Source organism: Oncorhynchus gorbuscha, linkage group LG13 (genome assembly GCF_021184085.1).
Source record: "Oncorhynchus gorbuscha isolate QuinsamMale2020 ecotype Even-year linkage group LG13, OgorEven_v1.0, whole genome shotgun sequence".
Classification (NCBI taxonomy): Eukaryota; Metazoa; Chordata; class Actinopteri; order Salmoniformes; family Salmonidae; genus Oncorhynchus; species Oncorhynchus gorbuscha.
The window spans coordinates 11991532-12063620 of NC_060185.1; the positions used below are offsets into that span (position 1 = coordinate 11991532).

At 43.6% G+C, this 72089-nt stretch overlaps 2 protein-coding genes across 3 annotated transcripts in view; one reads left to right on the forward strand and one right to left on the reverse strand.

Moving 5' to 3' along the window:
* LOC123992515 (acetyl-coenzyme A transporter 1-like) overlaps positions 1-1030 on the reverse strand; it is a 9046-nt gene extending 8016 nt beyond the window's left edge. Inside the window, exons 1-2 of one of the 2 annotated variants that reach the window (XM_046293712.1) lie at positions 921-1030; positions 729-756 (exon numbers count right to left, since the gene is read on the reverse strand). The gene's annotated coding sequence lies outside the window, so the exon portion shown is untranslated. The remainder of the gene's footprint in view (positions 1-728; positions 757-920) is intronic. The other variant, XM_046293713.1, reaches the window with a different exon arrangement.
* Positions 1031-14867: 13837 nt separating this feature from the next.
* On the forward strand, positions 14868-48401 carry LOC123992516 (GMP synthase [glutamine-hydrolyzing]). The gene is made up of 18 exons (XM_046293714.1): positions 14868-15112; positions 16741-16916; positions 17612-17726; positions 17918-18015; positions 30862-30965; positions 32247-32440; positions 32750-32915; positions 33372-33523; positions 33845-34018; positions 35880-35985; positions 37959-38074; positions 38254-38379; positions 44926-45000; positions 45154-45200; positions 45295-45425; positions 45483-45490; positions 46302-46466; positions 46608-48401. The coding sequence occupies exons 1-18, from the start codon at positions 15086-15088 to the stop codon at positions 46707-46709; spliced, it is 2082 nt and encodes a 693-aa protein (XP_046149670.1). The 5' UTR covers positions 14868-15085; the 3' UTR covers positions 46710-48401.
* Positions 48402-72089: the final 23688 nt, after the last annotated feature.

Here is a 72089-nt window from a genome sequence, read left to right on the forward strand (position 1 = left end):
AACACTTGTCTGAGGTTGGTTTCCTTTGTAAAAGCAATGTACAACTACAAACAAGTGAATTCCTTGTCTGGATGAGACCCTAATTAGCATCTCCAGCTAATACAGCAATGCCCAGCTTCTGCATAAACAAGGTTGCAAGCTAGACGTCTTAATCCAGACCAATTGGAGAGAGAGAAGGTTGCTAGCTAGATTTCTTAATCCAGACCAATTGGAGAGAGAGAAGGTTGCTAGCTAGACGTCTTAATCCAGACCAATTGGAGAGAGAAGGTTGCTAACTAGACATCTTCATCCAGACCAATTGGAGAGAGAGAGAGAAGGTTGCTAGCTAGACGTCTTAATCCAGACCAATTGGAGAGAGAGAGAAGGTTGCTAGTTAGAAGTCTTAATCCAGACCAATTGGAGAGAGAGAAGGTTGCTAGCTAGAAGTCTTAATCCATGGGAGAGAGAAGGCATACATGTTGAATAATCATCGTTCTCCCGCTGACGAAGCCCAAGCAGGTTCATGATGTGGGTGGGAACCAAAACAACGTAGCGCCATGACACATTGAAAATATTTCCTGGAGTTTCTATTATAGCTAATACACACAACAAAAAGGCCATGTGAATTCAATAAATATTGGTTAAAATGGTAATTGAAGATCAAACATTAGACAATGAATGAGAGATAACAAGATAGTTAGCAAGCTAAGCATGTTATCATAACGTTGTAAAAAAATATTTGACGTTACCTTGTGTTGTCATGCGACCTTGTGTTGACTGTTGTCATGCGACACCACATGCCAAACCATACAATGAATGATTAATGAATGAATGTGTCGACTATCGTTCAAAAAATGGATTGTAGTTGATTCGACTGCGAACGTTGCCTTGAACTATGTATGAATTGCATTTAATACGGTCAAAAACACAGACATAGCTACCTATTTGGCCTTCGCCTGGTTACATCGGTAGATCGTTTTTTCAGAGGGTGAGGAAGTGTAGCTACGTGTGTAACGTCGACATGCGTCCGTGTGCTTCAGCTGACGTGTCAAAATGATGTTAATAAAAGTTCCGCTTAGATCTCTGTACACATTCTTATGCCTTTCGTGTGGTTCATTATTCCCTTTTGTCGCTCAGCTCAATAATGAGCCAAACGCTGTTAGGGGAATAACCTATGTGTAAATGTAATAATCTGCTATTGTATATTTTTGTTTTATCTGTGATCGTTTTGTTTTGTATTGTGTAGTCTCTTAATCATTGTACCTAAACTGTATGTGTAAACATGTATATGCAGGGCCCAGCTGTAAAAGAGACATTGGTCCCAGTCTGTTCCTTGTTGAAATAAAGGTAGAATGACGTTTAAAGGCGAATTGACTATGGAAGCCAGAACAGCCAAATACTCCCATCTAAACATGAATAGATTCGCATTTTGTGTTATGGTTCAGGAAACATATATCCCTGTACTTTCATATCACATCAAAATAATTTCACAAATGCAAAATACACACTTACTGTGCACTGTTTTAACCGGTTTTAGTGAAAAGAGTTTGTGGCGTCTGACTTCAATTTACACACAAGTGTTATGAGACGCAGGTATTCCCCAAAAATGCTAAACTCCGTTGTTGTAATGATGAGAGGTTAGCATGTCTTGGTGATATGATATTGGTGCATCTGTAACTTTCTCACTCATCATTATTCACAATTAATTCAGCACTATCCATAATCATGGTAGCTGTGTTTAGAAACATATATTCTTATTTAAAATAAAAGTCACTACAAAATTACACAATACATTATTTACCATTCATTTATTTTGGGCACAAAATCATCTAAAACAAAACCACCCAAAACAACACAGAAAATGTGTCCAAAGAATGTGTAGTCACAAGCTTGATGTAGGCATTGCGCGCTATGAATATGGGACTAAATACCTAGCATTTTAATACTTCAATAAGTTTGTCCCAATACTTTTGCTCCCATAAAATGGTGGGACTACTTACAAAAAGTGCTGTAATTTCTAAATGGTTCACCCGATATGGATGAATAAACCCTCAAATTAAAGCTGACAGTCTGCACTTTAACCTCATATCTTTGTAGAGTAGCGCTAAAAGAAGAAAAAATGCTTCACTGTCCCAATAATTAAGGAGGGCACTTGTATATATTGAATCTAATAGCTAATCTCTTTTAACTTTTGAGTTACATATTATATCTAAGAGTTATAGATTATAGTTGTAGATTGTGACTAATAATTAGAGGGCCATGGATTTAAGTAAAATAACAGAAAAATGTAATAAATAAAAAAGTGATCACACTCTGGATCCTACGTTTATGCCTATTACTTAATGTAATCCAATCAAATGTTATTTGTCACATGCACCGAATACCACAGGTGTAGTAGACCTAACCATGAAATGATGAATACCACAGGTGTAGTAGACCTAACCATGAAATGATGAATACCACAGGTGTAGTAGACCTAACCATGAAATGATGAATACCACAGGTGTAGTAGACCTAACCATGAAATGATGAATACCACAGGTGTAGTAGACCTTACCATGAAATGATGAATAATAAACAGGTGTAGTAGACCTTACCATGAAATGATGAATGTTCACAGGTGTAGTAGACCTAACCATGAAATGATGAATACCACAGGTGTAGTAGAGAACAGTCTAACCATGAAATGATGAATACCACAGGTGTAGTAGACCTAACCATGAAATGATGAATACCACAGGTGTAGTAGACCTAACCATGAAATGATGAATACCACAGGTGTAGTAGACCTTACCATGAAATGATGAATACCACAGGTGTAGTAGACCTTACCATGAAATGCTTACTTACAAGCCCTTAACCAACAATGCAGTTAAAATAACAACAGTGCCGAGTCAATGTGCAGAGGTACAGGTTAGTTGAGGTCATTTGTACATGTAGGTAGTAGGTAAACTGATATTGATCTCACATTATAAGTTACTAGTAGGCACACTGATCATTGATCTCACATTATAAAATCAATCTCACATTATAAGTTACTAGTAGGCACACTGCCATTTGATTAATTGTTCAGCAGTTGCTTGGGGTTAGAAGCTGTTAAGTAGGCCTGATTTGACCTAAATATGGTGATCTAGTAGGCACACTGATCATTGATCTAGCATTAGAGAACAGTCTATGACTTGGGTGACAATGTTTTGGGACTTCCTCTGACACTGCCTATCATATAAGTCCTGGATGGCAGGAAGATCTTGATGTCCCAGTGGCACACTGATCATTGATGTCACATTAACCCTCTGTAGCACACTGATCATTGATCTCAGATTCACTGAACAGTTATCTCCATTATAAGATGTTCTCGATACTAGTGCACACTGATCATTGATCTCATTTTTGAGGATCTGGGGACCCATGTCAAATATTTTCAGTCTCTAATATACCTGCCATTATTTATGAGCCCATGTCCTGTGAGACACATGGTAATATCTCACCAAGGATTTCATCACATCTCCATGTTCCATTGATCTCACATTATAAGTTACTAGTAGGCACACTGATCATTTGAAAGGATAAAAATGATGTACTTCCACACACAATAATGTACAGTAGTAGATTATTATTTAAAAATACATTGGAAAATGTACTTACTTGTTTACTCAGCTGGTTTGCGGTAATAGTTATTGGCCTACTGCTTGACATTTCCACTAAAATTAATCTTGACACTGTTTTCCCCAATTTTCTTAGAAATTGTATATTTAAGGTAAGTCTTGTTTTTCAAAGGGGGAACAGCACTTTTCAAAATTGACTGACGTTCATCCTCTAGTGGTCATTTGGAACAAATACAGTTTCAAGAGAAACCTGACCTCCATAGACACTGGGATCATTTAACCCCCAGATAGGTTTTCTCCCTGTCTCTCTCATACTGTGATAATTAACCAAGTAAAATATTATCCACAGCAGTATTTTTGGCCCGTTTACCATTGTACATTTATGCATCACTTTCTCATAGAGAGGGAAGGATTGGGGGACAGGGCAGTGTCGGTAAAGGAATAGAATGAGAGATTGTATAAGGCTGCTGAAGAGCTTTTCCTTTATCCCGGTGCTGATTTCTCTCACAATATGGAGCCTATGCCCCATGGTAGATTAATAGCAAATTCCTCAGAACAAACCTCTGCCCTCCGCTGATTTTTTGAAAACAGTTTTATTTCATACAGGCTGCAGTTTAATTAATGCAGGACATTTTCTAAATCTGATATAATTTGTCAGTTCGTGAATGGATCTGTCACTTGTATTTTCATGCTAAGAGTGAGTGTCAAGGTAAGGTGTTCAGATGGGAGGCACACTATGTTTTCTTAAACAGACCTTTGAAGGGTAACTGTTAGTCCTGTGGCCCATATCACTCTGCTCCTACCAACAAAACAAGAGCTATGTTGTGAGGGGCCCCTCTTCATAGTAATATAAGTAAATGGCACGTAAAGCATCCATCGTGTCAACCAGGGTGAGTCTCCATTCTGTGTCTAAGATAATGAAGGACCACACGCTCCTATACGCCACAGCTATGAGAACCATGTGAAACTGCTTAATGTCATGTGAACAGACCAGGCAGACAGGCAAACTAGGATAAAGCATGTGACACTGCGTTAGCTAACCCCATACACAAGAAGTCACTGTTTCAGATAGAAAGGGGGATGAGGGTTTGGGGTGGATTGCTAGGCCTCAAACTTGAATTGACAGTCCACTATATCAAATCAAATCAAAGTTTATTTGTCACATGTGCCGAATACAACAGCCGAATAAGTGAAATGCTTACTTACAGGCCCTAACCAACAGTGCAATCTTTAAGTAAAACATAGGTATTAGGTGAACAATAGATAAGTAATGAAATAAAACAACAGTAAAAAGACAGTGAATAATAACAGTAGTGAGGCTATATACAGTAGGGGCTATATACAGTAGATAGGCTATATACAGTAGAGGCTATATACAGTAGAGAGGCTATATACAGTAGAGGCTATATACAGTAGAGAGGCTATATACAGTAGAGAGGCTATATACAGTAGAGGCTATATACAGTAGGAATACTATATACAGTAGAGGCTATATACAGTAGAGGCTATATACAGTAGAGAGGCTATATACAGTAGAGAGGCTATATACAGTAGAGGCTATATACAGTAGAGAGGCTATATACAGTAGAGGCTATATACAGTAGAGAGGCTATATACAGTAGAGGCTATATACAGTAGAGATACTATATACAGTAGAGGCTATATACAGTAGAGAGGCTATATACAGTAGAGGCTATATACAGTAGAGGCTATATACAGTGGGGCTTTATACAGTAGTGAGGCTTTATACAGTAGTGAGGCTTTATACAGTAGTGAGACTATATACAGTAGAGGCTATATACAGTAGAGGCTATATACAGTAGAGAGGCTATATACAGTAGAGGCTATATACAGTAGAGAGGCTATATACAGTAGAGGCTATATACAGTAGAGGCTATATACAGTAGAGGCTATATACAGTAGAGGCTATATACAGTAGTGAGGCTATATACAGTAGTGGGGCTATATACAGTAGAGAAGCTATATACAGTAGTGAGGCTTTATACAGTAGTGAGGCTTTATACAGTAGTGAGGCGTTATACAGTAGAGGCTATATACAGTAGTGAGGTTATATACAGTAGTGAGGCTATATACAGTAGTGAGGCTATATACAGTAATGAGGCTATATACAGTAGTGAGGTTATATACAGTAGTGAGGCTATATACAGTAATGAGGCTATATACAGTAGTGAGGTTATATACAGTAGTGAGGCTATATACAGTAGTGAGGCTATATACAGTAGAGAGGCTATATACAGTAGTGAGGCTATATAGAGTAGAGCGGCTATATACAGTAGTGAGGCTATATACAGTAGTGAGGCTATATACAGTAGTGAGGTTATATACAGTAGAGAGGCGATATACATGAGAGGCTATATACAGTAGTGAGGCTATATACAGTAGTGAGGTTATATACAGTAGAGAGGCTATATACAGTAGAGAGACTATATACAGTAGTGAGGCTTTATACAGTAGTGAGGCTTTATACAGTTGTGAGACTTTATACAGTAGAGAGGCTATATACAGTAGTGAGGCTATATACAGTAGTGGGGCTATATACAGTAGAGAGGCTATATACAGTAGTGAGGCTTTATACAGTAATGAGGCTATATACAGTAGAGATGCTATATACAGTAGAGAGGCTATATACAGTAGAGAGTCTATATACAGTAGTGAGGCTATATACAGTAGAGAGGCTATATACAGTAGTGAGGCTATATACAGTAGAGAGGCTATATACAGTAGTGAGGCTATATACAGTAGAGAGGCTATATACAGTAGTGAGGCTATATACAGTAGTGAGGCTATATACAGTAGTGAGGCTATATACAGTAGAGAGGCTATATACAGTAGAGAGGCTTTATACAGTAGAGAGGCTTTATACAGTAGAGAGGTTGTATACAGTAGTGAGGCTATATACAGTAGAGAGGCTATATACAGTAGAGAGGCTTTATACAGTAGAGAGGTTGTATACAGTAGAGAGGCTATATACAGTAGAGAGGCTTTATACAGTAGAGAGGTTGTATACAGTAGAGGGGCTATATACAGTAGTGAGGTTATATACAGTAGAGAGGCTATATACAGTAAAGAGTCTATATACAGTAGTGAGGCTATATACAGTAGAGAGGATTTATACAGTAGAGAGGTTGTATACAGTAGAGAGGCTTTATACAGTAGAGAGGTTGTATACAGTAGAGGGGCTATATACAGTAGTGAGGTTATATACAGTAGAGAGGCTATATACAGTAGAGTCTATATACAGTAGTGAGGCTATATACAGTAGAGTCTATATACAGTAGTGAGGCTATATATAGTAGAGAGGTTATATACAGTAGTGAGGTTATATACAGTAGAGAGGCTATATACAGTAGAGAGGCTTTATACAGTAGAGAGGCTTTATACAGTAGAGATGTTGTATACAGTAGAGGGGCTATATACAGTAGTGAGGTTATATACAGTAGAGAGGCTATATACAGTAGTGAGGCTTTATACAGTTGCGAGACTTTATACAGTAGAGAGGCTATATACAGTAGAGAGGCTATATTCAGTAGTGAGGCTATATACAGTAGAGAGACTATATACAGTAGTGAGGCTATATACAGTAGTGAGGCTATATACAGTAGTGAGGCTATATACAGTAGAGAGGCTATATACAGTAGTGAGGCTTTATACAGTAATGAGGCTATATACAGTAGAGATGCTATATACAGTAGAGAGGCTTTATACAGTAGAGAGGTTGTATACAGTAGTGAGGCTATATACAGTAGAGAGGCTATATACAGTAGAGAGGCTTTATACAGTAGAGAGGTTGTATACAGTAGAGAGGCTATATACAGTAGAGAGGCTTTATACAGTAGAGAGGTTGTATACAGTAGAGGGGCTATATACAGTAGTGAGGTTATATACAGTAGAGAGGCTATATACAGTAGAGAGTCTATATACAGTAGTGAGGCTATATACAGTAGAGAGGATTTATACAGTAGAGAGGTTGTATACAGTAGAGAGGCTTTATACAGTAGAGAGGTTGTATACAGTAGAGGGGCTATATACAGTAGTGAGGTTATATACAGTAGAGAGGCTATATACAGTAGAGTCTATATACAGTAGTGAGGCTATATATAGTAGAGAGGTTATATACAGTAGTGAGGTTATATACAGTAGAGAGGCTATATACAGTAGAGAGGCTTTATACAGTAGAGAGGTTGTATACAGTAGAGAGGCTATATACAGTAGAGAGGCTTTATACAGTAGAGAGGTTGTATACAGTAGAGGGGCTATATACAGTAGTGAGGTTATATACAGTAGAGAGGCTATATACAGTAGAGAGTCTATATACAGTAGTGAGGCTATATACAGTAGAGAGGATTTATACAGTAGAGAGGTTGTATACAGTAGAGAGGCTTTATACAGTAGAGAGGTTGTATACAGTAGAGGGGCTATTTACAGTAGTGAGGTTATATACAGTAGAGAGGCTATATACAGTAGAGTCTATATACAGTAGTGAGGCTATATACAGTAGAGTCTATATACAGTAGTGAGGCTATATATAGTAGAGAGGTTATATACAGTAGTGAGGTTATATACAGTAGAGAGGCTATATACAGTAGAGAGGCTTTATACAGTAGAGAGGCTTTATACAGTAGAGATGTTGTATACAGTAGAGGGGCTATATACAGTAGTGAGGTTATATACAGTAGAGAGGCTATATACAGTAGTGAGGCTTTATACAGTTGCAAGACTTTATACAGTAGAGAGGCTATATACAGTAGAGAGGCTATATACAGTAGTGAGGCTATATACAGTAGAGAGACTATATACAGTAGTGAGGCTATATACAGTAGTGAGGCTATATACAGTAGTGAGGCTATATACAGTAGAGAGGCTATATACAGTAGTGAGGCTTTATACAGTAATGAGGCTATATACAGTAGAGATGCTATATACAGTAGAGAGGCTTTATACAGTAGAGAGGTTGTATACAGTAGTGAGGCTATATACAGTAGAGAGGCTATATACAGTAGAGAGGCTTTATACAGTAGAGAGGTTGTATACAGTAGAGAGGCTATATACAGTAGAGAGGCTTTATACAGTAGAGAGGTTGTATACAGTAGAGGGGCTATATACAGTAGTGAGGTTATATACAGTAGAGAGGCTATATACAGTAGAGAGTCTATATACAGTAGTGAGGCTATATACAGTAGAGAGGATTTATACAGTAGAGAGGTTGTATACAGTAGAGAGGCTTTATACAGTAGAGAGGTTGTATACAGTAGAGGGGCTATATACAGTAGTGAGGTTATATACAGTAGAGAGCTATATACAGTAGAGTCTATATACAGTAGTGAGGCTATATATAGAGAGAGGTTATATACAGTAGTGAGGTTATATACAGTAGAGAGGCTATATACAGTAGAGAGGCTTTATACAGTAGAGAGGTTGTATACAGTAGAGTAGAGAGGCTTTATACAGTAGAGAGGTTGTATACAGTAGAGGGGCTATATACAGTAGTGAGGTTATATACAGTAGAGAGGCTATATACAGTAGAGAGTCTATATACAGTAGTGAGGCTATATACAGTAGAGAGGATTTATACAGTAGAGAGGTTGTATACAGTAGAGAGGCTTTATACAGTAGAGAGGTTGTATACAGTAGAGGGGCTATATACAGTAGTGAGGTTATATACAGTAGAGAGGCTATATACAGTAGAGTCTATATACAGTAGTGAGGCTATATACAGTAGAGTCTATATACATAGTGAGTAGTAGAGAGGTTATATACAGTAGTGAGGTTATATACAGCTATATACAGTAGAGAGGCTTTATACAGTAGGCTTTATACAGTAGAGATGTTGTATACAGTAGAGGGGCTATATACAGTAGTGAGGTTATATACAGTAGAGAGGCTATATACAGTAGTAGTTGCAAGACTTTATACAGTAGAGAGGCTATATACAGTAGAGAGGCTATATACAGTAGTGAGGCTATATACAGTAGAGAGACTATATACAGTAGTGAGGCTATATACAGTAGTGAGGCTATATACAGTAGTGAGGCTATATACAGTAGAGAGGCTATATACAGTAGTGAGGCTTTATACAGTAATGAGGCTATATACAGTAGAGATGCTATATACAGTAGAGAGGCTTTATACAGTAGAGAGGTTGTATACAGTAGTGAGGCTATATACAGTAGAGAGGCTATATACAGTAGAGAGGCTTTATACAGTAGAGAGGTTGTATACAGTAGAGAGGCTATATACAGTAGAGAGGCTTTATACAGTAGAGAGGTTGTATACAGTAGAGGGGCTATATACAGTAGTGAGGTTATATACAGTAGAGAGGCTATATACAGTAGAGAGTCTATATACAGTAGTGAGGCTATATACAGTAGAGAGGATTTATACAGTAGAGAGGTTGTATACAGTAGAGAGGCTTTATACAGTAGAGAGGTTGTATACAGTAGAGGGGCTATATACAGTAGTGAGGTTATATACAGTAGAGAGGCTATATACAGTAGAGTCTATATACAGTAGTGAGGCTATATATAGTAGAGAGGTTATATACAGTAGTGAGGTTATATACAGTAGAGAGGCTATATACAGTAGAGAGGCTTTATACAGTAGAGAGGCTTTATACAGTAGAGAGGTTGTATACAGTAGATATACAGTAGTGAGGTTATATACTATATACAGTAGAGAGGCTATATACAGTAGTGAGGCTATATACAGTAGAGCGGCTATATACAGTAGAGAGTCTATATACAGTAGTGAGACTATATACAGTAGAGAGGCTATATACAGTAGTGAGGCTATATAGAGTAGTGAGGCATTATACAGTAGTGAGTTTATATACAGTAGAGATACTATATACAGTAGTGAGGCTATATACAGTAGTGAGGCTATATACAGTAGAGATACTATATACAGTAGTGAGGCTATATACAGTAGAGAGGTTATATACAGTGGCGAGGTAATATACAGTAGAGAGGTTATATACAGTAGCGAGGCTATATACAGTAGAGAGGCTATATACAGTAGAGAGGCTTTATACAGTAGAGAGGTTATATACAGTAGAGATACTATATACAGTAGTGAGGCTATATACAGTAGAGATACTATATACAGTAGTGAGGCTATATACAGTAGTGAGGCTATATACAGTAGAGATACTATATACAGTAGTGAGGCTATATACAGTAGAGAGGTTATATACAGTGGCGAGGCTATATACAGTAGAGAGGTTATATACAGTAGCGAGGCTATATACAGTAGAGAGGCTATATACAGTAGAGAGGCTATATACAGTAGTGAGGTTATATACAGTAGAGAGGCTATATATAGTAGAGGTTATATACAGTAGTGAGGTTATATACAGTAGAGAGGCTATATACAGTAGAGAGGCTTTATACAGTAGAGAGGCTTTATACAGTAGAGAGGTTGTATACAGTAGAGGGGCTATATACAGTAGTGAGGTTATATACAGTAGAGAGGCTATATACAGTAGTGAGGCTATATACAGTAGTGAGGCTATATACAGTAGAGCGGCTATATACAGTAGAGAGTCTATATACAGTAGTGAGACTATATACAGTAGAGAGGCTATATACAGTAGTGAGGCTATATAGAGTAGTGAGGCATTATACAGTAGTGAGTTTATATACAGTAGAGATACTATATACAGTAGTGAGGCTATATACAGTAGTGAGGCTATATACAGTAGAGATACTATATACAGTAGTGAGGCTATATACAGTAGAGAGGTTATATACAGTGGCGAGGCTATATACAGTAGAGAGGTTATACACAGTAGCATATATACAGTAGAGAGGCTATATACAGTAGAGAGGCTTTATACAGTAGAGAGGTTATATACAGTAGAGATCTTATACAGTAGTGAGGCTATATACAGTAGAGATACTATATACAGTAGTGAGGCTATATACAGTAGTGAGGCTATATACAGTAGAGATACTATATACAGTAGTGAGGCTATATACAGTAGAGAGGTTATATACAGTGGCGAGGCTATATACAGTAGAGAGGTTATATACAGTAGCGAGGCTATATACAGTAGAGAGGCTATATACAGTAGAGAGGCTATATACAGTAGAGAGGCTTTATACAGTAGAGAGGTTGTATACAGTAGTGAGGCTATATACAGTAGAGATACTATATACAGTAGAGAGGTTATATACAAATTAGATAGAGAGGCTTTATACAGTAGAGAAAGAGGCTATATAAGTAGAGATAATAAGTCCCTATATACAGTGCTTTATACAACAAACAGTAGTGAGGCTTTTACAGTAGAGAACTGAAACAGTAGAGAGGCTATATACAGTAGAGAGGCTATATACAGTAGAGAGGCTTTATACAGTAGAGAGGTTGTATACAGTAGTGAGGCTATATACAGTGCTTTATCAGTAGAGAGGTTGTATACAGTAGTGACTAGTAGAGAGGTTATATACTGCGAGGCTATATACAGTAGAGTCTATATACAGTAGTGAGGTTATATACAGTAGAGGCTTTATACAGTAGAGAGGTTTTGTTCCAGTAGAGAGGCACTAGAGAGGTTGTATACAGTAGTGAGGCTATATATAGTAGAGAGGTTATATACAGTAGCGAGGCTATATATGGTTATTATTTGACATTACATTATAACTACCCAATAATAACCATTTTATTTATCTTATAATTTCCCCCGTCTTGGCCTGATGTAGTGGTACTCATTTCTACAGTATTTTTCTGACAATTTGCCATTTAGAAGGGATCATTTCTCCCCTCATTTCACTATCTCAGCATTTGATACAAGGGAGAGATGCTGTTAGAGAAACCTCCCTGATAACTGCAACCATCCAACCACGAGTCAAATGATATATCCAGCGGCTTTCTTTATTATTTTACAAATTTGATTCATCATTAAAATAATGATAATAATCCCACATGAACAAACCAGCATGTTCCGTACGAAACTGAAAGGTGACCCTGTAGCACAACAGTTGAATCCTTTTGTTCCAGTAGAGGCACTCTGTCTCGTTACTGTGAGATTCCTCTGCCCTCCTCAGGTGTAACTTAACTTTTGTTCCAGTAGAGGCACTCTGTCTCGTTACTGTGAGATTCCTCTGCCCTCCTCAGGTGTAACTTAACTTTTGTTCCAGTAGAGGCACTCTGTCTCGTTACTGTGAGATTCCTCTCCTCTGCCCTCCTCAGGTGTAACTTAACTTTTGTTCCAGTAGAGGCACTCTGTCTCGTTACTGTGAGATTCCTCTGCCCTCCTCAGGTGTAACTTAACTTTTGTTCCAGTAGAGGCACTCTGTCTCGTTACTGTGAGATTCCTCTGCCCTCCTCAGGTGTAACTTAACTTTTGTTCCAGTAGAGGCACTCTGTCTCGTTACTGTGAGATTCCTCTCCTCTGCCCTCCTCAGGTGTAACTTAACTGAGCGTACACAACACAGAGGTTCAGGGTTTTGTCAATGTCAGGGTTTTGTTTGTTGACGTTTTCTTCTGCCTTCAACACACTCCAGCCTTACATTCTGGCACAGAGACTCATTTGGGACTTCTTAGATGGAGGGCTGGTTTTGTGACTGTTGTACTTCCTGAGCCAGCGGTCACAGCTCTCCTCTGGGATGTGTTTTAGTCCCCACTCCTGCACACTAATAGTTGTACTAGTTCCCATCCTGACAAACACCTTAACTTTGCAGAAGACACTGCCCTCATTAGGCTGTTGCATAATGATGAGGAACATCATGGCCCGGTCCTAAATGACTTTGTAGAGTGGTGTGATGAATCACACTCGGTCCTCAATACCAACAAGAACAAAGATATGTGCATAGATTTCAGGAAGTGTACAACACCTACCTCTGCAACATCTATCAGAGGTCAGAATATAGAGATGTGCATAGACTTCAGGAAGTGTACAACACCTACCTCTGCAACATCTATCAGAGGTCAGAATATAGAGATGTGCATAGACTTCAGGAAGTGTACAACACCTACCTCTGCAACATCTATCAGAGGTCAGAATATAGAGATGTGCATAGACTTCAGAAGTGTACAACACCTACCTCTGCAACATCTATCAGAGGTCAGAATAAAGAGATGTACATAGACTTCAGGAAGTGTACAACACCTACCTCTGCAACATCTATCAGAGGTCAGAATATAGAGACTGTAGAGGAATACACATACCTGGGTGTCCTCTTGGACAAGAAGCTTCAGTGGAGTAAATGTACAGATCTGATCTACAAAAAGAGTCAGAGACTGTACTTTCTCAACAAGCTGGGATCTGTTAATGTTGACTGTACTATACTGACTCTGTTGTACAAATCATTCATTGAGAGTATTTTAACTTTTTGTGTTGTTTGTTGGTTTGGCAATGCCACTGTCAGCCAGAGAATCATGCTGAGACGGATTATCACCACAGCAAACAAGAGAGGGATTATCACCACAGCAAACAAGAGAGGGATTATCACCACAGCAAACAAGAGAGGGATTATCACCACAGCAAACAATGTACTTGTAGTCAAACAGACAGGCCTGGATGAGATCTTTAAGGTCACAAGGCTCACAAAATAATTTTAGACCAAGCCCCCCCCCTCCACCCCGGAAAAACACAACTAGACAATAATTTGTGCCAGGCGTGATATCACTCCTAAATAGCTCGGGCTGATGTTCCTATCGACCCAGTAAGGCCAACAGGCTAGTCTCTTTTTATTGGTATGTAACCATTATGAAAGTTGTATTGTCAGGTTTGTATTGTATTTAAACACCACTTTAAACATATACACGACACTGCAACAAAATGTCCCCGTGGCGACAATAAAGTCAGTAAAGTTCACACGTCCATTGTCCATCTACCCCAACAGCAGGGAACTTCACAGTCCCTTTCAGAACGTCAGAAGACTCCTCTTCATATGTGTCTATTACATGCAGTGTACCATGTTACCACACAGTGAATGTACAAACACTCAGTTCCTCTAGTCGAAGCTGAACCCATGATCCAGACATACCGTTGTCTGGATTTCCCCTCATAGCTCCTGTTACACTTCACCCACAGAGGGATCCAAAATGATCCCCAGATACGTCTTTCCCCATGGAACGGTGTTCGCTAGCAATTACATACTATTTACATTATTCACGTGATATAGATCATTAGACATAGGGCGAATTATTCCCCTTGTAAACTGCAGCAGCTTTTCCATAATACAACTTTTCCACTGAATTATCCAGGAGTAACTCCTCCCTAGAAGCCCACGCAGACAGTCACTAGTACTCCCTACTCTTCAAGAGGGGAGGGGACAGTCTTTGAGCGAAGTGGTCGGACAGCGCACGGTCATAGAAAGCCATCCAGCCAGTGAGTATTGTAGCTACGGAAGCGCTTAGTTATAGCACACATTTTCGTCAGCGGTCGGCGCAACAACTCAGCGAGCAACCACTAGTCTCTCTCTCTCTCTGTTGCGTGCTATCTGGAAGACCGAGGAGGACAGTTCATTCTGCTACACTCATCCATGGCTCTGTGCAACGGAGATACCAAGGTCAGTCCAACAACGGCCTATGTGCCGCGAAAGAAGCAACATATCCCGTTTCTCGTTCAATGTGTATCGGCTGTCTGTCGGTGGTTGTCGGCTGCGGGACATGGGCGCTGGGAGTCCCCGGTTAGCTACGGCCTATGTCGTGTTTTCAGCAAACTTGCGGTGTGCGTGGACCCCCCCGTCGGAGATGCATGTCTTCATGCCTGTTGCCTCGTCTTTTAAATGTATGTTTTTGAGGGTTTTTATAAACCTCCGGCAGATAGTGAATTTAACTTATATGCCACTATCGCATCTTTCATGGTGTAGACATTGCTAGCAGAAGCCGCGTGTAAATGTAGCTTAGCTAGCTGCAGCCGCACAGCTGGATATCGACTACTGTAGTTAGCCAACTAACGTTAGCAATAGCCCGATATTGTTAGCTCACTAGCATAATATAGCTAGCAGTGTAGTTACAGATTTATCGTGGACTTTATATATTTCAACTTCGTAGCAACAGTGCGAGATTGTGTTACGAGCATGCGTATTGTTTTTTTTTGGTTATTTAACAGAAACAATCGGGTTGGTGGTTAGCCTAACTATGACTAGCCAGCTAGCGCCCGGTCTCCAGTCTGTCCACCCACCACACAGTTGTGCCAGCTGCAGCATAGGCCAACCATCGTATTGGTTTTTTTTAAATATCCATAAGTACTCTATTTTAATTTTCTCCAGGAAAGCAGGACCAGTATAACAACTCCACATCCAATATCGACGCGGTTTTATATGCAATGTGTGGTTCGCAGTTATAGGGCTTTAATGGTGTCACTTGCAGTACTTGATACACGAGCGAATGCCTGTTGTTTTTCATTGACGGAAGTGCGGAGTGTCAGAAACCACGTGGGGACACGCTACTCAACTTCACAATTTACTACTAGAGCAGTGCATTTGATTTCACCCCCCCATATCTAATGCCCCAATGTATTGAATGAGAAATGTAGTTTTGATATGAATATTAAGCTTGTAACCATAGTGACTGTCTTAAAATCGCTATCTCTCTTGATAACACTTGACTGCCATATCAATGAATCAATGGCTGTCTCCATAAGTCATGCATAAGGGGCGGGCGTATAGATTAAACTGCAAAACAACTGGTTATGATATCTATCCTAGAGTAACGTCCACTGGCCTGTGAATCATGGCTTGAAGCATCTATCTGGTCACTAGAAATCTCAAAAGGCAGGTTAAAGACCCTACTTGACTGAACAGTTTACTAAAGCTGGTCCCTACTGGACCATGCTCAGGCCCCTAGCTTCTGTGTGACTCGTGATTCTGCGTGTCCTCTTCTCAGTACTCAAATTGTGTTCACGTGTCTCAAATTGTGTTCTGGCCTTAATGAATCCCGTTCCTCACAGTGAGGTTAGCGAAGTGGGACCATTCACCATCGCAAATGGGTTTTGTCTGTCTCTGAATTAATTTAATGTTTTGTAATGCTTTTTGAACACCCGTTGGTTCAACCATTGTGTTTGGAATATAGACTATTGTATCTTCATTAAAAACAACATGGTTGAAGGCTATTCCACACGTAGGCCTATGTGGTTATCCTGATTGAGTGTTCGTACGTGGTCAGGACAGTATGTGTGTTCTTTCTCCCCCAGCTGGACATCAGCAGCATTGAGCCTCAGAATGGTTCATGTGAGGGGGCAGTGGTCATCCTGGACGCCGGGGCGCAGTACGGCAAGGTGATTGACAGGCGGGTCAGAGAGCTGTTTGTCCGCTCAGAGATCCTCCCACTAGAGACGCCAGCCTTCGCCATCAGAGAACAAGGCTTCAGGTGAGACTGACTGACATCACACTTGCACCTGGGTGGCATTTACAAGTCATGAACCTGGATCAAACATTTTTAAATAAACAAGAACATGCATATCTACTGTAGGTATGAGACAGAGAACCTGTCAGAACAATGACACTGATAATTCCCAAGATCTCCTCTCTATCTGTCCATCGTCTGTGGAGGAACATAGTTGTCAGGACAGCCTGTGAGCGAGCCTGGAGCCCTATACAAAAGGAACACAAACCAGCGTCTAGACTAAGCAGGTCTTTGTAAATATATGAAATGTTACTGACCTTGGAGAGAGTGTGTTTGTTTAAACTGCATTCTACTGCTTAGGAGAGGTCCCCATCTCTGCAGGGGGGGCCTTTTTAGGGGACACTATTTTTCCATTAGTTTGCGAAATTCTCTCCACCCCTACAGAATAGATACACACACACACACACACACACACCTTTTTGGAATGCTTCAGTATGAACAGACAATAGAGAATGTCTAAACTGTGGGCACACTAGAGAGCGGTGGGGTTTTCAAACAGCTGTATACTCTGTCCATGTCTATGCTATTAGTATGAAATGACTACTCTGTTGTTGTGTATGATGACATTGATTGTTTGTCTTTTGCCTTTGAATATATATCCTCCTTCCTTCTACCTTTTTTAAATTTTTTATTTTCCTCCCCCTTTTCTCTGTCTCCAGGGCGATCATCATTTCTGGTGGGCCTAATTCTGTGTATGCTGAGGATGCCCCTTGGTTTGACCCTGCCATATTCGCCATAGGAAAGCCTGTCCTGGGTATCTGCTATGGAATGCAGGTAGGAGGGCCCTGAGAAATACACACGCAAGAAACCTCCCCCCAGAAAACCTTAGCATAAGACGGATCAATTGGATAAAACCAACTAAGAATCACGTTCTTATGTACACATCACATACAAATGAAAGGAGGTCTTTCAATCAGTACAAAATGCAGATATAAGAGGCTAATGATCAATTGTCCTCTCCACAGATGATGAATAAGGTTTTTGGAGGAACAGTACACAGGAAGAGTGTGAGAGAGGATGGGGTGTTCAACATCGGACTGGACAACACCTGTTCTCTCTTCAGGTGGGTTGGCAGAACTAAAGATTCTTCAGTGTAGGCAGATAGAAAGAGTGGTTTCACCGTAACCACTCTGAGTAAATAGGTTAATGGTTAGAGGAGCAAAAACCACTCTGAGTAAATAGGTTAATGGTTAGAGGAGCAAAAACAGGTGTTTTTGATTGGTTTGTTCCAGAGCCATGTGTTTGATGTGAACTGGATCAAAATTCCAACCGTCACATACTTCAGTTCTCTTTCAAGTATTCGTTTCGGTATTTCACTTACGAGATACGCCCCCAGCGTATTAGTCAAAAACCTTTATTACACTACGCCAGCCGTGATAGGCTGGATGTCGAGACTGGTGCCTCGGGGAGGGGCATCCCTCCTACCCTATAGAAAGGTCTGACGCGGCGTCTCTGAGTCATTAAAAAAATAAGCAACGCCTCTTCGTTGCTCGTGCAAGGTTGGTGGTCTGGTGAAATACCTCACTCATACTATCAGAGAACCGGGGTTACGGTCGTAACCTAAAGTTCTCTTTCGAGTATCAGTTTTGGTATTTCCCTTATGGGATAATCTGACTCCCGTATTGCCAGACAAGCTTATCCTGACGACCGACTGCCCTATGCAATACACCACACAATGAGCTCTGCCCCTGCAGAAGATCCTACACGTTAAACCGTATGCGCCAGGGTCGGTGCAGTGACATCAAGCCTATAAAACTTTGCAAATGTACGCGCCAAAGCCCAACTCGCTGATAAACAAATATCTTGGATAGATATGCCCTTAAATAGAGCCCGGGATGTAGCCATTTCTCTAGTGAAATGAGCCATAGGCCAGCAGGAGACCCTTACTTGTGTAGGTCAAAGCAATGGCCCCCCTCTATCCTGTGCTGTTTTGTGAGCGCTTCACCGTTGTAAGGTTTCATCCAGGAAATGAACATCTAATGACATTTTCTAAACCCCTTAGTCCTGTCCATGTATATATGTAGAGTGCTGGGCACAACATATGCACCCGGAGAGGAAAATGGTGGGGGCTAAAAAAAATAATCTATCAGCTCAAGGGTAAGACGCATCAAAGTTGGGTTAATAATCTTAGGGATAAAGGCAAGGGGTTAGGCCACAATGATACTATCATTACTGGGTGCCAGCTGCACATGACGAATGCACTGAGAGTGCGTGAATGTCACTTACACGCTTGGCAGAGGGACAGTGCTAGTACTAGAGCTGTCTTTAATTAAAAGCATCTCCACATGATCCAGCGGCTCAAAATGCTGTTGTCATAGAGCATCCAAAACAACTGTCCCACGAAGGGGCAAGCTGTTTGGACACTGGACACAAACGACCTGCACCCTTCGTAAAAGTGTCGTGCTCCCAAAACCCACATGACAAGCCAAAATATCTGCCTGATACTTTAATAGTAGAAAAAGCCTTTGTCTATTAATAATTCCTGTAGAAATGACATGATTATAGAGACAAAGCACTGGAATGACACCGTCTGTGACTTGTTGCACCATTCCTCAAACACGTGCCGTTTACAATCATAAAGGGAGCTGGTGGATAAGGCTCCAGCACTCTGAATAGTCTAAATTACATTTTGGGGGAAGCCTGGCGGTGTTCAGGTTGAGCTGTTCACGGGCCAAGCCTAGAAGGCGAACCGTTCTGGGTGAGGATGGAACATCTCCCCTCGTGCCTGGCACAGTAGGTCCCGACACAGAGGGAGGGGTAGCGGTTGACCGCATAGTAGTTGACTGATCTCTGCTAGCCAGTGTTTCTCAGGCCAATGCAGCGCTATTAGTATGAGAGACCTACCGTGGCTAGGGTGAGGGAAATCGGGGCCAGTCGGGGGAATTCATACAGGAGGATGTGTGGCCACTCGTGCGCTAATGCGTCCAATCCTATCGGTGCGTCTCGATCCCTCAGGAACAGTGTTTATTCTCCATCGATGCATAAAGCTCCACTGCTGGGGTGCCGTAGTGCATCCAAACCTGATTGGCTACCTCTGGGTGGAGCTTCCACTCCTCATATGGAGAGTAAATCTGCCCCCAGATTCACTACTCCCGGTACATGAGTAGGTCTCAGTGACTGGAGATGCAAACTACTCCACATATTCAGTCAGTGTATCAGTGTTTGTAAGTGAAGGGATCGCAGTCCCCCTTGTCTGTCTATTTAAGCCACAACGGTGGTATTGTCTGTTATGACTAGGAACATGACGACCCTCCAGAAATGGGAGAGTAGACTTTAATGCTAGGGACACCCCAAGGAGTTCCAGGCTGTTTATGTGTATAAGATTGAGATGGGGTCCCCACTCACTGTTCTGCCCTCGTGGATCGCACCCCAACCTAAGAATGAGATGTATAAGGCTTTACAGCGAAAGCAATCCAAGCGTTTGTAAGTTTATCGATCGCACGACAAAACATTTAAGTACACTTAGAATCAGGAAGCTTGGTCACGAAAATCAGAAAAGCAATCAAATGAATCGTTTACCTTTGATGATCTTCAGATGTTTTCACTCACGAGACTCCCAGTTACACAACAAATGTTCCTTTTCTTAAAGATTATTTTCAAATCCAAAATAACTCAGTTTTTTGTTATGTTCAGAAATCCACAGGAAAGAGCGGTCACGACAACGCAGACAAATTCCAAATAGTTTCCATAATGTCCACATAAACATGTCAAACGTTTTTATAATCAATCCGCAGGTTGTTTTTAAAATATATAATTGATAATATATCAACTGCAAATGTCTTTCACAGTGGGAGAGGGAAAAACAATAGCTGTCCAAATTCTGTTGCGTGAGCAAAACTCATGTGACCACTTGACGCAATGTTATCGTTCTTGCTCATTTTTCAAAATAAAAGCCTGAAACTATGTCTGAAGACTGTTGACACCTTGAGGAAGCGATAGGAAAATGAATCTGGTTCATATCCTTTTAAATCCAGCAAAGGGAGGCTATGGAACATGGAGTTTTCAAAATAGAAGCCACTTCCTGCTTTGATTTTCCTCAGGGTTTCGCCTGCAATATCAGTTCTGTTATACTCACAGACAATATTTTGACAGTTTTGGAAACTTTAGAGTTTTCTATCCAATACTAATAATATTATGCATGTATTAGAAACTGAGGCGGCAGGGTAGCCTAGTGGTTAGATCATTGGACTAGTAATCGGAAGGTTGCAAGTTCAAACCCCCGAGCTGACAAGGTACAAATCTGTCGTTCTGCCCCTGAACAGGCAGTTAACCCACTGTTCCTAGGCCGTCATTGAAAATAAGAATTTGTTCTTAATTAACTGACTTGCTTAGTTAAATAAAGGTAAAATAAAAAAAGAGACTGAGGAGCTGGCTGTTTACAATAGGCACCTTTTCATCCAAGCTACTCAATACTGCCCCTGCAGCCATAAAAAGTTAATGCAGGCAAACTTAAATCAGTTTAACCTGATTTCTACCAGCATGTCACATGTGCATCCAGAGGGAAAAAAAACTCTTGACCACCTTTATTCCACACACAGAGACTCATACAAAGCTCTCCCTCACTCCCTCCATTTGGCAAATCTGACCATAATTCTATACTCCTAATTACAAACAAAAACTAAAGCATGATGTACCAGTGACTCGCTCAATACAGAAGTAGTCAGATGACACTGATGCTACGCTACATACAGGACTGTTTTGCTTGCACAGACTGGAATATGTTCCAGTGCGGATGTTGCATGTAATCCATGGCTTTTGGTTGGGATATGTACGCACAGTCACCGTGGAGATAACTTCATTGATGCATTTGATGAAGCTGGTGACTGAGGTGGTATTGGACGCCATTGGATCACCAGCTTCATCAATAAGTGCATCGAAGAAGTTGTCTCCACAGTGGCTGTGCGTACATATCCCAACCAGAAGCCATGGATTACATGCAACATCCACACTGAGCTAAAGGCTAGAGCTGCCGCTTTCAAGGAGCGGGACACTAATCCAGACGCTTATAAGAAATCCTGCTATGCCCTCAGACCAACCATTAAATAGGCAAAGCGTCAATAAAGGACTAAGATTGAATCCTACTTTTTTTATTTCACCTTTATTTAACCAGATAGGCAAGTTGAGAACAAGTTCTCATTTACAATTGCGACCTGGCCAAGATGAAGCAAAGCAGTTCGACAGGTACAACGACACAAGAGTTACACATGGAGTAAAACAAACATGCAGTCAATAATACAGTATAAACAAGTCTATATACAATGTGAGCAAATGAGGTGAGAAGGGAGGTAAAGGCAAAAAAGGCCATGGTGGCAAAGTAAATACAATATACCAAGTAAAACACTGGAATGGTAGATTTGCAGTGGAAGAATGTGCAAAGTAGAAATAAAAATAATGGGGTGCAAAGGAGCAAAACAAACAAATAAATAAATAAAATACAGTAGGGAAAGAGGTAGTTGTTTGGGCTAAATTATAGGTGGGCTATGTACAGGTGCAGTAATCTGTGAGCTGCTCTGACAGTTGGTGCTTAAAGCTAGTGAGGGAGATAAGTGTTTCCAGTTTCAGAGATTTTTGTAGTTCGTTCCAGTCATTGGCAGCAGAGAACTGGAAGGAGAGGCGGCCAAAGAAAGAATTGGTTTTGGGGGTGACTAGGGAGATATACCTGCTGGAGCGTGTGCTACAGGTGGGAGATGCTATGGTGACCAGCGAGCTGAGATAAGGGGGGACTTTACCTAGCAGGGTCTTGTAGATGACATGGAGCCAGTGGGTTTGGCGACGAGTATGAAGCGAGGGCCAGCCAACGAGAGTGTACAGGTCGCAATGGTGTTATATGGGGCTTTGGTGACAAAACGGATTGCACTGTGATAGACTGCATCCAATTTGTTGAGTAGGGTATTGGAGGCTATTTTGTAAATGACATCGCCAAAGTCGAGGATTGGTAGGATGGTCGGTTTTACAAGGGTATGTTTGGCAGCATGAGTGAAGGATGCTTTGTTGCGAAATAGGAAGCCAATTCTAGATTTAACTTTGGATTGGAGATGTTTGATATGGGTCTGGAAGGAGAGTTTACAGTCTAACCAGATAGCTAAGTATTTATAGTTGTCCACGTATTCTAAGTCAGAGCCGTCCAGAGTAGTGATGTTGGACAGGCGGGTAGGTGCAGGTAGCGATCTGTTGAAGAGCATGCATTTAGTTTTACTTGTATTTAAGAGCAATTGGAGGCCACGGAAGGAGAGTTGTATGGCATTGAAGCTTGCCTGGAGGGTTGTTAACAGTGTCCAAAGAAGGGCCGGAAGATCCACAGATGGCGCAATCTCAATCGCACTTTACTTTCCCACCTTCACTTTCCCACATCTCAGTGTTCAACATCTTAGTTCCCACAAAAACTCATCACTAAGCTAAGGACACTGGGACTAAACACCTCCCTCTGCAACTGGATCCTGAACTTCCTGATGGGCCGCCCCCAGGTGGTGAGGGTAGGCAACAACACATCTGCCATGTTGATCATCAACACTGGGCCCCTCAGGGGTGAATGCTTAGTCCCCTCCTGCACTCCCTGTTCACCCACGACTGTGTGGCCAAGCACAAATCCAATACCATCATTAAGTTTGCTGACGACACAACAGTGGTAGGTCTAAGGAGCTGATCGTGGACTATAGGAAAAGACGGGCCGACCAGGCCCCCATTAACATCGGCGAGGCTGTAGTCGATCGGGTACCGACACTCCCAAGTTTAGGTCCAAGGATTTCTGTATCATCTCGACGGCCTTTAGGGTCTACTGGAGCATCCAGGATCTTCAGCATTTAGCTGTCAGACACTGTGGATAGATTGAGCCATCGCACCCTCTCCTGTGATATCATGAGCCCCATTACTCTTCCTGACACCTGGATGGCGGCTTTAAGCAAACCCAGGTTGAGGTCTGTGGCAATTCAGATCTCGTCCCACAGACCCGGCACTTTCTAATCCTGTAGCTCAGCTTGGTATGCCGAGAGCATGGAGGCGGTGCTGAGAGCCTTCACTGCTGTGGCGACCGACCTGTAGACCTTCTCTGTTACGGAGGACGTACATGGTAAGGTGGGGCCAGTCGAAGTCATGGAGGACTTCTGGTTGGGGTGTAGATGGGAAGCATGTGGGCAAGCCCAATCCCTTCCATGTCAGCACAGTCCAACACCGAACCCACATTGGACAGGGTTCTTGGAGAAGAAAGGTATACTGTAGGCACGGGTAACCTCCAGGCATTCTGGGAAGACTGGTAGTTTTTTTTTTTTTTTCAAATTTATTTATATAGCCCTTCGTACATCAGCTGATATCTCAAAGTGCTGTACAGAAACCCAGCCTAAAACCCCAAACAGCAAACAATGCAGGTGTAAAAGCACGGTGGCTAGGAAAAACTCCCTAGAAAGGCCAAAACCTAGGAAGAAACCTAGAGAGGAACCGGGCTATGTGGGGTGGCCAGTCCTCTTCTGGCTGTGCCGGGTAGAGATTATAACAGAACATGACCAAGATGTTCAAATGTTCATAAATGACCAGCATGGTCAAATAATAATAAGGCAGAACAGTTGAAACTGGAGCAGCAGCACAGTCAGGTGGACTGGGGACAGCAAGGAGCCATCATGTCAGGTAGTCCTGGGGCACGGTCCTAGGGCTCAGGTCCTCCGAGAGAGAGAAAGAAAGAGAGAATTAGAGAGAGCATATGTGGGGTGGCCAGTCCTCTTCTGGCTGTGCCGGGTGGAGATTATAACAGAACGTGGCCAAGATGTTCAAATGTTCATAAATGACCAGCATGGTTGAATAATAGTAAGGCAGAACAGTTGAAACTGGAGCAGGAGCATGGCCAGGTGGACTGGGGACAGCAAGGAGTCCTCATGTCAGGTAGTCCTGGGACATGGTCCTAGGGCCCAGGCCAGTTCAAACTGGAGCAGCAGCATGGCCAGGTGGACTGGGGACAGCAAGGAGTCATCATGTCAGGTAGTCCTGGGGCATGGTTCTAGGGCTCAGGTCCTCCGAGAGAGAGAAAGAAAGAGAGGAGAGAATTAGAGAATGCACACTTAGATTTACACAGGACACCGAATAGGACAGGAGAAGTACTCCAGATAAACAAACTGACCCTAGCCCCCCGACACATAAACTACTGCAGCATAAATACTGGAGGCTGAGACAGGAGGGGTCAGGAGACACTGTGGCCCCATCCGAGGACACCCCCGGACAGGGCCAAACAGGAAGGATATAACCCCACCCACTTTGCCAAAGCACAGCCCCCACACCACTAGAGGGAAATCTTCAACCACCAACTAACCATCCTGAGACAAGGCAGAGTATAGCCCACAAAGATCTCCGACACGGTACAACCCGGGGGGGAACCCAGACAGGCCGACCACAACAGTGAATCAACCCCCAGGTGACGCATCCCCCCCAGGGACGGCACGAGAGAGCCCCAGCAAGCCAGTGACTCAGCCCCGTAACAGGGTTAGAGGCAGAGAATCCCAGTGGAAAAAGGGGAACCGGCCAGGCAGAGACAGCAAGGGCGGTTCGTTGCTCCAGAGCCTTTCCGTTCACCTTCCCACTCCTGGGCCAGACTACACTCAATCATATGACCCACTGAAGAGATGAGTCTTCAGTAAAGACTTAAAGGTTGAGACCGAGTTTGCGTCTCTGACATGGGTAGGCAGACCGTTCCATAAAAATGGAGCTCTATAGGAGAAAGCCCTGCCTCCAGCTGTTTGCTTAGAAATTCTAGGGACAATTAGGAGGCCTGCGTCTTGTGACCGTAGCGTACGTATAGGTATGTACGGCAGGACCAAATCAGAGAGGTAGGTAGGAGCAAGCCCATGTAATGCTTTGTAGGTTAGCAGTAAAACCTTGAAATCAGCCCTTGCTTTGACAGGAAGCCAGTGTAGAGAGGCTAGCACTGGAGTAATATGATCAAATTTTTTGGTTCTAGTCAGGATTCTAGCAGCCGTATTTAGCACTAACTGAAGTTTATTTAGTGCTTTATCCGGGTAGCCGGAAAATAGAGCATTGCAGTAGTCTAACCTAGAAGTGACAAAAGCATGGATTAATTTTTCTGCATCATTTTTGGACAGAAAGTTTCTGATTTTTGCAATGTTACGTAGATGGAAAAAAGCTGTCCTCGAAATGGTCTTGATATGTTCTTCAAAAGAGAGATCAGGGTCCAGAGTAACGCCGAGGTCCTTCACAGTTTTATTTGAGACGACTGTACAACCATTAAGATTAATTGTCAGATTCAACAGAAGATCTCTTTGTTTCTTGGGACCTAGAACAAGCATCTCTGTTTTGTCCGAGTTTAATAGTAGAAAGTTTGCAGCCATCCACTTCCTTATGTCTGAAACACATGCTTCTAGCGAGGGCAATTTTGGTGCTTCACCATGTTTCATTGAAATGTACAGCTGTGTGTCATCCGCATAGCAGTGAAAGTTTACATTATGTTTTCGAATAACATCCCCAAGAGGTAAAATATATAGTGAAAACAATAGTGGTCCTAAAACAGAACCTTGAGGAACACCGAAATGTACAGTTGATTTGTCAGAGGACAAACCATTCACAGAGACAAACTGATATCTTTCCGACAGATAAGACCTAAACCAGGCCAGAACATGTCCGTGTAGACCAATTTGGGTTTCCAATCTCTCCAAAAGAATGTGGTGATCGATGGTATCAAAAGCAGCACTAAGGTTTAGGAGCACGAGGACAGATGCAGAGCCTCGGTCCGATGCCATCAAAATGTCATTTACCACCTTCACAAGTGCCGTCTCAGTGCTATGATGGGGTCTAAAACCAGACTGAAGCAACAGCCTTCTCTAAAATCTTTGAGAGGAATGGAAGATTCGATATAGGCCGATAGTTTTTTATATTTTCTGGGTCAAGGTTTGGCTTTTTCAAGAGAGGCTTTATTACTGCCACTTTTAGTGAGTTTGGTACACATCCAGTGGATAGAGAGCCGTTTATTATGTTCAACATAGGAGGGCCAAGCACAGGAAGCAGCTCTTTCAGTAGTTTAGTTGGAATAGGGTCCAGTATACAGCTTGAAGGTTTAGAGGCCATGATTATTTTCATCATTGTGTCAAGAGATATAGTACTAAAACACTTGAGCGTCTCTCTTGATCCTAGGTCCTGGCAGAGTTGTGCAGACTCAGGACAACTGAGGTTTGGAGGAATACGCAGGTTTAAAGAGGAGTCCGTAATTTGCTTTCTAATAATCATAATCTTTTCCTCAAAGAAGTTCATGAATTTATCACTGCTAAAGTGCAAGTCATCCTCTCTTGGGGAATGCTGCTTTTTAGTTAGCTTTGCCACAGTATCAAAAAGGAATTTCGGATTGTTCTTATTTTCCTCAATTAAGTTAGAAAAATAGGACGATCGAGCAGCAGTAAGGGCTCTTCGGTACTGCACGGTACCATCCTTCCAAGCTAGTCGGAAGACTTCCAGTTTGGTGTGGCGCCATTTCCGTTCCAATTTTCTGGAAGCTTGCTTCAGAGCTCGGGTATTTTCTGTGTACCATGGAGCTAGTTTCTTATGAGACATTTTTTTAGTTTTTAGGGGTGCAACTGCATCTAGGGTATTGCGCAAGGTTAAATTGAGATCCTCAGTTAGGTGGTTAACGGATTTTTGTCCTCTGGCGTCCTTGGGTAGGCAGAGGGAGTCTGGAAGGGCATCAAGGAATCTTTGTGTTGTCTGTGAATTTATAGCACGACTTTTGATGTTCCTTGGTTGGGGTCTGAGCAGATTATTTGTTGCAATTGCAAACGTAATAAAATGGTGGTCTGATAGTCCAGGATTATGAGGAAAAACATTAAGATCCACAACATTTATTCCATGGGACAAAACTAGGTCCAGCGTATGACTGTGAGAGTGAGTGGGTCCAGAGACATGTTGGACAAAACCCACTGAGTCGATGATGGCTCCAAAAGCCTTTTGGAGTGGGTCTGTGGACTTTTCCATGTGAATATTAAAGTCACCAAAGATTAGAATATTATCTGCAATGACTACAAGGTCTGATAGGAATTCAGGGAACTCAGTGAGAAACGCTGTATATGGCCCAGGAGGCCTGTAAACAGTAGCTATAAAAAGTGATTGAGTAGGCTGCATAGATTTCATGACTAGAAGCTCAAAAGACGAAAAACGTCATTTTTTTTTTTTTTTGTAAATTGAAATTTGCTATCGTAAATGTTAGCAACACCTCCGCCTTTGCGGGATGCACGGGGATATGGTCACTAGTGTAGCCAGGAGGTGAGGCCTCATTTAACACAGTAAATTCATCAGGCTTAAGCCATGTTTCAGTCAGGCCAATCACATCAAGATTATGATCAGTGATTAGTTCATTGACTATAATTGCCTTTGAAGTAAGGGATCTAACATTAAGTAGCCCTATTTTGAGATGTGAGGTATCATGATCTCTTTCAGTAATGACAGGAATGGAGGTGGTCTTTATCCTAGTGAGATTGCTAAGGCGAACACCGCCATGTTTAGTTTTGCCCAACCCAGGTCGAGGCACAGACACGGTCTCAATGGTGATAGCTGAGCTGACTACACTAACTATGCTAGTGGCAGACTCCACTATGCTGGCAGGCTGGCTAATAACCTGCTGCCTGGCCTGCACCCTATTTCATTGTGGAGCTAGAGGAGTTAGAGCCCTGTCTATGTTGGCAGATAAGATGAGAGCACCCCTCCAGCTAGGATGGAGTCCGTCACTCCTCAGCAGGTCAGGCTTGGTCCTGTTTGTGGGCGAGTCCCAGAAAGAGGGCCAATTATCTACAAATTCTATCTTTTGGGAGGGGCAGAAAACAGTTTTCAACCAGCGATTGAGTTGTGAGACTCTGCTGTAGAGCTCATCACTCCCCCTAACTGGGAGGGGGCCAGAGACAATTACTCGATGCCGACACATCTTTCTAGCTGATATGCACGCAGAAGCTATGTTGCGCTTGGTGATCTCTGACTGTTTCATCCTAACATCGTTGGTGCCGACGTGGATAACAATATCTCTATACTCTCTACACTCGCCAGTTTTAGCTTTAGCCAGCACCATCTTCAGATTAGCCTTAACGTCGGTAGCCCTGCCCCCGGGTAAACAGTGTATGATCGCTGGATGATTCGCTTTAAGTCTAATACTGCGGGTAATGGAGTCGCCAATGACTAGAGTTTTCAATTTGTCAGAGCTAATGGTGGGAAGCTTCGGCGTCTCAGACCCCGTAACGGGAGGAGTAGAGACCAGAGAAGACTCTGCCTCTGACACCGACCCGCTGCTTAATGGGGAGAACCGGTTGAAAGTTTCTGTCTGCTGAATGAGCGACACCGGTTGAGCGTTCCTACAGCATTTCCTTCCAGAAACCGTGAGAAAGTTGTCCGGCTGCGGGGACTGTGCCAGGGGATTTATACTACTATCTGTACTTACTGGTGAAACAGACGCTGTTTCATCCTTTCCTACACTGAAATTACCCTTGCCTAACGATTGCGTCTGAAGCTGGGCTTGCAGTACAGCTATCCTCGCCGTAAGGCTAGCACAGCGGCTGCAATTAGAAGGCATCATGTTAATGTTACTACTTAGCTTCGGCTGTTGGAGGTCCTGACGAATCGTGTCCAGATAAAGCGTCCGGAGTGAAAAAGTCGAGGAAAAAATAAATATATGAACGGTAATTAAAAAGTGAAACCCGTAAAGTTGTCAGGTAGCAAAATAGGTTGGCAACAAAACGCACAGCAATTTGAAAACAAGCCTGCAAGTTGCGACCGGAAATGACGTCTGTAAGACAGTACAGCCAGGATGATATAGTTATTGCCTTGCTGCCCGTTTGGCTTTAGGTACTCTTACGGTGGTCTCTGCTACTGCATTGGGAATCACCAGTTTGTCTACAGCGCGCTTGCACACATCATGCAGGTCCACACCGGGAGCTGGTAGGGATCCCCTCCCGTCCTGTGTCTCCAGTTTCGGATTCCCTTGCAGGAGGCTTGGTGGCCGGAAGGAGTCTTCGTCTCCATCCAACGATTTCAAAGGAGAACCTCATGGAGTAGTTTTCCTCCAATCAGGAAGCCTGTTAAGGAAGCTGTGAGGGCGTTGCTGGAGTCCTCCAACAGCGGGGCAATGGCGTGGAGCTGGTCGCCCCAGATATCCATCGCCCCTGATGAGCCATTGTGGACACAAGCACCCATGTTAGGGTCCTGTTGGAGGACCCAGCTTGCAATGGAGATGTGGCAGCTTGCAACGGACACTTTTCACAGTGAAGTGGACAAAAGCTGGGGGAGTCTAACGCTTCCCTGGCATGTTGCAGCCCAAGGCAAGTGGAGCAGAACAAGTAGTTGTCCTTGGCCGATATCGTGTTTCCACAGGAGCAGATTTGTGCCGGCATCTTCTCCTCATTTGGAGTGGGAGATGGTTTTGTCGCCATGGCTGTGATGCTATGTTTTGTTTTTAGCAGTCAGAAAAAACTAGCGTAGTAGGCTAGTCAGATAACACACTAATCGCAAGCTATCTCGACGGTGGCACACGGTGTGATAGCCGGTTACCATTTCCGAAAAAAACATTAAGAAAAGAGAGCTTGGTGTAGCCAGTAAAACCACAAAAGCGAGCTAGCATGGTGGCTAGCTTGCTAACGATTAGTCGCTGTTTGGATATAGCTGAACGGGTACAGCCGTGTCACAGCTGTACCCGTTCCTCCCTCAAATAATTTTCCTCTTACTATGGTGAAGAAAAAGGAAAATTGCCACCATCGCACAGTCCAGAGAGAATAGCGAGCGAGTCGTTATTCAGACACACACAGTTAGACACGAGCACAATGTGCCTGCTGCTTTGTTCCCTCTGGTTCCAGATATGGGTGGAGTTATTTTAGGTTTCATTATGCCTGTGTGTGTGAATGTACTTCCTGTCTGACCTTTGACCCTGTGTGTGACTTGATGTTGTCAGGGGCCTTAAGAAGGAGGAGCTGGTGCTGTTGACTCATGGGGACAGTGTGGACAAGGTGGCCGATGACTTCAAGGTGGTGGCCCAGTCAGGGAGCATCATTGCGGGTAAGCATTCTGGGAAAGGGTCCTGGGCCTGGAAGAAATTATATTTTAGACTAATTTAGTCTACTGCCATACTTCCCTACGTCCAGTCAATTGCACAATATGATCATGAAGATCGTTCCCTCCCCATCCTCTTCTTCCCTCCCCATCCTCTTCTTCCCTCCCCATCCTCTTCTTCCCTCCCCATCCTCCCTCTCCATCCTCCCTCTCCATCCTCCCTCTCCATCCTCCCTCCCCATCCTCCCTCCCCATCCTCCCTCCCCATCCTCCCTCCCCATCCTCCCTCCCCATCCTCTTCTTCCCTCCCCATCCTCCCTCCCCATCCTCCCTCCCCATCCTCCCTCCCCATCCTCTTCTTCCCTCCCCATCCCATCCTCCCTCCCCATCCTCTTCTTCCCTCCCCATCCTCTTCTTCCCTCCCCATCCTCTTCTTCCCTCCCCATCCTCTTCTTCCCTCCCCATCCTCTTCTTCCCTCCCCATCCTCTTCTTCCCTCCCCATCCTCTTCTTCCCCATCTTCCCTCCCCATCCTCTTCTTCCCTCCCCATCCTCTTCTTCCCTCCCCATCCTCTTCTTCCCATCCTCTTCTTCCCTCCCCATCCTCTTCTTCCCTCCCCATCCTCTTCTTCCCTCCCCATTCTTCCCTCCCCATCCTCTTCTTCCCTCCCCATCCTCTTCTTCCCTTCCCATCCTCTTCTTCTCTCCCCATCCTCTTCCTCCCATCCCCTTCCTCCCTCCCCATCCTCTTCTTCCCTCCCCATCCTCTTCTTCCCTCCCCATCCTCTTCTTCCCTTCCCATCCTCTTCTTCTCTCCCCATCCTCTTCCTCCCATCCTCTTCTTCCCTCCCCATCCCCTTCTTCCCTTCCCATCCCCTTCCTCCCATCCCCTTCCTCCCTCCCCATCCTCTTCTTCCCTCCCCATCCTCTTCTTCCTCCCCCCATCCTCTTCTTCCCTCCCCATCCTCTTCTTCCCTCCCCATCCTCTTCTTCCCTTCCCATCCCCTTCCTCCCATCCCCTTCCTCCCTCCCCATCCTCTTCTTCCCTCCCCATCCTCTTCTTCCCTTCCCATCCCCTTCCTCCCATCCCCTTCCTCCCTTCCCATCCTCTTCTTCCCTTCCCATCCCCTTCCTCCCATCCCCTTCCTCCCTTCCCATCCTCTTCTTCCCTCCCCATCCCCTTCCTCCCATCCCCTCCTCCCTTCCCATCCTCTTCTTCCATCCCTTTATTCGCCTCATCTTTGATCACCCACATCTCACCACTGCCTCCCATGTTGTTCTCTGACAGGTATTGCCAACGAGCAGAAGAAGCTGTATGGGACCCAGTTTCACCCGGAAGTGGACCTGACGGAGCGGGGAACAGAGATATTACGTAACTTCCTGTTTGAGATCGCCGGCTGCACCTCCAACTTCACTGTCCAGAACCGCCAGCAGTCCTGCATCACAGAGATTCAGGAGAAAGTTGGAAAGTCCAAAGTACTGGTGAGAAATCTATAGTATGGTCAGATGCAGTATGTGGGTGTACAACATGGGCCCCATAGTATAGAACATAGAGACATTGGGAGGGCATAGTAAGTTAATCTGAGCTATTAAACACTCAATTAGACAGTGAAATTACACTGTTTTCTCTGCTGAAACAATGTGATCGACTTCCTCTGCTCCCAGAAAGTAGGTTGTCCCTCTAGAGAGAGAGAAAAAAAGGGAGGGGGGGGGGGGGGTGGAGATGAAAGAATGTTTTTTCTAGTCCTGGCATTGTGTTGATTGGCATGTCTGGTCCAATGTTGTTCCCAGGTTCTGCTGAGTGGTGGGGTGGACTCCACGGTGTGTACGGCACTGCTCAACAAAGCTCTGAACCAGGAGCAGGTCATCGCGGTGCACATCGACAATGGCTTTATGAGGAAGAGGGAGAGCCAGAGCGTTGAGGAGGCCCTCACCAAACTGGGCATCAACCTCAAAGGTGAGAGGTCAAGCCAAACTGGGCATCATCCTCAAAAGGTGAGAGGTCAAGCCAAACTGGGCATCATCCTCAAAAGGTGAGAGGTCAAGCCAAGCTGGGGGGGTCATCCTCAAAAGGTGAGCGGTCAGGCCAAGCTGGGCATCATCCTCAAAAGGTGATAGGTCAAGCCAAGCTGGGGGGGGGGGGGGGGGGGGGTCAAGCCAAGCTGGGGGTCATCCTCAAAAGGTGAGCGGTCAGGCCAAGCTGGGGGGGTCATCCTCAAAAGGTGAGGCCAAGCTGGGGGGGGGGGGGTCATCCTCAGAAGGTGAGAGGTCAGGCCAAGCTTAAAAGTGATGGGTAAAGCTATGCTGGTGTGCTACACTTGTCCAGAATGGACTCAAATGTAGCATACATTTACGGCTGTGTATATGAAATAAAATATATCACTAACTAAACTATAATTCTCTCTCTTTCCAGTGGTGAACGCAGCACACACCTTCTATAATGGCACAACGACCCTGCCCATATCCGACGAGGACCGGACGCCACGGAAACGCATCAGCAAGACCCTCAACATGACGACCAACCCTGAGGAGAAGAGGAAGATCATCGGAGACACCTTCGTCAAGGTACTGTCTATGAGTGTGTCGTGCCTGTTTGTCATCTAGGTTAAAGATGACAAGGGTTAAGACCAGAGAATTCTAATATCCTATAACTCTTTTGAACAATGGACCAGCTATGCTAGTTAGCAACGGAGCTGGTCCCATCAATCTGTTTATTTTCAAAAAGTTTCCACATGGAATCATAACCTGTCCTGGACTTTATCTCAGTCCTAGTCTGTTGTCTGTTGTCTTTCTGAGAGTCTGTCTGCGAGTCTTTTTCTGTCTGTCCGTCTAAAAAAAAAAAAGAGTATTGAATTGACTCTCTGTGTGTGTGATTGGTGTCTGTAGGTGGCCAATGAGGTGATAGGGGAGATGAACCTGAAGCCGGAGGAGGTGTTCCTAGCCCAGGGCACCCTGAGGCCAGACCTCATAGAGAGTGCTTCTCACCTCGCCAGCGGCAAGGCAGAGGTCATCAAAACACACCACAACGACACAGAGCTCATCCGCAAGCTCAGAGACGAGGTACACACGCACTGAAACAAACTTCAAACACAACCTTGAAAGCATGAATCAGAGCTGTCTGAGCCAGAGGTGGTACCAAATCACTATTATTCCAAGTCTCAAGTCGAGTCCCAAGTTGAACAGGTCAAGTCATGTAAAAACAATCTATACAGGGAACGACTTGTTCAACAAAAACAATCTATACAGGGAACGACTTGTTCAACAAAAAAAATCTATACAGGGAATGACTTGTTCAACAAAAAAAATCTATACAGGGAACGACTTGTTCAACAAAAAAAATCTGCTTATTTATTGAGGTTACCAGACAGGCCTTTTTGATTGTTTTGTCTACAACACATTTTGATCATGTAATAATTAATGAATGACAATATAGATGGGTGGGTGTTTCACCAGGAACTAATGGACTACATGTGGGGTGTGGGGACTGCATTGAGTGTGACACAAGATGTATCATGTATTAAATGCAGAGGGTCTAGTAAACATTGGACATCGACAGTAACATTGTCAGATTCCCTTATTCACCCACACGTTACAGACAACAAATTCCAAATGAAAGCATCATAAGCCAATTTCAAGCAATTTTGACATAGAAAAATACCAGTAGACCTATGCTAGTAATTGTTGCTTGATACCCCATTGCTGGTGAGCTTGCAAAATATTCTTATCACCAAACAATATTGACGTCAATCCTCTCTCTCTCTCTGCAATGTAACGTTTGCACTGCACCTGATCCGATAACAAATCAGCCATCTGTTCTGAAGATCAGTGGTTTTGACCCACAAAAAGAAGTGGTTCAAAGCTTGTGACCTTGTGACCCCCCCTCCCCACACACACACACACACAGAGTGGTGATGCATTTTCAAAACCGCAAGATACAGAAATAGTGTGTTTTCCACCTGCAGTTTGAGCTGAAAGGAATTTGTTAGCAGTCAATTTCAAATATCATAATTGATTCACTTAAAAAAAAATATATTATTATTTTTGACATCTTCATAAGAAATAAAGGTAGTGCAACGTCACAGCTCTCTTCAGACAGTACCACCACTAAGGTATAGAATTATAACCCATGCAAACTAGGCCCATCTTGAAATAGGAAAATGACAAAATCACCAGCTAGCCTATTGTTGTGGAAAAGATGTGTTCGTAGCAGATTGCTAAATTGTACTGTAATGAAACAGGCAGGGAGCAGGTCTCGAACCCTCGACCTTCTAGCCTGAAGTCCAGCGCGCTACCGACTGTGCCACAAAAGCATGCTCGGGCGGCAGAGTCGATATCCGCGCTTATAAACCCAGGGTCTTTACAGTACTTTATGGGGAATATTAGCATAGGTAGGATACTCTTTGCGCACCAATGCTAATGACTGGTAAACAGTCAAGATGCACTACTTTTTGGTTCTGAAGCAAAAATTGGATCATTTTGAAACAATAATTTGTTGTAATGCCGTAGGCCTGTGTTAGTGACCAGATCGAATATGCCAAGGTATAAATGCAAATGTAGCCTATTAAAATACAATTCCCCAAAACCTCACTATGCTAACTCCCCCGACCTGTGTTGATTGACAGTTTGCTGGTCCAATCGGAGGGAAGAGTGTGTTTCATTAGGCAATCTTTTTTGTTTATTTTTTAAGTCCGATACAGTCTCTGGCTGCGTGGAGAGTTATTCACTTTGACTCTGCCACAAATTGAATGACAAAACATTACAAATATTGGCCAGATAATTTCAAGTCATCAGTCTCAAGTCTGAGTCAATTCTGAAGTTATTTTATTTTCTGTCAAATCATGACATTTGTGACTTGAGTCAAAGTCATGCGACTTGAGTCCACCACTCTGGTCTGAGCTGGCTCCTCTCTCACTCCCTCCAGGGAAAAGTCATTGAGCCGCTGAAGGACTTCCATAAGGATGAAGTTCGGGCACTGGGTAGAGAACTGGGACTGCCAGAGGACATCGTCTGTCGACACCCTTTCCCTGGTCAGTACCCCACCGTACACAGGACAGAACATTATATATATGGTCATGGAACATTTAGAACCAACACACAATAGAATGTTCTATATATAGTCATGGAACATTTAGAACCAACACACAATAGAATGTTCTATATATAGTCATGGAACATTTAGAACCAACACACAATAGAATGTTCTATATATAGTCATGGAACATTTAGAACCAACACACAATAGAATGTTCTATATGTAGTCATGGAACATTTAGAACCAACACACAATAGAATGTTCTATATATAGTCTTGGAACATTTAGAACCAACACACAATAGAATGTTCTATATGTAGTCATGGAACATTTAGAACCAACACACAATAGAATGTTACATACAGTTGAAGTCAGAAGTTTACATACAATTCTGGTCAACAAACTATAGTTTTGGCAAGTCTGTTAGGACATCTACTTTGCAAGTCATTTTTCCAACAATTGTTTACAGACAGATTATTTCACTTATAATTCACTGCATCACAATTCCAGTTGGTCAGAAGTTTACATACACTTAGTTGACTGTGCCTTTAAACAGCTTGGAAAATTCCAGAAAATTATGTTATAGCTTTAGGAGCTTCTGATAGGCTAATGACATAATGTGAGTCAATTGGAGGTGTACCTGTGGATGTATTTCAAGGCCTACCTTCAAACTCCGTGCCTCTTTGCTTGACATCATGGAAAAATCAGAAGAAATTGGCCCCCCAAAAATTGTAGACCTCCACAAGTCTGGTTCATCCTTGGGAGCAATTTACAAAATCCTGAAGGCACCACGTTCATCTGTACAAACAATAGTATGCAAGTATAAACACCATGGGACCACACAGCCGTCACACCGCTCAGGAAGGAGACACATTCTGTCTCCTAGAGATGAACGCAAATCAATCTCAGAACAGCAGCAAAGGACCTTGTGAAGATGTTGGAGGAAACGGGCACAAAGGTATCTATATCCACAGTAAAACAAGTCCTTATATCATCATAACCTGAAAGGCCACTCAGCAAGGAGGAAGCCACTGCTCCAGAACCGCCATAAAAAAGCCAGACTACGGTTTGCAACTGCACATGGAGACCAAGATCGTACTTTCTGGACAAATGTCCACTGCTCTGATGAAACAAAAATAGAAATGTTTAGCAATAATGACCATTGTAATGTTTGGAGGAAAAGGGCTTGCAAGCCGAGGAACACCATCCCAACCGTGAAGCACGGGGGTGGCAGCGTCATGTTGTGTGGGTGCTTTGCTGCAGGAGGGACTGGTGCACTTCACAAGATAGATAGCATCATGAGGTAGGAAAATTATGGATATATTGAAGCAACATCTCAAGACATCAGTCAGGAAGTTAAAGCTTGGTCGCAAATGGACAATGACCCCAAGCATACTTGCAAAATGGCTTAAGGACAACAAAGTCAAGGTATTGGAGTGGCCATTACAAAGCCCTGACCTCAATCCTATAGAAAATGTGTGGGTAGAACTGAACAAGTGTGTGTGCGCAAGGAGGCCTACAAACCTGACTCTGTTACTCTGTCAGGAGGAATGGGCCAAAATTCCCCCAACTTATTGTGGGAAGCTTGTGGAAGGCTACCCAAAACGTTTGACCCAAGTTAAACAATTTAAAGGCAATGCTGCCAAATACTAATTGAATGTATGTAAACTTCTGACCCACTGGGAATGTGATGAAAGAAATAAAAGCTGAAATAAATCATTCTCTACTATTCTTCTGACATTACGCATTCTTAAAATAAAGTGGCAACCCTAGCTGACCTAAGACAGGGAATTTTTACTCTGATTAAATGTCAGGAATTGTGAAAAACTGAGTTTAAATGTATTTGGCTAAGGTGTATGTAAACTTCCCACTTCATCTGTATATAGTCATGGAACATTTAGAACGAACATGGCAGAATGTTTTGCAGAATGTCTATGGCTTAAATGTTAACCCCATCTTCTCCTGTAGGTCCTGGCCTGGCCATCAGAGTGATCTGTGCAGACGAGCCTTACATCTGTAAGGACTTTGCTGAGACCAACAACATCCTCAAGATCATCACAGACTTCTCTGCCATGGTCAAAAAGGTCAGAGAGCAGAGCGCCACTAGTCTATGACAGGAACACGGTGCTAATATAAGAGTTTTGGACATGGAGCTCTGCAATGCATCCCAACTGTCCTCCTTTATGCACCAACATGCTGATAAATTACTCTAGTATGTCAGACTAGCTAATAATAATAATCATAACTTACTCTGCCCCTCCAGCCCCACACGTTGCTGCAGAGAGTGAAGTCGTGTATATCAGACGAGGAGGAGGAGAAACTTCTGCAGATCACAAGTCTACATTCACTCAATGCCTTCCTGCTGCCAATCAAGACTGTGGGAGTCCAGGTAACGCTTCTTACAGTATATTCACTCTAGGCACTGCTTGACATGAGGTGTCTGTCATCCGTACATACAGTAAGTCAGTTTTGGACACACCTACTCATTCAAGGGTTTTTCTTTATTTGTACTATTTTCTACATTGTAGAATAATAGTGAAGACATCAAAACTATGAAACAACACATGGAATCATGTAGTAACCAAGAAAGTGTTGAACAAATCAAAATATATTTTATATTCTTCAAAGTGGCCACCGTTTCCCTTGATGACAGCTTTGCACACTCTGGCATTCTCTCAACCAGCTTCATGAGGTTGTCACCTGGAATGCTTTTCAATTAACAGGTGTGCCTTGCTAAAAGTTAATTTGTGGAATTTCCTTCCTTAATGCGTTTTAGCCAATCAGTTGTGTTGTGACAAGGTAGGGGTGATATACAGAAGGTAGCCCTATTTGGTAAAACACCAAGTCCATATTATGACAAGAACAGCTCAAATAAGCAAAGAGAAACGACAGTCATTACTTTAAGACATGAACGTCAGTCAATGCAAAACATTTCAAGAACTTTGAAAGTTTCTTCAAGTGCCGTCACAAAAACCATCAAGCGATATGATGAAACTGGCTCTCATGAGGACCGCCACTGGAAAGGAAGACCCAGAGTTACCTCTGCTGCAGAGGAGAAGTTCATTAGTTCCACACACCCAACCAGAGAACATTACCAACCCCTATGCTCTGTATTGTCCGCTGGCTGCACCACCACCACAGAAAGCACTGAGCTAGGCTGAAACACCTGTTTTATATGCAGCTTTAATAACTCAATTATTATTATTTTATTTCATTTTGCTAAACAGGTGGGACTCTGAATGACAGGTCGCCACTGCGACTAGCTCGTTAGCACGCGGGTCGCACCAATTGGTGTCACCTCGTTAGTAGTCAGTATGTGTTACAACTTTGCTGGCTTGTCCATCTCGTTAGTGGGAAGGTGTTTCACCTGTCCTGACCCAGGTGTTATTTAATTGTGGCTGGCCCAGTGCTGCAGTTGTCTTGATAGATGTGGAGGGTCAACACCTTTCGTTGTCGCTCCCTATTTGATTTCTAGACAAACAATCTTCACTGTTTTTGCTAAACGTTTTGGTTTGCTTCCTGTCTTTAAGTTTGGTGTGGGTTTTTCTTTTGTTTTCCTCTTCTTGGGTAAATTTAGTGGGTCTCATGGTGGGTGTCTTAGTTTGCGGTTGTTGTTGCTATGCAACTTTCAGTGGATGCCAACCATTAGTGTCTTTCAGAACCCCTCCTAAAACTCAACCTGTTTAGATGTGGTGGTGCTGGTTGTTGTCAGTGTTTTGATGTGGTGGTGGTTGTCAGTGTTTTGATGTGGTGGTGGTTGTCAGTGTTTTGATGTGGTGGTGGTTGTCAGTGTTTTGATGTGTGTGGTTGTTGTCAGTGTTTAGATTGGTGGTGCTGGTTGTTGTCAGTGTTTAGGTGCTGGTGGTGGTTGTCAGTGTTTTGATGTGGTGGTGGTTGTTGTCAGTGTTTAGATGTTGTGGTGCTGGTTGTTGTCAGTGTTTAGATTTGGTGCTGGTTGTTGTCACGGTGGACTTTAGATGGACTGGTGACTGGTGGTTGTGACTGCCCAATGGTTGAGATGTGGTGCCCTGGTGTGACTGCCCAGTGACGGTGGAGTGACTGCCCAGTGACTGGTGACTGGACGGTGGTGACTGCCCACTGACGGTGGACTGGTGACTGCCCACTGCCCACTGACTGACGGTGGACTGGTGACTGCCCACTGACGGTGGACTGGTGACTGCCCACTGACGGTGGACTGGTGACTGCCCACTGACGGTGGACTGGTGACTGGACTGGTGACTGCCCAGTCCAAATCAAATCAAATTTATTTATATAGCCCTTCGTACATCAGCTGATATCTCAAAGTGCTGTACAGAAACCCAGCCTAAAACCCCAAACAGCAAACAATGCAGGTGTAAAAGCACGGTGGCTAGGAAAAACTCCCTAGAAAGGCCAAAACCTAGGAAGAAACCTAGAGGAACCGGGCTTATGTGGGGTGGCCAGTCCTCTTCTGGCTGTGCCGGGTAGAGATTATAACAGAACATGACCAAGATGTTCAAATGTTCATAAATGACCAGCATGGTCAAATAATAATAAGGCAGAACAGTTGAAACTGGAGCAGCAGCACAGTCAGGTGGACTGGGGACAGCAAGGAGCCATCATGTCAGGTAGTCCTGGGGCACGGTCCTAGGGCTCAGGTCCTCCGAGAGAGAGAAAGAAAGAGAGAATTAGAGAGAGCATATGTGGGGTGGCCAGTCCTCTTCTGGCTGTGCCAGGTGGAGATTATAACAGAACGTGGCCAAGATGTTCACCAGTGACGGTGGACTGGTGACTGCCCAGTGACGGTGGACTGGTGACTGCCCAGTGACGGTGGACTGGTGACTGCCCAGTGACGGTGGACTGGTGACTGCCCAGTGACGGTGGACTGGTGACTGCCCAGTGACGGTGGACTGGTGACTGCCCACTGACGGTGGACTGGTGACTGCCCATTACGACTTCTCCCAATAAACCATCCTTTATTTACATTGATTTAATTTCGTGGGTGTGTGTCTGTGTGTGTATATATACTGTAAGTGTTGCTTCTGACCCTCTTCCCCAACCTGGGCTCTAACCAGGGACCCGCTGAACACAACGGTCTCCCACGAAGCGCCGTTACCTGTCGCTCTTGCAGAGCAAGGGAACCAACTACTTCGAGGTCTCTGAGCGGGTGACGTCAACTAGCTAGCCATTTCATACCAGTTACATGTAGACTTATTTTTTTATATTTAAAAACCTAAACTAATCTGAAATTTCAGCTCATCGCTCAGCACCTCTGATGTTTCTCTCTTGATGAGAAGAGGGTATGAGTCAGGGCACTAGCTGACCAAAATGCTCCCTCTGGTACTGCTGAAGTAGCCCCCCCCAATAAACTGGGCTCTGTGGTCAACATGTCTGGCTACCCAAACTCCTTGCTCCGTCCAAATGCTATGCCACGCCCACAGACGCTAGGTCCAGACGCATTGCTGAGAAGAAACTGAGTACCTTCTCTGATGATTTCTAGAACAGAAACACATTCTGACCGTACTGATTGGTCCCAGACACAGAGGGGTTGGACCAGAGCCAGAACACACATGGGTAAAGCAGCATTTAAAAAAATTGTTTTTGGCTTGGTTACTCTGATTTGGTTAGAGATTATCCAATCACTGATGACTTTGTTTGGTACAACACCGCTCATTTTGAGTCTCAGACTGAAGTATTTAGCAAACAGGGCAGCGGAAGAATTCTACTACATTACCCAATGGGCACTATGTATGTGTACCTCACTACATTACCCACTGGGCAATATGTATGTCTGCCCCACTACATTACCCAATGGGCACTATGTATGTCTGCCTCACTACATTACCCACTGGACAATATGTATGTCTGCCCCACTACATTACCCAATGGGCACTATGTATGTGTACCTCACTACATTACCCAATGGGCAGTATGTGTCTGTCTGCCCCACTACATTACCCACTGGGCAATATGTATGTCTGCCCCACTACATTACCCAATGGGCAGTATGTATGTCTGCCTCACTACATTACCCAATGGGCACTATGTATGTCTGCCCCACTACATTACCCAATGGGCACTATGTATGTCTGCCCCACTACATTACCCAATGGGCACTATGTATGTCTGCCCCACTACATTACCCAATGGGCACTATGTATGTGTACCTCACTACATTACCCAATGGGCACTATGTATGTCTGCCCCACTACATTACCCAATGGGCACTATGTCTCTCTCTGCACCCCACTACATTACCTATGGGCTATATGTCTGTCTGCCCCACTACATTACCTATGGGCTATATGTCTCTCTCTGCCCCACTACATTACCCAATGGGCAATATGTATGTGTACCTCACTACATTACCCAATGGGCACTATGTATGTCTGCCCCACTACATTACCCAATGGGCACTATGTATGTCTGCCCCACTACATTACCTAGGCTACATGGCTGTCTGCCCCACTACATTACCTAGGCTATATGGCTGTCTGCCCCACTACATTACCTAGGCTGTATGTCTCTGTCTGCCCCACTACATTACCTAGGCTATATGTCTGTCTGCCCCACTACATTACCTAGGCTATATGGCTGTCTGCCCCACTACATTACCTAGGCTATATGTCTCTGTCTGCCCCACTACATTACCTAGGCTGTATGTCTGTCTGCCCCACTACATTACCTAGGCTATATGTCTCTGTCTGCCCCACTACATTACCTAGGCTATATGTCTCTGTCTGCCCCACTACATTACCTAAGCTATATGTCTCTGTCTGCCCCACTACATTACCTAAGCTATATGGCTGTCTGCACCACTACATTACCTAGGCGATATCGCTATCCGCCCCACTACATTACCTAGGCTATATGGCTCGGTCTGCCCCACTACATTACCTAGGCTATATGGCTCTGTCTGCCCCACTACATTACCTAGGCTATATGGCCCTGTCTGCCCCACTACATTACCTAGGCTATATGGCCCTGTCTGCCCCACTACATTACCTAGGCTATATGGCTCGGTCTGCCCCACTACATTACCTAGGCTATATGGTCAACAGCCTTTATGACCCAGTGGTCTACATGTCTCGGTTTGTTTTTCCATTGGTTTATTTCTCAAATTCATACAAGCTTTGTTTGCATTAAGAGATCCGTAGTGTCTACACACTGTAGAACAGACAACACAGTACAGTCTTTATTTCCTTTTCTGTCCCTCTCTCTTCTGACAGTGTGTGGTGGAGCTCGGCCTAATGTTAAGTCTCTGTTAGCCTGTGGTTTAGTCTCTGACGTCAGGCTAGTTAGACGCTCCCTGTTATTCCTTCACTCAGCAGCCACGTCAGGACTAGTTAGACGCTCCCTGTTATTCCTTCACTCAGCAGCCACGTCAGAACTAGTTAGACGCTCCCTGTTATTCCTTCACTCAGCAGCCACGTCAGAACTAGTTAGTTATTCCTTCACTCAGCGCTCCCTGTTGTTCCTTCATTCAGCAGCCACGTCAGGACTAGTTAGACGCTCCCTGTTGTTCCTTCATTCAGCAGCCACGTCAGGACTAGTTAGACGCTCCCTGTTGTTCCTTCATTCAGCAGCCACGTCAGGACTAGTTAGACGCTCCCTGTTATTCCTTCACTCAGCAGCCACGCCAGGACTAGTTAGACGCTCCCTGTTGTTCCTTCATTCAGCAGCCACGTCAGGACTAGTTAGACGCTCCCTGTTATTCCTTCACTCAGCAGCCACGCCAGGACTAGTTAGACGCTCCCTGTTATTCCCAGCAGCCACGTCCCAGCAGCCACGCCAGGTTATTCCTTCACTCAGCAGCCACGTCAGGACTAGTTAGACGCTCCCTGTTGTTCCTTCACTCAGCAGCCACGTCAGGACTAGTTAGACGCTCCCTGTTATTCCCAGCAGCCACGTCAGGACTAGTTAGACGCTCCCTGTTATTCCCAGCAGCCACGTCAGGACTAGTTAGACGCTCCCTGTTATTCCTTCACTCAGCAGCCACGCCAGGACTAGTTAGACGCTCCCTGTTATTCCTTCCCAGCAGCCACGCCAGGACTAGTTAGACGCTCCCTGTTATTCCTTCACTCAGCAGCCATCTCCCTCTCTCACTATAACAAGATGGCACTGCTACTGCCAGGGCTGAGTTGGTAGACCTCTTCCCATAATCGCTGACACCGGGTCAGATATATTTGTTTATCCAGCTAAAGGTTAGTTTTGGGGAGGGGGTAATCTGATCCTAGATCTATGGTTCAGGGGCAATGTCTGTCAATGGGTATTTTGGAGATTTTACTGCTCTGTCTGTTAATGTCCTTCAGGCTGTGGTTCAACAATGTCTGTCTGTTGACAAGTGCATGGTAATGGAATGATGACACAGCTGGCTCCGCCCATTCAGTGGTGGATGTCTCCTCCACCCTTCCTGCTGAAAGCCACTGAGGGATATATTTATCCCAGAAACAGTGAATGTGTGTTGGATAAGGGAGGCAGGAGAGACGGAGCGCTATTTTTACCTCAGAAAGTGTGACTGTGTTTTGGTAAGTGGACCAGGAGAGAGACAGGAGTGTATTAACAGAGAGGGGCTTATTGTTCTCTGTGGAGTTTGTCTGGGAGCAGAGGGAGAAGAGAAAGGCCTCAAATAACCCCAGAGTCTCATAGTGAAGTCTAAATGTGAAGGATGGACCCGATAGATCACTTTTGATTAACTAATCATCACAATAATGAAGTGTTGGTCAAGTGAACCTCTACAGCTTATATAAGTGATCATAGCGTAAGCTTTAGCGTGTGTTCTGCCTGTCTGTCTGTGTGTGTAGGGTGACTGTCGGTCCTATAGCTGTGTGTGGGGTCACCAGTAAAGAGGCTCCTAACCTGCTCTCTGTCTGTGTGGGGTCACCAGTAAAGAGGCTCCTAACCTGTGTGTGTGTGTAGGGTGACTGTGTGTATGTGTGTGGGGTCACCAGTAAAGGGTGACTGTCAGTCCTATAGGTATGTGTGTGGGGTCACCAGTAAAGAGGCTGCTAACCTCTCTCTCTCTCTCTCTGTCTCTCTCTCTCTCTCTCTCTGTAGGGGAGACTGTAACCTGCTCTCTCTGTCTGTCTGATAGCTATGGGGTGTGTGGGGTCACCAGTAAAGCTCCTAAGGCTCCTATAGGTATGTGTGTGGGGTCACTGGGAATCCCTGTGTGTGTAGGGAGATGTTCCTGGCCAGACTCATCCCTCGCATGTGTCACGCCATCAACAGGTAACTCACACAGTACACAGTGGAAGAAGTAGAACCAGGTACTGCTAGCAGGACGCCACATGGACCGTCTCTCCTCTCCTCTGCCTCCCTCCAGAGTGGTGTATGTATTTGGGTCCCACGTGAAGGAGCCCCCTACAGACGTCACCCCCACCTTCCTGACCACGGGCGTTCTCAGCACACTCAGACAGGCGGACTTTGTGGCCCACTCCATCCTCAGAGAGTCTGGTAAGTGGTTTCCTGCTTCAGGAGGGGAGCTGAAGGGCTGGATAGAAATTATTATAGGATTCAGTGTAGAGCAGGGGACCGAGTATAGAAATACAATGTGTAGAACTCTAGGGATGTGCACCGGTTATTCCAATGTTTAAACAGGCGTTAGTATTGAAATACTTGTGTCAGTATTCATTTTGGCGAGAGAGAAATTTATAGGCCTTTAACACAAATGCTTTTTCGGAATTAAATTAAAACATCAATGTGACTTTGTTACATACAAGGACACTAAAATTATTAACGTATTGGAAACAACAACACTTTTTTTCAAGGTTGTTTTTATGATGTGCGCCCCATGAAGACGGGTAACTTGAGAAGCCGAGAGGCTCAATGTGGAGTGAGTTCAGTAATGCAATGCAAGGTGAAATAAAATGACGGATTTAAAAGTTATCGAAATGAGAAGGAGGCTACAAAGAGCTACCGACAGGTTGTATGCGGCGCGTGTGGAAAAATAAGATTTGATTTGATAGGCTGCTGTTTTATGGGGTTGGGAAGAAAACACTGCGTGCAGCCTTAATTAGCCTAGCTAGCTATTATATGGGATAATAAATAACATTGTGGCTGCTACATGTTAGCTAGCATTGCGTTGGCGTCTCGCTCTCCCTCTGTCTGGTCGCTCCCAACACACACACCAGGCTGTCTACAGATGCAGCAACAGAGCGTTGGCCTTCCTCCCTCGCCAACATTACTCGGGTTAAAACCTTAAGTTTAAACAAAAACATGTTGCAGATGTCCGATGCTTTTTGAATAGTGAAATAAGAACCAACTTCCCTTTATGAGGTGCTCGTTGCTAATCCTGTCTGGTGTGGTGATTCTGAACCTTCTTTCTCCCAGGTTAAGATCAGTCAGATGCCGGTCATCCTGACCCCTCTGCACTTTGACCGTGATTCCTCACAGAGGCAGCCGTCCTGCCGACGCTCTGTGGTCGTAAGAACGTTCATCACCAGCGACTTCATGACCGGGATACCTGCCACGCCCGGAAACCACATCCCCGAGGAGGTATTACGAGTCACCACGAGATGGGGATCAGACATTACTCTCAGTATAAACCACAGTCTCCAGCTCTAACCCTTCTCTCTCTCTCCTTTTTTCTCTTTCTCTCTTTCTCTTTTTCTTTCTCTCTCTCTCTCTCCTCCCCAGGTGGTGCTGAAGATGGTAAATGAGATCAAGAAGATCCCTGGCATCTCCCGGGTGATGTTTGACCTGACCTCCAAACCTCCTGGCACCACAGAGTGGGAGTAGAGCTCATGGAGAGAGAAGAGAGGAGATGTGAGCTCCTCTCTTCCTCTTCTCTTTTCTTTCCCTCTCCTAACACCTATCCCCCCCCCCCATCTCACCTCTCCTTTCAGATCACCACCCCCTCTCTAGAACATTCCCATGGAAAGCAGGCAGTACTGTGACCAGCACACACCTGAAGCCGCTACTTTGCCCCCCCCCCCCCGCTCAGTTTTTGGGAGGTGTGTTTGTATTATTGTTATTATAGATATGATGACTATTCATACTTATTTTTGGATCAGTTTCTTCATGCGTGACAATGCATTATTTTTTTCCTTCTTTGGCATAAGTGCTGCTTCCTGTTTTTGGAAACAGCCAGTTGAGATTCAAAGGTTAAGAGAGTGAGAGTTCAGGAAGTGGATTGTGTAAACGGCGTGCCTCAGATTGCAGCGTGAGACCAACGACAGAAGAGAGGAAACAACATACTTGTATGACATACAGGTTGAAGGAAGAGCAGCAACTTGCCCGTGGCTTAAAGTCTTCCATCGAATTTTGGCTTTCTATGTTCCACTTCCGATGAGTCTTTTTGTCCCAAGATGATTTTTACTCAACCATTTCCGTTCCAACTGTATACTGTGCAAAGAGACAGACAGGGGCTGCCTGTCTCAAAGTCATTTAGCAGAGAAACTGTGACCAATATCACTTTTTTTTTTTTTTTTTACTTTTCTTTTTGTTGCCAAATGTAGATTAAGCTGTGGTGAAATTAGATTTGGGTTTTTGTTGGCGGTCCACTTAAATAAAAAAATGTGATGTTAAACTACCAACAGCGGCCAAAGGAAAAATATTAGTTAATTTTCAGAGATTGGTAACTGTTTGGGAAGCCCCCAAATTGACGGGGTGTCCTTTTCTGTGCCTGTTTTTTTTTTTTTTTTTTTGACACGCCCCCTGCCTGGTGAGAACTGTTACTTCATGCTGCAATACATGCTATTTAAGAGAAACAAGATGACAAAAGGACTGAGATTTCATTAAAATGTTACTATAGTCAAAACAACAATTGTTGTGTGAACACCTTTGTCGTTATCGTGATCATGCTGGCACGTGGCACCTCCTACAGTTGTGTAGGAGCAACTTTTGCACATAAAGCCTTGGTGCTTTCCTAACGCGTTTGGAAAGTTCTAGTACTTACAGCTGATGGATTTTAAAACCCAATCACGAAAGCATCCCCCCTTTTTTTTATAGGGTCAAATTGAAAACTGGCAGTGGCCATCGTGACTAGAGGACTCCTGAGTAGGCATTGGCTCTCAGTTCAATGTTTTCAACACTGATTTACTGAGAGTCCTCAGTTAGACCAGGACTAACTGTTTTACTGGACCTGAAGCATGTCTTTTTTAATAAGGACCCCTGTCTGCCCCATGTCCAGCCTGTAGGTCATGTTTTACTGTGCGATAATACTGATTTACATGCCTCTGTGTTTGACTTTGTACCCCTCACCTTCAATATTATTTTGTTACGACAGCTGAATACCCAATGCAAAATGAATCTGTTCCTTAACCGTCTTAATTGCAACTTGTCGTTAGCGTCTCTCCCTTTGTGTTGCCTTTAATTGTGTATTTTATGATGCATATGTCTACTTGGAAAACAAAAACCGCTTAATTAATGGATGTTTAATTTTTGTAGTTGGATTTTACTGCAATATTGAAATAAGATTAATTTATGCAATTCTGTGTTTGATATTCTTTTTTTGTTTGTTTTGTTTAAAACAGCTCGTTCTTCCTTGGTAACGTGCCTCAAACCAAGTCCCTGCATGCAGTTTCAACTATGAAATGTGTATAATGGAAAACCAAACTTGAGTAAAGAAGTCTCAGTTGAATCTTCTCACACTCTTTACCAACTAATCAAAATGTCTAGATTTACTCTATATTGACCAAAAGTATGTGGACACCTGTTCGTTGAACATCTCATTCCAAAATCATGGGAATTAATATGGAGATGCCCCACCGCCCCCTTGCTTCTATAACAGCCTCCACTCTTCTCGGAAGGCTTTCCACTAGATGTTGGGACATTGCTGCTATAACAGCCTCCACTCTTCTCTGAAGGTTTTCCACTAGATGTTGGAATGTTGCTGCTATAACAGCCTCCACTCTTCTGGGAAGGCTTTCCACTAGATGTTGGGACATTGCTGCTATAACAGCCTCCACTCTTCTCGGAAGGCTTTCCACTAGATGTTGGGACATTGCTGCGGGGACTTGCTTCCATTCAGCCACAAGAGCATTAGTGAGGTCAGGCACTGATGTTGGGCGATTAGGTCTGGCTCGCAGTCGGCGTTCTAATTCATCCCAAAGGTGTTCGATGGGGGTTGAGGTCAGGGCTCTGCAGGCCAGTCAAGTTCTTCGCCGCCGATCTCAACAAACCATTTCTGTATGACCGTCGCTTTGTGCACGGGGGCATTTTCACACTGAAACAGGAAAGGGCCTTCCCCAACCTGTTGCCACAAAGTTAGAAGCACAGAATCGTCTAGAACGTAATTGTAGGCTGTAGCGTTAAGATTTCCCTTCACTGGAACTAAAGGGCATAGCCTGAACTATGAAAAACATTATTCTTCCTTCACCAAACGTTACAGTTGGCAACATTGCATTCAGGTAGGTCGCAGTCTTCTGGCATCTGCCAAACCCAGATCCGTCCGTCAGACTGCAAGATGGTGAAATGCGATTCATCGCTCCAGATAATGTGTTTCCACTGCTCCAGATTCCAATGGCTGCGAGCTTTACAAGACTCCAGCTGACTCTTGGTATTGTGCTCTTGTGTGCGGCTGCTCGGACATGGAAACCCATTTCAAGAAGCTTCCGATGAAGTTATTGTGCTGGCGTTGCTTCCAGAGGCCGTTTGGAAATCGGTAGTGGGTGTTGCAACAGAGGTCAGACACCACTCTGTGGTCCCGTTCTGTGAGCTTGTGTGGCCTACCACTTTACAGCTGAGCCGTTGTTACTCCTAGAGGTTTCCACATCACAATAACAGCACTTAAGAGTTGACCGGGGCAGCTCTTGCAGGGCAAAAATTAGTTGGAAAGGTGGCTTCATATGACATGACTACGTTGGGTCACTGAGCTCATCCTCAGGACATTCTACTACAAATATTTTGCTATGGAGATTGCATGGCTGTGTGCTCGATTTTATACACCTGTCAGTAATGGGTGTTGCTGAAATAGTGGAATCCACTAATTTGGAGTGTCCACATACTTTTGTACAGTGCCTTTGGAAAGTATTCAGATCCCTTGACTTTTTCCTCGTTTTGTTATGTTAGTCTTATTCTAAAATTGATTTAAATAAATACAAATTGTCAGCAGTCTACACACAATATCCCATAATGACAAAGTGAAAACAAGTTTTTATTTATTTTTTAAAATGTGTACAAATTTTACAGATAAACTGATACCTTATTTACATAAGTATTCAGATCCTTTGAGATGAGATTCGAAATTGAGCTCCGGTCCATTTGATCATCCTTGATGTTTCTACAATTTGATTTGGAGTCCACCTGTGGTAAATTCAATTGATTTGGAAAGGCACACACCCGTCTATAATGTCCCACAGTTGACAGTGCATATCAGAGTAAAAACCAAGCCTTGGTGTTGAAGGAACAGTCCGTAGAGCTCTGAGACAGGATTGTGTCATTGTACAGATCTGGGGAAGGTTACCAAAACATTTCTGCAGCATTGAAGGTCCCCAAGAACACACTGGCCTCCATTCTTAAATGGAAGAAGTTAGTAACCACCAAGACTCTTCCTGGAGCTGGCCGGATGGCCAAACTGAGCAACCGGGGGAGAAGGGCCTTTGTCAGGGAGGTGACCAAGAACCCAATCGTCACTCTGACAGAGCTGTAGAGTTCCTCTGTGGAGATGGGAGAACCTTCCAGAAGGACAACCATCTTTGCAGCACTCCACCAATCAGGCCTTTATGCTAGAATGGCGAGACAGAAGCCACTCCTCTGTAAAATGCACATGACTGCCCGCTTTGAGTTTGACAAAAGGCATCTAAAGGACTCTCAGACTGTGAGAAACAAGATTATCTGGTCTGATGAAATCAAGATTGAACTCTTTGGCCTGAAAGAGAAGCGCCACGTCTGGAGGAAACCTGGCACCATCCCTACGGTGAAGCATGGTGGTGGCAGCATCATGCTGTGGGGATGTTTTACAGCGGCAGGGACTGGGAGACTAGTCAGGATTGAGGGAAAGATACAGAAAGTACAGAGAGATCCTTGATGAAAACCTGCTCCAGACCGCTCAGGACCTCAGACTGGGTGTGGCCCAGCCAGATCCCGGACTTGAACCCGATTTGAACATCCTCAGGAGAGACCTGAAAATAGCTGTGCAGCAACGCTCCCCATCCAACCTGACAGACCTTGAGAGGATCTGCAGAGAAGATTGGGAGAAACTCCCCAAATACAGGTGTGCCAAGCTTGTAGCATCATAACCAAGACGACTCCAGGCTAAAATTGCTGCCAAAGTTGCTTCAACAAAGTACTGAGTAAATGGTCTGAATACTTACGTAAATGTGTTATTTTCTTATATATTCTTTTCAAATAAAACGGTGAAAGATTAAATTCAACAACACATTTTGTTTTAGCAGAAAAGCAGAGAAAAACCTCTGTCCAGTGAAGTCCACAAAGCATATTGCATGTACAGTAACAGACAGTTACATGACCTACAGCGGGGTCTATACGTGTACAGTAACAGACAGTTACATGACCTACAGCGGGGTCTATACGTGTACAGTAACAGACAGTTACATGACCTACAGCGGGGTCTATACGTGTACAGTAACAGACAGTTACATGACCTACAGCAGTAACAGGGGTCTATACGTGTACAGTAACAGACAGTTACATGACCTACAGCGGGTCTATACGTGTACAGTAACAGACAGTTACATGACCTACAGCGTGGTCTATACGTGTACAGTAACAGACAGTTACATGACCTACAGCGTGGTCTATACGTGTACAGTAACAGACAGTTACATGACCTACAGCGTGGTCTATACGTGTACAGTAACAGACAGTTACATGACCTACAGCGTGGTCTATACGTGTACAGTAACAGACAGTTACATGACCTACAGCGTGGTCTATAACGACAGTTACATGTACAGTAAGAGACAGTTACATGACCTACAGCGTGGTCTATACGTGTACAGTAACAGACAGTTACATGACCTACAGCGTGGTCTATACGTGTACAGTAACAGACAGTTACATGACCTACAGCGGGGTCTATACGTGTACAGTAACAGACAGTTACATGACCTACAGCGTGGTCTATACGTGTACAGTAACAGACAGTTACATGACCTACAGCGTGGTCTATACGTGTACAGTAACAGACAGTTACATGACCTACAGCGGGGTCTATACGTGTACAGTAACAGACAGTTACATGACCTACAGCGGGGTCTATACGTGTACAGTAACAGACAGTTACATGACCTACAGCGTGGTCTATACGTGTACAGTAACAGACAGTTACATGACCTACAGCGGGGTCTATACGTGTACAGTAACAGACAGTTACATGACCTACAGCGGGGTCTATACGTGTACAGTAAGAGACAGTTACATGACCTACAGCGTGGTCTAGTAACAGACAGTTACATGTGTACAGTAAGAGACAGTTACATGACCTACAGCAGTAAGAGACAGTTACATGACCTACAGCGTGGTCTATACGTGTACAGTAACAGACAGTTACATGACCTACAGCGTGGTCTATACGTGTACAGTAAGAGACAGTTACATGACCTACAGCGGGGTCTATACGTGTACAGTAACAGACAGTTACATGACCTACAGCGGGGTCTATACGTGTACAGTAACAGACAGTTACATGACCTACAGCGTGGTCAAGGAAGTTCATGTTTCTGACATTTTCAGACCACCGAACTACTATTGATGTAGAACCACAGAGAGTTACCACAAGTCGAAAGGAAACAGGAGCTGCTTCCACTATTTCAGCACCATTTCAACATCAAATAACCTCTGGTATCTTTCGTCACTGTATGAGACTAACCAAAGAAAATAAAATGTAGTCCAATCAACGTTAGCTAAATGTGTGTGTGTGTGTGTGTGTGTGTGTGTGTGTGTGTGTGTGTGTGTGTGTGTGCAAGTAGAAAAACATGTTGACTCTACTTGTAGAGAAACAACTCCTTTCTTTCATATTGATGAAATAGTCTCTCACTCTGTCATACAGTACAGGCTTTTATATGTTGTTGTCCCAGGCTACTTGGCTAAAATGATTACTCGCTAGTCTAACTTCCATTCATGGGCAACGTTAGCTAGTTAACATTAGCCTTCTACATCTCGCTACCGTACATATTGAACTTCCATCCTCTCAGGCCGGGGACACAACAAGGTATGAATTAATGATTGGATCTAAATCACTGTTGTAATCATTGGCCAGTATGGAGAATTTAAGTAAAACCAATTCTAAGTCCAAATCCCTACCTACATCCATGGCTAATTTAGGAAAGGGCCAGTTTTGGCTATCTAGCTACCAGAGGACAACAACACAACGAGATGCAACAAATTAATTTGTTCTGTCAATGAACGTAGGCACTCATTGGATAAGAGTGACGGCAAATCAAAACGGACTTCCCTTGACATGTTTTGTGGTTGGAACGCCAGGACGGTTCCGTTGAGCTCGCGCAGTTTAGCTCAACTCTGTTGGGCCAATTTTGTTTACTTTTTTTTTTTTTGTCAAGGGAGGCCAGATGCTCGCTGGCTACACTTGAATTAAATGCTACAGGTGGCAACAATGTCATACTCGTTTGGACCAGACAGCATCAGATATATGGCCTTCACTTGCATTGCTTGCTGTTTGTGGTTTTAGGCTTGGTTTCTGTACAGCACTTTGTGACATCAGCTGATGTAAGAGCTTTATAAATACATTTGATTGATTGATTGATTGATTGATTGATTGATTGATTGACGTAGAGAGACGGGCGCTGTTTCGCTCGCTCAGATGCTGTTTCCTGTGAGACTGATGCTGTTTCCTGGTGAGCCATCTGAATCACATAGTTAAATAAATGTGAGTTTAAGGAAAGTTATGAAACACAGAGACAAAATAAATTATTTTATGTTTTTATTTTAGAGTTGCAAACCACCAAAACAAAGTCACACACTCCAAACATAAACTTTGGGAGTCCAGGATTTATTTTTGGGTTGGTCATTTTTTGGGGGGGAGGAAGCATTGCTTCCCTTGGCATCCATACATGCCACTGCTCATCAATGACTGTAGACGTGCCAGTCGTTGGCTGGTCTACTCGCCAGCTGGTTAGGATAGTAGATGCGAGTCTAGACTTACAGAGAGGCCTAACTAACACACCATGCAGCTCTTTAGGACCCAAGTTGGAGACTATTGGTTATGACGATACATTTTCAGAACAAAAAATATGCCCTGCTTATGTAAGCCTATATCATGAAATATGTATTGTAATGGTGTACGTTTCATTACAAGAAATGATACATTTTGGGTTAAATTACTGTCAGGAGTCAACACGTGAAGCCACCTGTTTGTGGAAACCGAGCACCGCCAGCGATCCTATCCCATGGGCGTCTCCACTGCGGGGGTTCAGGTGTTTCTCTCCTCTCCCGGATGATGAAAGACAAGTGTCGACAAGCTCAGACTCACAACAGCGAAAGACCCAGAGGATGCTTCGGAATAAACAATTACAGTATCCGATGTTGATTATTGAGCATTAAGGCCAATGTCCCATGAGCGCTCATCTGCGTCGCCACATGCTATTGCCAATTAAATCGTAGCCTCGAGGCGCTTTGTGCTATTAACATGAATACACACCGACATTCACATGCCAGGGAATTTATTGCTTTTGACTAATTTACTATATGTCTTTTTGATTTGCCAGTTCATTGCGCGTTGCACTTCACACAACGTTATTTACTATTCTACTGTCATTGTCTCCTTAATTTAAAACTATACTTTTGATTACAAGCCCTAAAATTTTAAACCCTATAGGCTATTTTAAAGTAATGCAATGCGCACAAAATATATTAAAACACTACGGTGCATATAGCCTGTACTCTGCTCAATTCTTAGTTATTTTTATTATACAAATTAAAACAAAATGATGTCCATTTATTTAATTTATCATAGTCAATCATTTCCATAATCTATAAACCTTTACGGTCCTGTTTATCTCACGTCTCTGTGAGGAGGCTGTTTTGTGCGACATGGCTCATTTCATCCCCTGAGATTTGACAACGGTACCTGTTGTGGATGCTGTTCCTTCAGAGTCTATCACTGTGAACACTTTATACCACACATTCACATCATGATGTTACTGGATTCAATAAAATAAAAAACGGTTACTGTGTAGATGGTGTGCTTTTCTCCACCTTTACGCGTCCATCTCGGCGAGTCCAACTGTAAACGGAAGGCCAAGTATGACCTGAGCGGGTACAAGAACGTGGAGAAGAAAACGGTTGTTTTGGGAGGGATGTTTCCCGTTCACCACCGCATCGCCTCAGCCTGACACCAACACCTCCCCGGTGCCGGTATTCCTGCGATGCGAGGGGTGAGTAAATGTAATGTCATGGGATGCAATTATTACTCTGGAGTTTAAGGCAGTGAAACTAGAGAAATGGAGAGAATGAAGTTGTCAATGTGGGATTTCTTTAATTTTATTATAATAAATGAGCCCTATTGTGTTTTCAAAATTATTTGAATACAATTTAGAAACCGAACATTATAGAATTGCTTCTCTACTGAGTCGCCTCCTTCTGTCAAGGTCCTGCTCCCTCATCCAATCTGTGACTCAACAATCACCCATCCCTTCAGCCCCTTGGGCCTGTCCTCTTATATTAGCCAATAAACTAAGCGATGATGATGATTTAGGCTCGTCTATCTGAGAAGGTACATATTGATCTTTGTCGCCCTCAAGTGGCAGTTTAATGCAATGTTCTGCATTGCAGGTACTACTCGAGATTACTTTAAAAGTAATGTCAGGATTTTACTACTACTATTATTATTTACCAACATCATCATCACTTCTCATCCAGGTTTAACTTCGACGTTCCGCCGGACTCTGACGATGCTCTTCGCCATTGATGAGATCAACAAGCAGACAGACCTTCTTCCTGATACAGACCTGGGCTATGTCATCTATGACTCCTGCGTCACCATCTCCAAGGCTGTGGAGGGCACCCTCACCTACCTGACAGGGCAGGACAAGGCCGTGCCCAACTAACGCTGTGGCCGCTCTGGTGGGGGTTGGGGGGGTTAGACCTGTCCAGCCTCCGCATATGGGGACTCTACTATTTCCACCAGGTATCTCTGTCCATCTACATATCCTCATTAATACATGTACTATCATCTTCACTACAGCTCCTATATCTACCTACCTAGGTGCAGTGTGGCCTAATCTAGTGGGCTTTTTCCTCTCTCCTCTTCTCTGCTCTCTCCTCCGCTCTCTCCTCTCCTCTTCTGCTATCTCTCCTCCGCCTCTCCTCTTCTGCTATCTCTCCTCCCCCTCTCCTCTTCTGCTATCTCTCCTCCCCCTCTCCTCTTCTGCTATCTCTCCTCCCCCTCTCCTCTTCTGCTATCTCTTCTCCCCCTCTTCTCTATCTCTCCTCTCTCTCTTCTCTCTCTTCTGTCCTCTCTCCTCTCCCTCTTCTCTCTTCTCTCCTCCCCCTCTCCTTTCTCTCCTCTGCTCTCTTCTCTGCTCTCTCCTCCCCCTCTCCTCTGCTCTCTTCTGCTATCTCTCCTCCCCTCTCCTCTTCTCTCCTCTGCTCTCTTCTCTGCTCTCTCCTCCCCTCTCCTCTGCTCTCTTCTGCTCTCTCTCCTCCCCCTCTCCTCTTCTCTCCTCTGCTCTCTTCTCTGCTCTCTCCTCCCCTCTCCTCTGCTCTCTTCTGCTCTCTCTCCTCCCCCTCTCCTCTTCTCTGCTCTCTTCTCTTCTCTGCTCTCTCCTCCCCCTCTCCTCTTCTCTCCTCTGCTCTCTTCTCTGCTCTCTCCTCCCCTCTCCTCTGCTCTCTTCTGCTCTCTCTCCTCCCCCTCTCCTCTTCTCTGCTCTCTTCTCTTCTCTGCTCTCTCCTCCCCCTCTCCTCTGCTCTCTTCTAATCTTCTCTCTCTCTTCCCCCTCTCCTCTCCTCTCTCTCTTCTCTCTCTCTTCTCTCCTCTCTCCTCTCTCTCTCCTCCCCCTCTTCTCTCCTCTGCTCTCTTCTCTTCTCTGCTCCCCCCTCCTCTGCTCTCTTCTAATCTCCTCTCTCTCTTCCCCCTCTCCTCTGCTCTCTTCCCCCTCTCCTTTGCTCTCTTCCCTCTGTCCTTGTCTCTAGGTGAGTTCCTCGTTGTCCTGCTCTGTGTTGGAAAGTAAGTTTCAGTTCCCCACCCTTTGATAACAATTCCTAACGCCGTCTACCAGTCAATGACCTACCTGGTGCTGCACTTCAGCTGGACCTGGGTGGTCTTCACTACAGCTCCTATATCTACCTACCTAGGTGCAGTGTGGCCTAATCTAGTGGGCTTTTTCCTCTCTCCTCTTCTCTGCTCTCTCCTCCCCCTGTCCTCTGCTCTCTTCTGCGCGCTCTCCTCTCTCTCCTCTTCTGCTATCTCTCCTCCCCCTCTCCTCTTCTGCTATCTCTCCTCCCCCTCTCCTCTTCTGCCATCTCTCCTCCCCCTCTCCTCTTCTCTCTCTCTTCTCTCTTCTGTCCTCTCTCATCTCTCTCCTCCCCCTATTCTGTCCTCTCTCTTCTCTCCTCCCCCTCTCCTCTTCTCTCCTCTGCTCTCTTCTCTGCTCTCTCCTCCCCCTATTCTGTCCTCTCTCTTCTCTCCTCCCCCTCTCCTCTTCTCTCCTCTGCTCTCTTCTCTGCTCTCTCCTCCCCCTCTCCTCTTCTCTCCTCTGCTCTCTTCTCTGCTCTCTCCTCCCCCTCTCCTCTGCTCTCTTCTGCTCTCTCTCCTCTCTCTCCTCTTCTGCTATCTCTCCTCCCCCTCTCCTCTCCTCTGCTCTCTTCTCTGCTCTCTCCTCCTCTCTCCTCTGCTCTCTTCTCTGCTCTCTCCTCCCCCTCTCCTCTTCTCTCCTCTGCTCTCTTCTCTGCTCTCTCCTCCCCCTCTCCTCTTCTCTCCTCTGCTCTCTTCTCTGCTCTCTCCTCCCCCTCTCCTCTGCTCTCTTCTGCTCTCTCTCCTCTCTCTCCTCTTCTGCTCTCTCTCCTCCCCCTCTCCTCTTCTGCTATCTCTCCTCCCCTCTCCTCTTCTGCTATCTCTCCTCCCCCTCTCCTCTTCTGCTATCTCTCCTCTTCTCTCCTCTGCTCTCTTCTCTGCTCTCTCCTCCCCCTCTCCTCTTCTCTCCTCTGCTCTCTTCTCTGCTCTCTCCTCCCCCTCTCCTCTGCTCTCTTCTGCTCTCTCTCCTCTCTCTCCTCTTCTGCTCTCTCTCCTCCCCCTCTCCTCTTCTGCTATCTCTCCTCCCCTCTCCTCTTCTGCTATCTCTCCTCCCCCTCTCCTCTTCTGCTATCTCTTCTCCCCCTCTCCTCTTCTGCTATCTCTCCTCCCCTCTCCTCTTCTGCTATCTCTCCTCCCCCTCTCCTCTGCTCTCTTCTAATCCTCCCCTCTCCTCTGCTCTCTTCTAATCTTCTCTCTCTCTTCCCTCTCTCTTCTCTCTCTTCTGTCCTCTCTCCTCTGCTCTCTCCTCCCCCTCACCTCTTCTCTCCTCTGCTCTCTTCTCTGCTCTCTCCTCCCCCTCTCCTCTCCTCTCCTCTGCTCTCTTCTCTGCTCTCTCCTCCTCTCTCCTCTGCTCTCTCTCTCTGCTCTCTCCTCTCCCCTCTCCTCTTCTCTGCTCTCTTCTCTGCTCTCTCCTCCCCCTCTCCTCTGCTCTCTTCTGCTCTCTCCTCCCCCTCTCTCTCTCCTCTTCTGCTATCTGCTCTCCTCCCTGTCCTCTGCCTCTTCTGCTATCTCTCCTCCCCCTGTCCTCTGCTCTCTTCTGCGCTCTCTCCTCCCCCTCTCCTCTTCTGCTATCTCTCCTCCCCCTCTCCTCTTCTGCTATCTCTCCTCCCCCTCTCCTCTTCTGCTATCTCTTCTCCCCCTCTCCTCTTCTGCTATCTCTCCTCCCCTCTCCTCTGCTCTCTTCTAATCTTCTCTCTCTCCTCCCCCTCTCCTCTGCTCTCTTCTAATCTTCTCTCTCTTCCCTCTCTCTCCTCTCTCTCCTCTCTCTCTTCTGTCCTCTCTCCTCTCTCTCTCCTCCCCCTCTCCTCTCCTCTCTTCTCTGCTCTCTCCTCCCCCTCTCCTCTGCTCTCTTCCCCCTCTCCTCTGCTCTCTTCCCCCTCTCCTTTGCTCTCTTCCCTCTGTCCTTGTCTCTAGGTGAGTTCCTCGTTGTCCTGCTCTGTGTTGGAAAGTAAGTTTCAGTTCCCCACCCTTTGATAACAATTCCTAACGCCGTCTACCAGTCAATGACCTACCTGGTGCTGCACTTCAGCTGGACCTGGGTGGGAACCACCGCCGCGGACGATGACTATGGGAAGTATGGTATCATGGCCTTCAAGGAACAGGTGGAGGAGGCTGAGGTCTGCATCTCCTTCTCTGAGACCCTACCCAAGGTGACCGGTTTCCATTACAACACGCCTCTCAATGTCTCTGTCTATCCACAGTATGTCTCTCTCTTTCTGTCTCTCTCTTTCTGTCTTTCTCTGTCTGCTTCTCTTCTCTCTCTCTCTTTTCCTCTATTTCTCTCCATCAGTTTGCTTGTACCATAAACAGGTTAACAGTTTGCTTGTACCATAAACAGGTTAACAGTTTGCTTGTACCATAAACAGGTTATCAGTTTGCTTGTACCATAAACAGGTTAACAGTTTGCTTGTACCATAAACAGGTTAACAGTTTGCTTGTACCATAAACAGGTTATCAGTTTGCTTGTACCATAAACAGGTTATCAGTTTGCTTGTACCATAAACAGGTTAACAGTTTGCTTGTACCATAAACAGGTTAACAGTTTGCTTGTACCATAAACAGGTTAACAGTTTGCTTGTACCATAAACAGGTTAACAGTTTGCTTGTACCATAAACAGGTTAACAGTTTGCTTGTACCATAAACAGGTTAACAGTTTGCTTGTACCATAAACAGGTTAACAGTTTGCTTGTACCATAAACAGGTTAACAGTTTGCTTGTACCATAAACAGGTTAACAGTTTGCTTGTACCATAAACAGGTTAATAAAGTGTTGGAACCTCCTGTGCAGGTGAGCTCTCCAGAGGACATCCAGTGTACTGTGGAGTCATTGTGATGTTCTCCTCTGAAGTGGACCTGCGCCCTGTGATCCAGGAGCTGGTCCAGCACAATGTCACCAACCGCACCTGGATCGCCAGACGAGGCATGGGTCACCTCCGCACTAAACCAGCTTGGGGTGAGGGGTCAACTAGGGGTTAGGGTTCAACCTGGGGTCACAGGTACCATAGAATTAGTCAGCAGAGTGACCGTTTTATATTCAAAGCAGTGTTCCCTGATTTGTTGGGTGTTGTTAGTGTGATGATGTGGGGTTTTCTGTGTCCAGGTGAGTTCAGTGCTGGGTGGTACTCTGGGATTCGGCCTCCAGCGTCACCTGCTAAACACAACCCCTATGATGATACGCTCACTGAGGAATTCTGGGAAATGGCCTTCAACTGCACACTGGACTATGGCCAGGCTCTGAGGCTGGCGAAAGAAATGGCCAGGGCAGCATTGGGACAACACAACCCTTTCCAGGGCAGCATTGGGACAACACAACCCTTTCCAGGGCAGCATTGGGACAACACAACCCTTTCCAGGGCAGCATTGGGACAACACAACCCTTTCCAGGGCAGCATTGGGACAACACAACCCTTTCCAGGGCAGCATTGGGACAACACAACCCTTTCCAGGGCAGCATTGGGACAACACAACCCTTTCCAGGGCAGCATTGGGACAACACAACCCTTTCCAGGGCAGCATTGGGACAACACAACCCTTTCCAGGGGCAGCACTTTCCAGGGACATTGGGACACAACCCTTTCCAGGGCAGCACTGGGACAACACAACCCTTTCCAGGGCAGCATTGGGACAACACAACCCTTTCCAGGGCAGCATTGGGACAACACAACCCTTTCCAGGGCAGCATTGGGACAACACAACCCTTTCCAGGGCAGCATTGGGACAACACAACCCTTTCCAGGGCAGCATTGGGACAACACAACCCTTTCCAGGGCAGCATTGGGACAACACAACCCTTTCCAGGGCAGCATTGGGACAACACAACCCTTTCCAGGGCAGCATTGGGACAACACAACCCTTTCCAGGGCAGCATTGGGACAACACAACCCTTTCCAGGGCAGCATTGGGACAACACAACCCTTTCCAGGGCAGCATTGGGACAACACAACCCTTTCCAGGGCAGCATTGGGACAACACAACCCTTTCCAGGGCAGCATTGGGACAACACAACCCTTTCCAGGGCAGCATTGGGACAACCCAACCCTTTCCAGGGCAGCATTGGGACAACCCATGCCAGGGCAGCATTGGGACAACCCAACCCTTTCCAGGGCAGCATTGGGACAACCCATTCCAGGGCAGCATTGGGACAACACAACCCTTTCCAGGGCAGTCAGAGGGGAACCTGAGGGTCTGTATTGGGGTAGACGTCCCTGGAGAATCTTTATGATACCTACTCTGACGTGACCCAGCTACACCTCACATACAGGTAGATATGATGATACCTACTCTGAGATGCAGGGGCTTAGACCACTGTGCCACTCGGGAGCTTAAAGGTGTGTTACCAGCGCCTATTATTCATTTAACTTTAAGTTACTTTCTAGACTTGGGTGTCGTGTGGCAGGAAAGTAGGCTAAAGGTGGCAATCAATGATTTTCTGCACACAGGATGACATATGGGACACTATGTTGAAGCCACCATGCCTCCATCTTGTCACTCCCCCACCAAAATATTGCATTTATATTAATGTCGACATTAGTTTTAGCCATGTTTATTCTATTACAGACACCTTAATGCGTACTTTTACATGTATATTATGTGTAAAACAAAATGAAGTGTACTTTTGAGATTAATGTTACTGTCCCCATTAAAACAAAACATACTTAAATACATGCAATTGTCCTTGAAACACTGTAGAATTCCATGTATTCCTATGGAGGACTGCTCTTGGAGAGCCAATAGAGTACCACAGTATGAGTTATAATACCCATAAAACCTAGCGGTCGGTCAGAGAGATTTACACAGTTATCAAAACATCACGCCAGGGTAAGCCTGCACAAAACACAGCCCTTATTTTAAGTGTTTATAAAAATCCACCATGGGAAAAATCTATGGCGGAAAAACGATTGGAACCATTTCCCTGCTAGGTTTTATGGGTATTATAACTCATACTCTGGGGCTCTATATGGCCAACCATGACTTCAGTCTCTCAATGGCCAATACATAGCATCACCAATCATACCCACAGGAAGTAGGGGTGCTACCACACCCCCTGTAAAATCAGAATGAAAAAATGATATATATATCTCGGTGCCTTCTGAAAGTTCAGACCTCTTGACATGTTGTTACGTTAGCCTTATTCTAAAATGGATTACATTCATTAGATTTTTTTTGTTACACAATGACAAAGCAAAAACAGGTTTAGACATTGTTGCAAATGTATTAAAAATAAAACACAAAGACCTTTATACACATAAGTATTCACTCTTTGCTATGAGACTCAAATTGAGCTCAGGTGCATCCTGTTTCCATTTAACATCCTTGAGATGTTTCTACAACTTGGAGTCCACCTGTGGTAAATTCAATTGATTGGACATGGTTTTGGAAAGGCACACACCTGTCAATATAATGAAAGGCAACTAAAATGTGCAGTTTTGTCACACAACAACAAGTTTTGAGGGAGCGTGCAATTGGCATGCTGACTGGAGGAATGTCCACCGGAGAATTTAATGTTCATTACTCTACCATAAGCTGCCTCCAACATTGTTTTATAGAATTTGGCAGTACTTCCAACTGGCCTCAACCGCAGACCACGTGTAACCATGCCAGCCTATTACCAACCATGACTGCAACCCTGCCCAGTCATGTGAAATCCATAGATTAGGGCCTAAAGAATTTATTTCAATTGACTGATTTCCTTAAATGAATGGTAACTCAGTAAAAATGTAAGGTTCATATTTTTCTTCAGTGTATATATTTTTTTTTTGCTAAAGTAGTGCACTGGACCTTTACTAGTCCTGTATTAACAGGCCTTTACTAGTCCTGTATTACTAGTCCTGTATTACTAGTCCTGTATTACTAGTCCTGTATTACTAGTCCTGTATTACTAGTCCTGTATTAACAGACCTTTACTAGTCCTGTATTAACAGACCTTTACTAGTCGTGTATTAACAGACCTTTACTAGTCCTGTATTAGCAGACCTTTACTAGTCCTGTATTAACAGACCTTTACTAGTCCTGTATTACTAGTCCTGTATTACTAGTCCTGTATTACTAGTCCTGTATTACTAGTCCTGTATTAACAGACCTTTACTAGTCCTGTATTAACAGACCTTTACTAGTCCTGTATTAACAGACCTTTACTAGTCCTGTATTAACAGACCTTTACTAGTCCTGTATTAACAGACCTTTACTAGTCCTGTATTAACAGACCTTTACTAGTCCTGTATTAACAGACCTTTACTAGTCCTGTATTAACAGACCTTTACTAGTCCTGTATTAACAGGCCTTTACTAGTCCTGTATTACTAGTCCTGTATTAACAGACCTTTACTAGTCCTGTATTACTAGTCCTGTATTAACAGACCTTTACTAGTCCTGTATTACTAGTCCTGTATTAACAGACCTTTACTAGTCCTGTATTACTAGTCCTGTATTAACAGGCCTTTACTAGTCCTGTATTAGCAGGCCTTTACTAGTCCTGTATTAACAGGCCTTTACTAGTCCTGTATTAACAGGCCTTTACTAGTCCTGTATTAACAGGCCTTTACTAGTCCTGTATTACTAGTCCTGTATTAACAGGCCTTTACTAGTCCTGTATTAGCAGGCCTTTACTAGTCCTGTATTAGCAGGCCTTTACTAGTCCTGTATTAACAGACCTTTACTAGTCCTGTATTAACAGACCTTTACTAGTCCTGTATTAGCAGACCTTTACTAGTCCTGTATTATCAGGCCTTTACTAGTCCTGTATTAACAGACCTTTACTAGTCCTGTATTAACAGACCTTTACTAGTCCTGTATTAACAGACCTTTACTAGTCCTGTATTAACAGACCTTTACTAGTCCTGTATTAACAGACCTTTACTAGTCCTGTATTAACAGACCTTTACTAGTCCTGTATTATCAGGCCTTTACTAGTCCTGTATTAACAGACCTTTACTAGTCCTGTATTACTAGTCCTGTATTAACAGGCCTTTACTAGTCCTGTATTAACAGACCTTTACTAGTCCTGTATTATCAGGCCTTTACTAGTCCTGTATTAACAGACCTTTACTAGTCCTGTATTATCAGGCCTTTACTAGTCCTGTATTAACAGACCTTTACTAGTCCTGTATTATCAGGCCTTTACTAGTCCTGTATTAACAGACCTTTACTAGTCCTGTATTATCAGGCCTTTACTAGTCCTGTATTAACAGACCTTTACTAGTCCTGTATTAACAGACCTTTACTAGTCCTGTATTAGCAGACCTTTACTAGTCCTGTATTAACAGACCTTTACTAGTCCTGTATTAACAGGCCTTTACTAGTCCTGTATTACTAGTCCTGTATTAACAGACCTTTACTAGTCCTGTATTACTAGTCCTGTATTAACAGACCTTTACTAGTCCTGTATTACTAGTCCTGTATTAACAGGCCTTTACTAGTCCTGTATTAACAGGCCTTTACTAGTCCTGTATTAACAGACCTTTACTAGTCCTGTATTAACAGACCTTTACTAGTCCTGTATTATCAGGCCTTTACTAGTCCTGTATTAACAGGCCTTTACTAGTCCTGTATTATCAGGCCTTTACTAGTCCTGTATTAACAGGCCTTTACTAGTCCTGTATTAACAGGCCTTTACTAGTCCTGTATTAACAGACCTTTACTAGTCCTGTATTAACAGACCTTTACTAGTCCTGTATTAACAGACCTTTACTAGTCCTGTATTAACAGACCTTTACTAGTCCTGTATTATCAGGCCTTTACTAGTCCTGTATTAGCAGGCCTTTACTAGTCCTGTATTAACAGACCTTTACTAGTCCTGTATTACTAGTCCTGTATTAACAGGCCTTTACTAGTCCTGTATTAACAGACCTTTACTAGTCCTGTATTAACAGACCTTTACTAGTCCTGTATTATCAGGCCTTTACTAGTCCTGTATTAACAGACCTTTACTAGTCCTGTATTATCAGGCCTTTACTAGTCCTGTATTAACAGACCTTTACTAGTCCTGTATTACTAGTCCTGTATTAGCAGGCCTTTACTAGTCCTGTATTAACAGACCTTTACTAGTCCTGTATTAACAGACCTTTACTAGTCCTGTATTACTAGTCCTGTATTAACAGGCCTTTACTAGTCCTGTATTAACAGACCTTTACTAGTCCTGTATTATCAGGCCTTTACTAGTCCTGTATTAACAGACCTTTACTAGTCCTGTATTATCAGGCCTTTACTAGTCCTGTATTAACAGACCTTTACTAGTCCTGTATTACTAGTCCTGTATTAGCAGGCCTTTACTAGTCCTGTATTAACAGACCTTTACTAGTCCTGTATTAACAGACCTTTACTAGTCCTGTATTAGCAGACCTTTACTAGTCCTGTATTAACAGACCTTTACTAGTCCTGTATTAACAGGCCTTTACTAGTCCTGTATTACTAGTCCTGTATTAACAGACCTTTACTAGTCCTGTATTACTAGTCCTGTATTAACAGACCTTTACTAGTCCTGTATTACTAGTCCTGTATTAACAGGCCTTTACTAGTCCTGTATTAACAGGCCTTTACTAGTCCTGTATTAACAGACCTTTACTAGTCCTGTATTAACAGACCTTTACTAGTCCTGTATTAACAGACCTTTACTAGTCCTGTATTATCAGGCCTTTACTAGTCCTGTATTAACAGGCCTTTACTAGTCCTGTATTATCAGGCCTTTACTAGTCCTGTATTATCAGGCCTTTACTAGTCCTGTATTATCAGGCCTTTACTAGTCCTGTATTAACAGGCCTTTACTAGTCCTGTATTAACAGGCCTTTACTAGTCCTGTATTAACAGGCCTTTACTAGTCCTGTATTACTAGTCCTGTATTAACAGACCTTTACTAGTCCTGTATTATCAGGCCTTTACTAGTCCTGTATTAACAGGCCTTTACTAGTCCTGTATTATCAGGCCTTTACTAGTCCTGTATTAACAGGCCTTTACTAGTCCTGTATTAACAGGCCTTTACTAGTCCTGTATTAACAGGCCTTTACTAGTCCTGTATTACTAGTCCTGTATTAACAGGCCTTTACTAGTCCTGTATTAGCAGGCCTTTACTAGTCCTGTATTAGCAGGCCTTTACTAGTCCTGTATTAACAGACCTTTACTAGTCCTGTATTATCAGGCCTTTACTAGTCCTGTATTATCAGGCCTTTACTAGTCCTGTATTAACAGACCTTTACTAGTCCTGTATTAACAGACCTTTACTAGTCCTGTATTACTAGTCCTGTATTAACAGACCTTTACTAGTCCTGTATTAACAGGCCTTTACTAGTCCTGTATTATCAGGCCTTTACTAGTCCTGTATTAGCAGGCCTTTACTAGTCCTGTATTAACAGACCTTTACTAGTCCTGTATTACTAGTCCTGTATTAACAGGCCTTTACTAGTCCTGTATTAACAGACCTTTACTAGTCCTGTATTAACAGACCTTTACTAGTCCTGTATTAACAGACCTTTACTAGTCCTGTATTAACAGGCCTTTACTAGTCCTGTATTAACAGACCTTTACTAGTCCTGTATTAACAGGCCTTTACTAGTCCTGTATTAACAGACCTTTACTAGTCCTGTATTACTAGTCCTGTATTAGCAGGCCTTTACTAGTCCTGTATTAACAGACCTTTACTAGTCCTGTATTACTAGTCCTGTATTAACAGACCTTTACTAGTCCTGTATTACTAGTCCTGTATTATCAGGCCTTTACTAGTCCTGTATTAACAGACCTTTACTAGTCCTGTATTACTAGTCCTGTATTAGCAGGCCTTTACTAGTCCTGTATTACTAGTCCTGTATTAACAGGCCTTTACTAGTCCTGTATTAACAGACCTTTACTAGTCCTGTATTATCAGGCCTTTACTAGTCCTGTATTAACAGACCTTTACTAGTCCTGTATTATCAGGCCTTTACTAGTCCTGTATTAACAGACCTTTACTAGTCCTGTATTATCAGGCCTTTACTAGTCCTGTATTACTAGTCCTGTATTAACAGACCTTTACTAGTCCTGTATTACTAGTCCTGTATTAACAGACCTTTACTAGTCCTGTATTACTAGTCCTGTATTAACAGGCCTTTACTAGTCCTGTATTAACAGACCTTTACTAGTCCTGTATTATCAGGCCTTTACTAGTCCTGTATTAACAGACCTTTACTAGTCCTGTATTATCAGGCCTTTACTAGTCCTGTATTAACAGACCTTTACTAGTCCTGTATTACTAGTCCTGTATTAACAGGCCTTTACTAGTCCTGTATTAACAGACCTTTACTAGTCCTGTATTACTAGTCCTGTATTAACAGACCTTTACTAGTCCTGTATTACTAGTCCTGTATTATCAGGCCTTTACTAGTCCTGTATTAACAGACCTTTACTAGTCCTGTATTACTAGTCCTGTATTAGCAGGCCTTTACTAGTCCTGTATTAACAGACCTTTACTAGTCCTGTATTAACAGACCTTTACTAGTCCTGTATTACTAGTCCTGTATTAGCAGGCCTTTACTAGTCCTGTATTAACAGACCTTTACTAGTCCTGTATTATCAGGCCTTTACTAGTCCTGTATTAACAGACCTTTACTAGTCCTGTATTACTAGTCCTGTATTAGCAGGCCTTTACTAGTCCTGTATTATCAGGCCTTTACTAGTCCTGTATTAACAGACCTTTACTAGTCCTGTATTACTAGTCCTGTATTAGCAGGCCTTTACTAGTCCTGTATTATCAGGCCTTTACTAGTCCTGTATTAACAGACCTTTACTAGTCCTGTATTAACAGACCTTTACTAGTCCTGTATTATCAGGCCTTTACTAGTCCTGTATTATCAGGCCTTTACTAGTCCTGTATTACTAGTCCTGTATTAACAGGCCTTTACTAGTCCTGTATTAGCAGGCCTTTACTAGTCCTGTATTAGCAGGCCTTTACTAGTCCTGTATTAACAGACCTTTACTAGTCCTGTATTAACAGACCTTTACTAGTCCTGTATTAACAGACCTTTACTAGTCCTGTATTAACAGGCCTTTACTAGTCCTGTATTAACAGGCCTTTACTAGTCCTGTATTATCAGGCCTTTACTAGTCCTGTATTAACAGACCTTTACTAGTCCTGTATTACTAGTCCTGTATTAGCAGGCCTTTACTAGTCCTGTATTATCAGGCCTTTACTAGTCCTGTATTAACAGACCTTTACTAGTCCTGTATTAACAGACCTTTACTAGTCCTGTATTAACAGACCTTTACTAGTCCTGTATTATCAGGCCTTTACTAGTCCTGTATTATCAGGCCTTTACTAGTCCTGTATTACTAGTCCTGTATTAACAGGCCTTTACTAGTCCTGTATTAGCAGGCCTTTACTAGTCCTGTATTAGCAGGCCTTTACTAGTCCTGTATTAACAGACCTTTACTAGTCCTGTATTAACAGGCCTTTACTAGTCCTGTATTAACAGACCTTTACTAGTCCTGTATTAACAGACCTTTACTAGTCCTGTATTAACAGACCTTTACTAGTCCTGTATTAACAGACCTTTACTAGTCCTGTATTACTAGTCCTGTATTAACAGGCCTTTACTAGTCCTGTATTAACAGACCTTTACTAGTCCTGTATTAACAGGCCTTTACTAGTCCTGTATTAACAGGCCTTTACTAGTCCTGTATTACTAGTCCTGTATTAACAGGCCTTTACTAGTCCTGTATTAGCAGGCCTTTACTAGTCCTGTATTAGCAGGCCTTTACTAGTCCTGTATTAACAGACCTTTACTAGTCCTGTATTAACAGGCCTTTACTAGTCCTGTATTAACAGACCTTTACTAGTCCTGTATTAACAGACCTTTACTAGTCCTGTATTAACAGGCCTTTACTAGTCCTGTATTAACAGACCTTTACTAGTCCTGTATTAACAGACCTTTACTAGTCCTGTATTACTAGTCCTGTATTAACAGGCCTTTACTAGTCCTGTATTACTAGTCCTGTATTAGCAGGCCTTTACTAGTCCTGTATTAACAGACCTTTACTAGTCCTGTATTAACAGGCCTTTACTAGTCCTGTATTAACAGGCCTTTACTAGTCCTGTATTATCAGGCCTTTACTAGTCCTGTATTAACAGACCTTTACTAGTCCTGTATTAACAGACCTATACCAGTCCTGTATTACTAGTCCTGTATTAACAGACCTTTACTAGTCCTGTATTAACAGGCCTTTACTAGTCCTGTATTACTAGTCCTGTATTAACAGACCTTTACTAGTCCTGTATTAACAGACCTTTACTAGTCCTGTATTAACAGACCTTTACTAGTCCTGTATTAACAGGCCTTTACTAGTCCTGTATTAGCAGGCCTTTACTAGTCCTGTATTACTAGTCCTGTATTAACAGGCCTTTACTAGTCCTGTATTAACAGACCTTTACTAGTCCTGTATTAACAGACCTTTACTAGTCCTGTATTAACAGACCTTTACTAGTCCTGTATTAACAGACCTTTACTAGTCCTGTATTAACAGACCTTTACTAGTCCTGTATTAACAGGCCTTTACTAGTCCTGTATTAACAGACCTTTACTAGTCCTGTATTAACAGGCCTTTACTAGTCCTGTATTAACAGACCTTTACTAGTCCTGTATTAACAGGCCTTTACTAGTCCTGTATTAACAGACCTTTACTAGTCCTGTATTAACAGACCTTTACTAGTCCTGTATTAACAGACCTTTACTAGTCCTGTATTAACAGGCCTTTACTAGTCCTGTATTAACAGACCTTTACTAGTCCTGTATTAACAGGCCTTTACTAGTCCTGTATTAGCAGACCTTTACTAGTCCTGTATTAACAGACCTTTACTAGTCCTGTATTAACAGGCCTTTACTAGTCCTGTATTACTAGGCCTTTACTAGTCCTGTATTACTAGTCCTGTATTACTAGTCCTGTATTAGCAGGCCTTTACTAGTCCTGTATTACTAGTCCTGTATTAACAGACCTTTACTAGTCCTGTATTAACAGGCCTTTACTAGTCCTGTATTAACAGACCTTTACTAGTCCTGTATTACTAGTCCTGTATTACTAGTCCTGTATTAGCAGACCTTTACTAGTCCTGTATTAACAGACCTTTACTAGTCCTGTATTACTAGTCCTGTATTACTAGTCCTGTATTAACAGGCCTTTACTAGTCCTGTATTAACAGACCTTTACTAGTCCTGTATTACTAGTCCTGTATTAACAGACCTTTACTAGTCCTGTATTAACAGGCCTTTACTAGTCCTGTATTAACAGGCCTTTACTAGTCCTGTATTAGCAGGCCTTTACTAGTCCTGTATTACTAGTCCTGTATTAACAGACCTTTACTAGTCCTGTATTAACAGGCCTTTACTAGTCCTGTATTAACAGACCTTTACTAGTCCTGTATTACTAGTCCTGTATTAACAGGCCTTTACTAGTCCTGTATTAACAGGCCTTTACTAGTCCTGTATTACTAGTCCTGTATTACTAGTCCTGTATTAACAGACCTTTACTAGTCCTGTATTAACAGGCCTTTACTAGTCCTGTATTACTAGTCCTGTATTAACAGGCCTTTACTAGTCCTGTATTAACAGGCCTTTACTAGTCCTGTATTAGCAGGCCTTTACTAGTCCTGTATTAACAGGCCTTTACTAGTCCTGTATTAACAGGCCTTTACTAGTCCTGTATTAACAGACCTTTACTAGTCCTGTATTAACAGGCCTTTACTAGTCCTGTATTAACAGACCTTTACTAGTCCTGTATTAACAGGCCTTTACTAGTCCTGTATTAACAGACCTTTACTAGTCCTGTATTAGCAGGCCTTTACTAGTCCTGTATTAACAGACCTTTACTAGTCCTGTATAAGCAGGCCTTTACTAGTCCTGTATTAGCAGGCCTTTACTAGTCCTGTATTACTAGTCCTGTATTAGCAGACCTTTACTAGTCCTGTATTACTAGTCCTGTATTAAAAGGCCTTTACTAGTCCTGTATTAGCAGGCCTTTACTAGTTCTGTATTACTAGTCCTGTATTAGCAGACCTTTACTAGTCCTGTATTACTAGTCCTGTATTAGCAGACCTTTACTAGTCCTGTTTACTAGTCCTGTATTAGCAGACCTTTACTAGTCCTGTATTAACAGACCTTTACTAGTCCTGTATTACTAGTCCTGTATTAACAGACCTTTACTAGTCCTGTATTACTAGTCCTGTATTAGCAGACCTTTACTAGTCCTGTATTAACAGACCAATATAGCAGTGTGTTGTGCGAGCAGCAACAAAAGAAATCTGAGGGGACATTCTGCCCATAGACTTGCCAAGAGGGTGGAGCTCCTCAAGGTTGTTCGTGTCTAGCAGATCTTCTCAACATATGGAACCAGAACTTAATTGAGCAATTAGTCTTCAGTCCTGGGTTAGTGCAAGTGAACAGCAAACCTGTTTTTTTCTTTAAACAACCTCTCCCCTGTGACTTGTATGTACTGACATGTAACAGAGACGTGTTTTTGTAAATGTAAACGTTAAAGTCTTATGTAATCTCTTTAATGTGTCGGACCCCAGTAAGACCAGCTGTCATTGGCTAATGGAGGATCCTAATAAATCAGGACTCGTCCCAGTTTTTCCATCTAGGCTACACTTTGAGCCAATCACATTTTAAAGGGGCCATCAGTCACAACATCCATTTTACTTATGCACCCACTGATTCTTGAAGAATGACTTATGGTCTTAGTACAACTATCATACCCTGGCAGAACCCAAAATATAATCAAAAGTAAAACACGTACACCAACAGTTAAAATTATAATTCATACATCATGATCCACCCTACCCTCCGTATGAATAAGTGGTTCCATTCGCCAGCCACATCCCTCAGCTTTTTACCGAATCAGGTGTGGAGGACACGGTTTCAACTGCTGATTGCAACTAATGGCCTCTGAACAATGTTTCACAAGTCAGAGCCAGAGGACTAATGGGAAAACAAAGGTCATAATCTAGAGAAAATG

What these genes read in the sequence shown, in the direction of transcription:
- LOC123992516 (XM_046293714.1), top strand. Translation starts at nt 15,086, where the DNA reads ATGGCTCTGTGCAACGGAGATACCAAG. An exon ending in ATCAGAGAACAAGGCTTCAG is followed by an intron (nt 16,917 to 17,611) that starts GTGAGACTGACT and finishes CTCTGTCTCCAG; the next exon opens with GGCGATCATCATTTCTGGTG. An exon ending in TCGGAGACACCTTCGTCAAG is followed by an intron (nt 33,524 to 33,844) that starts GTACTGTCTATG and finishes TGGTGTCTGTAG; the next exon opens with GTGGCCAATGAGGTGATAGG.